The 72,089-nt window shown below is 41.5% G+C and overlaps 1 pseudogene; it reads right to left on the bottom strand.

Annotated features, from left to right (window-relative positions):
- Positions 1-43,051: 43,051 nt before the first annotated feature.
- Positions 43,052-44,187, bottom strand: LOC133084920 (actin-related protein 3-like; annotated as a pseudogene).
- Positions 44,188-72,089: the final 27,902 nt, after the last annotated feature.

Below are 72,089 nucleotides of genomic sequence, written 5' to 3'. Positions count from 1 at the left end.
CTCTGTGCTCATGGATTGGAAGAATTAATATTGTGTGTGTGTGTGTTTGTGTGTACACATGTAACTATCATTTATCCTTAAAAAGGAAGGAAATCCTGTCATTTGTGACAACATGGATGAACTTGGAGGGCATTATGCTGAGTGAAATTAGTCAGACAGAGAAAGACAAATACTGCATGGCATTACTTGTATGTGGACTCTGGGAAAAAAGTTTAACTCATGGAAACAGAGCAGAAAAGTGGTTGCAAGGGTTGGGAGGAATAGAGAGAGGTTGGTAAAAGGGCATAAACTTTCAGTTATAAGATGAATAAGGTTTGAGGATTTAATGTATATATGTCACGATGACTATAGGTTAGAACACTGTATTGTAAAAATGAAATTTGCTAAGAAAATAGAACCTAAATGTTCTCATCAAAAAAAAAAAAGGTAAATGTGTGAGGTGATGGATAGATGTGTTAATTAACTCAATGGGGAGGATCCTTTCACAATATATATGTATATCAAATCATCACGTAGTACGCTTTAAGTAATCTTACAATTTTGTCAGTTATGTCTCAATAAAGCTGAAAAAAATCATTAAAATATTTTTTAAAAAAGAAACAAAAATAAAAAATTCACCATTATATTGACAAATAATAGTGTAGAAACTCACTAAATGATTCTAAGAAAAAAAATAAATCACTCTAGTTAGAAGGCTGATTAGGTAGAGCTGGATTGAGAAAAAGCCCAAGGAATGTGTGATTGGAGTTCCAGAAAAGGGGAAGGCAATAAAAATTTTTCAAGAAAAAGTAGCCAAAAGTTTTCCAAATTTGTTTAAAAATATAAATTCACACATCCAAGAAGCTCATTGTTATTGACTGAATGTTTGTGTACCCCGCTCACATTCACATGCTGAAGCCTTAACCCCCAATGTGATGGCGTTTGGAGGTGGGACCTTTGGGAGGTAATTCAATTTAGATGAGGTTATGAAGGTGGGGGTCCCCATGATGAGATTAGTGCCATTATACAAAGAGGAAGAGAGATCAGAGCTCTCTCCCTCTCTGCCATGTGAGAATGGCAGCCTCTTGCAGCCAGGAAGAAGGCTCTCCCCAGGAACCGAATCTGCCAGCACCTTGATCTTGGACTTCCCAGTCTCTAGAACTGTGAGAAATAAATGTCTGTTGTTGAAGCCATCCAGTCTATAGTATTTTGTTATAGAAGTCCAAGCTGACTAATACTCTCAGCAAACCCCAAGTAGAACAAACAGAGAAAACCACAGTAAGGAACATCAAAATCAAATTGCTGAAAATAAGGGATACAGAGAAAAAAAATTCACAAGACAGTTAGAAATTAAAGGAACGGTGCATACAAATGAACAAAGAGAAATATTGTAGACTACTGGTCAGAAGAGATGCAAGCCAGAAGACAATGGAATGGCATCTTTAAAGCACTGAAAGAAAACTGTAAACCTAGAATTTTATACCTAGTGAAAATATCTTTCAAAAATATCTTTGAAAATATCTTTCAAATGAAAGTGGAATAAAAACTTTTCCACACAAAAAAGCTGAGATATTCATTGCCAGTAGATCTGAGCAAAAAAAGGAAGTTATTTAGGCAGAAGGAAAATGACACCAAATTGATACTGAGATCTATACAAAAGAAAGAAGAGCCCTAGAAATGGTAAATATGTGAGTAAATATAAAATACATTTTTTAATTTGAAATTTTGTTTTAAAGATGATTGACCATTTAAAGCAAATACAATAATAATGTATTGCGGTATTTATAACATATGTAGAATTTAAAAGTATGATAAAAATAACACAAAGGATAGGAGGGGGAAATAGAAGTGCACTCTTTTAAGCTTCATGTATAATATGTATAATAAGTAAAATAGTATAATTTTATTTGTAGGTAGACTATCATGTTAGAGGTGAATATTTTAACCCAAAAGCAACTACTAAAAAAATACAACAAAGGGCTATAGTTAAAGCCAATAGTGGAAACAAAATGGAATCCCTCAAAGTACCTAATTAACACAAAAGAAAATAGGAAAAATGGAAAAGGGGAACAAAGAACAGATGGGAGAAATAGAAAACAAATAGCAAGGTGGTAGATATAAACCCAAGCATATTAATGATTACATTAAATGTAATGGTTTAAACATTCCAATTAAAAGTCAGAGATTGTCAGCTTGAATTAAAAAAAAACAACTATCTGCTATCTACAAGAAACCTACTTTAAAATAAAGACATACATGGGTTAAAACTAAAGGATGAAAAACTATACCATGCACACACTAATTAAGCCCCCCAGAAGCCTGCCTAGTCACTGCACCAGCACATGTGGAAGACCAGCTCCATTTTTTCCATGAATTTGCCATCCCTCTAATTGCACCACACAATGAAGGTGTACACACTAGTTTCTAGGCCACCTCCCCTAGCATCTCCTCTGGGAGGCCTGAATAGGAAGTGTCTTCTATGTTGCAAAATAAGGTGTGATCCCAGTCCTCAGTTGACACATCCATTCCAAATTGGGTGCCCTTCCAAGAGCTCTAGCACAGATATCATTGTTGCTTCTACTTAAATCTCTTTTCCCCTCCAAGCAACATTACCATTTGTGCTGGGGATACTTATACCCCTGAAAACCATTGTTCAGCTGCCAAAGCAGGAACCTCTTGACTAAGTTTTATGGAATTCAAATGGGCATAGCAGGCACTGCACCACAGTTCCATAATCCCAGACATCTATGGCCTTTAGGTTGGAGGGAAGAATGAAGCAGCCAGTAAAGCAAATCAGTCTCACTGGTCAGCTGCTAGGCTGTTGTCCATGTTGTGGTCTCTTATAATCCCTCTCTCAGACTCTGAAGAAATCCACACATCTGCTGGTGATTAGGGGAGCAAAGAGGTGGTCTAATTCCCTCTCAACCCAGAGCACACGCACACCTAATTCTAAAGAATGTCCAACAAATTCCTTTTAAAAATGTAATTTAATTCTTACTAAAGCAGTACGTGTACATAATTTTAGAAGTCAAATGATAGTCCATGCCTTACAGGAAAGGAAGCAGTCCTTTACCCCAGGCTTCCTGTACCTCAATTTTTGCTCCCCATCTCCACCACTCAGAATACATGCTTTTAAATCTTTCAGGCTTTTCTTCTCTTTCTCTCTTTTTAAACTTTGTTATTTCTATACAACATGCTTATATTACTAGTTGTGATTTTTTAAATTTTAGAAGTCATCTATTGACTTCCTACTGTTAAAATACTATTATGTTTCCTAAACCACCATACATGCCCCTCCCCATCTTCCCAATTTATATAGTTTTTTGTCAAATTAATCTTTTGTATTGTCATTATTATAATTATGCAAATATTGTTCACAGCTATACCATGTACTGGTATCATAATACCAGCACTGTGATTTTTTAAAATTATTTATTTATTTATTTTGGCTGTGCCGGGTCTTAGTTGTGGCACTCGGGATCTTCGTTGTGGCCTGTGGGCTTCTGTAGCTGCAGCATGAGGGCTTCTTAGTTGCAGCATGCAGGCTTCTTAGTTGCAGCATGCAAACTCTTAGTTGCAGCATGCATGTGGGATCTAGTTCCCCAACCAGGGATTGAACCCAGGCCCCCTGCATTGGGAGCGCAGAGTCTTACCCACTGGACCACCAGGAAAGTCCCTGTGTTATGATTTTATTTCCCTTATTATATCATTTTAAATAATTGCCTTATTTTTTGTTCACTTAGTTTTATAGCAGTTATTTATCATTGATTCAGCCCCAAACATTCTAAAAGAACTCTAACAGTCCTCTTATGCAGTCAAACACACCAACTAATCTATCAGTTCCATGGTTTTCCCTTAGAGACAGCCCTCCTAGAGCCAGCATTCTCAGAACTGAGTGGGGGTGGGGTGGGGGAAGGAGGGCCTCACCCACTTTTACTTCTCCACTCCCAGTGTTTCTCTGGTCCAGCCTCTCTGGAGGATGGGTCTCCTGTTTTCTGCAAAGAGAGGCAGGGTCATTCCCGTGGCTTTGTGGCCTGGGCTTGGAATCTGGGGGCCCAGCTCCTCCTTTTTAGAGGTTTAAACCAGTTCTGCTTTCCACCCTGCACTGCCAAACCCACCCTATTCTTTCTCTTTGAAGGTGCCTGTGCCTTGATTTCTGAAACTTTCCAGGCTTCTGTACTGGGAATCAGTTTTTCACCAGTTTCATCTCCTCTGCAGGCAGTCAGATTTTTGTTCTCAGAGCTCAGCTAAGGCAGCACCATTTATTCAACTGTTTTCAATTTCCCCAAATTTGGTTGACATCTCTAGTCTGTCATCTCTTCTCTTGTTCTCTTTCTAATTCTTTTAGTGTCCTTCTGTGTGATTTTGGGAAGAGGTGGAGATAAACATGTGTTATGTCTGCTTTGTTTAGCTGAAAACCTCCTTCAGTCAATTCTTAACTTATGTTCTAGTGATAGAATCAATCTGTTTGGAGTAAAAAGGGGTGGTAGGGATTCGTCTACCCAGTTCATGCCCATGTACCATTTAGGAGCAGTAGGCCATAGAGTTTTAAGGGACCTTTATGGACAATCATGTTTATTTGTCTTCTCAGTATATCTTCCATGCTTGACCTCAGTCTGTAATAACTACTCAGCACATGAGCAGAAACAGTTTCCTTTGGAACTCTTCCTTGCCATCCTCTACTCCCCATCCCCAGTCCTTTTATTCCTCATATTCTCCCTAAAATGGCTGCTTTTGGCCATGGCCTTTGGTGTGCATTGTCAGTCTGTGGATTAGTCCTTTGGAGTGGATTTCTCTCTTTTGCCCATTGCTGGAGACAGGGTGGAGGGAGTCTCACATCCTGCTGGTTGGATGGAAAAAGGCCATTATGGTCATCTGGTCTCCAGGTGGATTATCTAAAATATATCAGATATCTTGTGCTGTTGGCATATCTCCTGTATTTTATTATCCTGAAGAGTGTCTGCCTTGAAGGAGAAAAACAAATACCGTATGCTAACACATATATATATGGAATCTAAAAAAAAAAAAAGGTTCTGAAGAACCTAGGGTCAGGACAGGAATAAAGACACAGACGTAGAGAATGAACTTGAGGACACGGGGAGGTGGAAGGGTAAGCTGGGACGAAGTGAGAGAGTGGCATGGACTTATATACACTACCAAATGTAAATAGATAGCTAGTGGGAAGCAGCCGCATAGCACAGGGAGATCAGCTCGGTGCTTTGTGACCACCTAGAGGGGTGGGAGGGAGAGGCAAGAGGGAGGAGATATGGGGATATATGTATATGTATAGCTGATTCACATTGTTATACAGCAGAAACTAACACACCATTGTAAAGCAATTATACTCCAATAAAGATGTTAAAAAATGTGTCTACCTTCTTCCCAGACTTGGGTTATGTTATGAGCATGCTTTTCAATTATTTTGGCCTTGCAAGGCATGGGCTCTAGGAAAAGAATGGAGGAGAGAAAAACCACAAATATATTTTAAATATGTTGGATGTATTAATTAGTATTTTGTGATGTCTAATCCTTTTATTTATTTATATAGCTTTAAAAACAAAGTGCAGTGGAGCTGAGCACACTGATGTTATATCTCTTGCCTCTTCATTCTAACCATCTGGGCAGGCCTCACTAATTTGGCATAAACCTTCTGTATGTTATATAATTTGATTAATAATTCCCTATGGTGTACCAAGTTCTGTAAAACCCATTTTTAAAGAGTAAAGTGGAACTAAGACACTTCAAAGAGATAAATCTGATACCTTGGGTATAAATTCTGGGCATTTGTTAAATACGTACTATAAACATGAAAATAAAGTTGAAGTATCCTTAGAAGGAGTGGCTAAAAAATAGTTACTGATATGATCAAAAGTAGAGGAAGCAGAAAGATATCAAAATTTACCTAAAATATCTCCAAAAGAGTGGACAGGGGTGCCATGGGCAGTTGTGCAGGTTGTGTCCTGAAGAAGATGTCCAGTTGAGGAAGCAAGCTTACACTCCACTCCCTAGGTTGGGTGCCCATGGGAATGCATGGATGCTGTAGGGGCTAGAGACTACTTTATCATATGTGAACTAAAATAGATCATACAACTATGAATTTTGGGGTAATGTATCATTAAGGGAATGGATATTTTAGCTTTTAGGCAAATTGGGCTTCTCCAGAGCCCTCCAGCAGGTTAAACCCAGATTGGGTGGCACCTGGTACTTCCCTGCTAGACACTTTATCTGGGTTTTATGGAGGACAGAAAGACCAGGCCTGGGCCTCCAACTCTCAGACTGCACAGCTGAAGCACCCAGTTTAAAGAGTTTAAAAGGTTCTAGGTTTTCAGAGAAACTTGAGCATTTCAGGCCTGAAATTAAATTATTTGCAAAAGCCTGAACATCTAAAGTTCCAAAGCCACTTAAAATTAGGCCCCGCATATGTCTGGAAGTCAGGAAATATAAGACAAAAGTCAAAGGGTCAAGATTGTATAAAAGGTAAACTCAGATCTCAGGGGATGATTCTACCAATGTCCTCGGGGCGGGGGTGGGGAAGCAGCTCAGGTTCTTTTCCTGAAACTGAAGGCCTTGCAAATGGGCTGGGGCCAAGTCTGGAACATCTAGCATTTGCTGCCTGTGGGGAGGGGATGCCCCCCTCCTGGAGGTGTGTGTCAGGGCCAGACTCCTGGGGAGTGAGCTGCAGAGAGGTGAAGAGGAGGTGGGGCTCCTTTTCCTCACCATCAGAGGGAAGCAGGGGAGGAAAACGTGGGTTCTCAGGATCACATTCAAGTGGGCAGGAGGGGGCTGGAGGGAGCTAACACCAGATGGACTCAATTTTCTATATAAAAATCAGGTGAGGTCGTTCAACAAGCATCAGTGGGGGGAGAGCAAAAGCAGAATGGAAAACAGAGAAGAGATGGGCTGTTTTTGAAGTTTCTAGCCTTAAATGTATTGCATGGGGGTGGCCAAGATTAGGTAATTGGTGATTTGTTTTGTTTTTAAGAAGCAATGGATCTGCAAAGGAGAAAATTCAGGGCATTTGTTCATTGTCATTGATTTAAGCATTATGATTTAATTCCTGTTTTTAAAATGGCTGTTCTATGTAGTGAAAATCTTTCAAAGTTATGAACTTTGTGTATTTTTTTGTGTGTGCATCTAGAGGAGTACACATACTTTACGAGCACAGCTTAATGTATTTTAGCAAAGTGAACCCTCTCATGTACCCTGCACCCAGTCTGAGAAATGGAACATAAGCAGCCCCCAGAAGCCTCCCTGGGACCCCTTCCAGTCCTGACTGCCCCTCCCACAGGTTACCAGGATCCTGATTTCTAACAGCTTTGGTCGGTTTTGCCTAAAACTAATGAACTTTAACGTCAATCCATTCATGATCTGCAAACCCACGTGTGAGATCTTAAGTCACTCATTTACTTCTCAAATTTTGTGGGGTGACAGAATTCATTAGGTTCTGTACTAGTCAGTGTGTGTGTGTGTGTGTGCACGCGCCTGTACAGAGATGGGCCAGACAAAGCTTCATCTTCCAGCAGCTTGCTTGAGGTAAGCTTCCAGCCCACGAAGAGGATGGGTGGCAGCATGTGTGTCAGTACCCCTGATGGTCCTCCATCACTTCAGCCGCATCAGCTCTCTTGTTCCCCAGCCTGGGTGGGCAGAGGGTGCATAAGGGTCAGGAGTAAGGAAAAGTCACGAGAATGGAATGGTGCTAACCAATACAATACATGCTTACTAAGCTGTGTTTTCCAGTTCAGAGTCTGGTAGGGAGGAGAATAAAGTCACAGCTTACTATAGAAATAAGGGTCATGTTAGGGCACAAAGGAATCCAGCCTCTATGTAATACCATATGACTGCCCTGGTCAGGGAAAAGCACCTTGAGGGGCCAGTGGTAGGGACAGACACCAGTCAGCTCAGTCGACTCCAGCTTCTCCTAAGGCTGCATGAGATTTTCCTTGGAAACCTACTCACAAGTTTCAAATATCTGCTCCTACAGGACAAATGGGTTCATCTCTGCTGGTCCAGCCCCCAGCACAAGGCCAGGTGCATAGCATGTGCTCAATATGTTTGTGTTAACTGAATGAACTTTACTCAAGTGTACTTTAGAGCAAGGAGTATTCATACACATTAAAGTCCTGATTCTCTCCAGGCCAGTGGGTGGACTTCCGAGGCCTGAGTTTGAGAGACGGATCAATCACCTCTTGTTGGGGACGCGTTGTCTCTCTGAGCTTTGAATGAGAGACTGACTGTACATATCTCACAGGCTTGCCGTGAGAGTGTACAGTGGCATGTCCCATATACACTGTGACTTTTTTCCCTTTGCACAGCCAGGGGCCTGATATGGCCCGGGCCACAGAAGGTGGTTGCAGGCCACTGGTTCCATGCTTCAGGGGTGAGGGCACATTCTACTGTTTGGACAAAATCTGACAAAATCAGTTTCAGAATCCAACACCCACTTGGGCCAAGGTGATGACAAATAATACCAGCCTCTGAGGTTTACCAGCAGAGTTGCTGAGCCACAGGAGAGAAAATGTTGCCCCCATGGCCAAGGGAAAGACATACCTGTAACTCAGTTGTTTTCCACCCACCCAGTTCTCTTAAACACGAGGAGCTGTTTATGGTGCATGTCCACTATTCATATAATGAGCATGTGTTAAATAAGAAAAGCTGCATCCGGGGTCTCTATAAGACTGTCATTTACAGCCTTGCTACTCAAAGTGTGGTCCCTGGACCAGTAGCACTGGCATCACCTGGGAGCTTGTTAGATATGCAAAATCTTAGGCCTTGGGGCCTACTGCAGACCCAGGGAATCAGAGCCTGCATTCTAACTAGATACCCAGGGGATTCATGTAGACATTAAAGATTGAGAAGCACTGCTTTAGAGAGCTGTGGAATCTCACCTTTGACCATGTGTAGTTTAAGTTCTGCTGTTTCACTTTGAGGTCCCTCGCTGCCCCCTATAGACAGTAATCATAACAGCAATGAACCAACTTTAAAAATATTAATACAAATCAACACAGACACTGTGTAAACTTTTCTTGTATGATTACAAGAGGCACATACAGAACAAGTGGGAGATTCTTGAAATACCAGATGCTAAGGGCATTTCTGCTACATTTGTAAATGCACCAAATCCTACACTTAAAGGGAACCACAGTTTCTTCTCACAAGGGCAGTGGAAAGAGGATATGAATTCAATCTGGGGATTGATTTATCCCCTGAAAAATGGGGGCTTATAGGAAAATGGGTGCAGAAAAGCACACTTTTTAGTAGCCCAGCAAGCATTGTTTTCTTAAAATTGAATGTCCGTCTTTTTGGGTTTTCTTAGAATGATTCAGTGATCTACAATTCCATAATTATTACCTCTAAGTCCTGAGAATCGATGTCTTAACGTCCTTCAGTGCTTCAATTGGCACATGTTATAAAAGGAATTTGACATTTTTCCCAAGGGGAATGGGGACATGGTTAGAGCATTAGTCCCAGTAGGTGCCTGGAGTAGAGACGGGTAGAGGATACGTGCAAGCTTGGACTGCTGGGGTCTAGGGCCAGAATCTCCTGCCAGTGAGGGCCCACAGACTTCTATGCAACTCTGAGCAGTGACCAGAAGAGGAATAAGCCATGTGTAAATAATGATACTAATGAGACTGTCTCATGCATTTGACAAAGCTTCCCTGAGTCCTACCACACCTGTCAGGTCATTGTTATCAACCTCATGGTCCACTTAACGAGCTGCGGAACTTGCAGGTTCAAGGACAAGGCCACAGCCAGATGGGAATTCCCTGTCCTCCATGGCAGCACTGCTGTGGATGCCCGCCCAGATGTGCCTATGGGAAAACCTTGTTTCTTGTGGTCCCTCCCTCTGCTGACCATCCTGGCAGGATTCCTGGCCTTTAGTCCAGCCTCTGGCTGCAGAGCTGACTCTCGCCATTCCATGGGAGTCAGTACTGGCAGGACCGTTGTTCACATCACCTTGAATACGCAACACGAACAGCAACCTCTCACATTTCCTTGGCTTTTCAACTCCATCTACTTTGACCACAGCTCCTCCCTAATCACCCCCGCCCCCCAAACACACAACTTCTTGCTAAATCTAATACACTACTTTGCGTCTTCATCTGCCCTCTTCATAGTCATTTATTCACTAAATGAATATGTTTATGGAGTGGCTCTAGGCCTCCATGTCCTCTTCTGGTATTGGGAGCACGGCAGTAAATAGAGTAGAATAATCTCTTACCCTTCTAGAGCTGCTCTACACAACACAGTAGCCACTAGCCACATGTGGCTATTTAAGCTTTAATTAATTAAAACCAAATAAAGTAGAAATTGAGAGCCACAGTTGCCACCTTTTAAGTGATTGATAGCCGCAGTTGTCCAGTGGTTCTCAGTATTGGACAGCACAGGTACAGAACATTTCCATCATCATGGAAAGTTCTATTGAACAGTGTGGCCATAGGGCTTTTATCCATTCTGGGAGTGGAGTTGGAGGATACAAAATTAAAAATTAGGTATTATTAAAATATCAGGTATCTAGAGTAAAGAGGAAAAAATAAATTGGGGAAAAAGGGATAGATAATGATAGAATTGGGATGCAGGGGGCTGCTTAGTAACCACTGGCTCTATTGGCCACTTCCTCTTTCTTGAAATTCCTCCTTTAGTACCATGACCATCATTCTCTATTTATTCTCCTCCTACCTCTCTGGTTAAAGTTTTAGTGACAGAACAGGTCTTCTTGAGATTCTTACACAGTACGAACTGCAAGAGAACCCTTGATTAGCCAAAGTCCCAGAAGCGATCCAGGATCTCAAGGTATCCAAACTGCAGCAACATTTTGCACTCAACACCATTCAGATGAGCTGCTGTGACAAGACTAGAGGTGCTAGTGTGCTCTTAAAAAACTTTGAAATTATAAGTAAATGGCATGCAACTAACCACTGTCTGATAAACTTATGGTTCCTAAAGGTTTACCTCTGCCACTTCTCAGAAGCACCACAAGGTGGCAGCAGTAGTTTACAAAAGCCATCAGAGCACCACTCACTAATTCCACATCCCTGGCATTTGTTTAAAAGTAAATCTTCTGGGGTAAAATGTGAAAATGAAAACTGCACCTATGCAATTAAAAAATTCTAATTAGCATTACACCATGACCCAGAATTCTAACTGAACATTTTTAGAGTGCAGAACAATGGAGTCATGCATTGTGTATAACTATGAAAGACATTAATTCATCAGTTAATTATATTTACTTTCACTGTGTGCTTATTGCAGCCCTTCACCCAATCCTCATTTTTAAACACACAAAAATAGTTCAGTGTTTTTCCTCTACATTTTAAAATGGAAAGATTTCTCTGGCCTTTTCTGGAACCCATCAATTGATTTTCCATCAGCTTCATGTAAAACAATAAGTGAAGAAAATCTATACATTTGTTCCCAATTGTGATCTTGCAAGTTCAAGGCAAATTGCCATGTTCAGCATCTGGGATTCATCATGTCTGCTCTGTTACCTCATCGATGGGCACACATCTTTCCCAGATGTGCAAAATAAAAGGTCTGTGAAGTTACAAGGAACGCAAAATAATAGCCATGCTCGCAACTTTCTGCGCAACCAGGTATGTGGAGATTTTAAATTGAGGGAAGGAATGCTTCTAGGTCTGGTCTATCTAAATACTTGGCATAATGCACAAATGCCACATAATGGGCCAGAGCTCCACCCTTTCACGCATGAGTAACCCAGAGTGCCTCCCCAGAAAGGAGTCTGGGTGAGAGCTTTTTTTCAAGAAAAAAAAAAAGAGTAAAGCTGGAAATTGAGAGGCCATGGTTAAACTAACATTTTAGGATTATTTAAGACATCAGTATTTGAACTCAGCTCTCCAAAGACTGCCAAGAACTGCAATCTGGAGCTTATATCAGGCCACAGGCTTAAAGTCATGGAATTCAAGGCAAATGGAAGATGTAGATCCATGTCTCTTTGACACCCCCTCCCTTTTTATAAGATTTTCCTCTAATGACCATGGAGGGTGGGAGCAATTATAACTATGCTACATAAATGGCAATTTGCACTTAGAACTGTTCAAGTCTTTGCTGCACTAATTTCACATCTGGGAATCCATTCTAAGGAACTATTCTTAAATACAGAAAGTAATCCTAATATGGAAAAAGATGTTTAATGTAGCGTTATTTAAGTGATGAAAAATTTGGGGGAAAAATCCTTTAAAGGAGTAGTAATAGAAAATGATCAAATATAATTTGACATGTCTACATAATTGGTTATTAAGTTGTCATGAAAATAATGCGTGTGAAGACTAGACAGTATAGAAAATGCTCATGTAATTAAGAGAATAAAGAAAATAAAGTAGTACGCATAGTCATGACCCTGCTGTGTTTAAATTTTGCATAGGAAAAAGGCTGTAAAAGAAAAATGTGCCAAAATATTAAGAGCAGTTATTTCAATGGTGATTCCAAAGGTAAAATTTCCTCCTTTTTACTTTTTGATAGTTTCAAACTCTAGGTGTTATTGTATCATGGAAAATATATACTTGTGAAAACTTTTATTTTGAATTTAAAATAATTTCGCTATTCTTTTATCTCAAAATTTCTGTTTGTCTTCTCTCCATCTTTGCCTCCCTGGCTTAAAACCAACACCCGGCATCCTAGTCTCAAACTGGTTCTTTTTCTGTTTCAGATAAAGGAAACTGGACCCACTCTGGTCTTTGCTGGAGGCTTTTCAGCTGGCTGGGGCTAGAGCATGACCTGGTTTAAGTTGAAGGAGGTGACGAGGTGGCCCTAGTCCATGCGCCCTGGCCACTGCTCATTCTAATCATGCTATGGCTTCCCTACAATGTTTAATTATTGATGTTGATAGAGAATATAAGTTCAAATATTTTATAGAACAATGATAACCGCTAGTGGGTAAAAATTGGGTACATAACTCACAAAAGTAAAGGGGAAGAAAAAGCAAAGAAAACCTTTGAAGCAAATAAATACTAGTGATAGAAGGAGCTATTTGAAGGGGGAAAAAAAACCCCAGATAACATGCCATAAAATGACAAAACCAGGGCCAAATATATCCTTTTCATAATAAATATGAATGCTTTAAATCTCTCTAGGAAAATACATTTAAAACATATTTTGGCCCACAAACAAAATTAAATTTTATTCTCTTTATAAGAGCACGTGTCAAACAAAATGAAAGGTCAAAAGTAAAGGATGTATACTTAAAATTTCTGAGAGAGTAGATCTTAAATGTTTTCATGTCACCAAAAAAAAAAAAAAAAAGAAAAAGAAAAAAGAAAGACAAATGAGGTGATAGAGGTGTTAACTAACCTTACTGTAGTGATCATTTTGCAATATATATGTGTATCAAATCACGCAGTACACCTTAAACTTATGTAATATGACACGTATGTTAATTAATCTCAATAAAGCTGGAAAAAAGAAGAGACAGGAGGAAAGGGACCAATTAGGACATATGAAGCACGTACAAACAAAACGTAGGGATACAAAAAAATTACATGTGACAAAGTAAAATAGAAGCAAAAATCCATAAGTAAGTAGGACAGATATGTTATTTTATATGGATAAAATTCCAATCCACAAGGAAGATATGGCAGTCACAAACACAGGCAAAATATGACAGCCCTAAAATGTTTAAAGGCAAACTCCCAAATGAAGGCACAACAGACATAATTATAATTGTAACAAGATACTGTAGACTACTTCTCTCAGTCTCTGGTAAGTGAAGTAGAAGAAATCAGGACACAGAGCATTTGAACAATAAGCTCAGAAGACTTGATTTATGAGATACATGATGGGATAATATTCGGAGACATTAATCAGTAGGCTTCTCTCCCTCTCAGTCCCCTGCCCAAGGCTCTTCTGCTCTGCCCACACAGAGAAATGTGACACTCATGACAGAACCAGACACAAGAGCTGCAAGTACTAGATTCAAAAGCTGGCCTGACCACAAGACAGACAGATGTGAATGCACACTAGCATAGTACTCTGTGGACCAAGGAAGGGAAAATGGAGGGGAGAGCCAAGGACTACAAGAAAAGGAACATAGGAGAACACCCAAGCCTCTGCCAGAACATGGGTCATCTGTCCAGAGTGCCAGAGACAACCACAGCATCCCTCTTGTCATTTACCTTGAAGACCACCAAGTGCCCAAAGATCCTTCAGTTTAGGGTGATGCTTGTTTGTGCTCCAGGACTCTCCCATTGGTTTCATACCATGTAGACAACTCTGTCAGATAGCCCAAGACATTTGTATACTCCTTCCTTAAACAGATTGAGGACCTATGGGCCCTTGGGTCCTGGAGGGGTGATGGTGATGTAAAAGGCAAACCTTGAACTGGCCAATGTGGCTCCAGCCAGCACGTCTTTGAAATCTCCCTCTGAGCTAGGAGCTTTGGTAGAACTCATGCTCCTGTTACCCATGAACTGAAAAACTGTATCCTAGAAACTGAGAATACACATTATTTCAAACCTCTGTGGTACATTTATAAAATGAAACATAATAGACTATGTTAAAAAAAACCTTCAAGACATGTTATTTGACAATAGTACCACAAGTCTCAAATTTCATATATCATGAATAAGAGAAATCAAACCACCTTAAAAAGATTTTAAAAATTGTCTTGAATAACATTTGGATCAAAGAGTTATTTCCTCTTTGTAATTGCAATTAAAAATTTATTTAAAACACAATCAGAAGAACTGTACTACATAATGAAAACAAAGTGTGAAACCACAGCTGTACTCAGGAGGAAAATTCATAGTTTTACATGTGTTGATTATAAAACAAGAAAGTATAAAAATAAATAAAACACATTCAACTGAAAGGATTAAGGAGTTCCCAGGTAAACATTCGTGGGCATTCGTGTTGTTGTTGTTTGTAGATACTTTTTTTGGCTACCTGGCATCTGAAGCTTCTTCCTATATTGGGGAAATCCACCATGGTGTGGGTCTTAAACTCTAGAGCTGGGGCATAACATCTAGACTTAGCTCATCAGATGCTGCCCCCTGGAACTTTGAATCTGGAGTGAGTGCCTGAAAGAAGCAGAAACAGCTTAGCCTTCATTCTGGTAGCCACAGCCTGAACATGTGGTGGAACCAGCACATCCCAACAAGCTGCCCCTGGACATGCTGGAGATCTGACCACTCAGATTTCTAGCTCCTGCTCATCTCCCCCACCTGGTTCCCTACATCCCCTGAACCTCTAGGCTGCCTGATAATCCTTCTCCAATACATTCTTTTCCAGCTTAGGATCAGTTTCTGTTGTGAATAACTTCAATCTCCTGAGCAAAACAGAAGGAAGGAATGTATAATGAAGATAGAAATTAATGAGAGAAAAAAATCTATAGCAATGATGAATAAACTCAAGAACTTAAAAATTTTTTTAAATTATTTATTTATTTATTTTGGCTGCACTGTGCAGCATGCGGGATCTTAGTTCCCTGACCAGGGATGGAACCCGTGCCCCCTGCAGTGGAAGGGCGGAGTCTTAACCACTAAACCGCCAGGAAAGTCCCAAGAACTGTTTTAAACAACCAACAAAATTGGCAAACCTCTGAGTCTTATCACAGAAAAATATTAAGAAAAATCACAAATACTTTTATGAAGGAAAAACGTACATGAACGATTCTGACATTAAAAAAATGATGAGAATACGCTTACAGTTCTATACTTGATGAAATGAAGAGATAAATTACCAAAATTAACTGAATTGGAATATGCTATCAACCAAGGAAAAAAGGCCAAAAAGTTTTAAAAAAATCACCCCCTTTCCCAAAGGGCACAGAGTCAGACTGGTTTAGGGAGAAGTCCCTTTAAACCTGTTCTACTTAGACTACTCTTCGACACAGAGAAAGAAGGCAGGTGAGCCCCTTCCAGATGGCCCGGGCCCCAGCCGCCCCTGCCTTAGTAGCAGTTCCCCTGGGGCAGAGCCTGCTGTTGAGTGGGGTTCAGCCTGTTGTGTGGACAGGTCATCTTGCTATGCTATTCGGACCTAGCTGTTACCACCCTCATACCTTCTAGTTACCTATCTGTGGCTGGTGTCAGCTGTATGTAGGCCAGTCAAGCCCACAGCACTCATGCAAGTCATACTAATTAACCCTCTGGATGGCCGCCTTTATCTTCTTCACTAAGTTCATTGTTTTCTCCCATATCAGAGGAAGAATGCTCCTGTTCGCACCCTCTAAAGGGAAAGTGAGGAAACAGAGGCACAGGGAGATGTAGTTACCAGCCCAATCCTCACTAGGATGAAGTCAGGGATAAGGGAGTTGGGAGCTAATGGCCAAGGAGAGCCCGTGTGACATTTATCCTGGAGAAATGCAGGATGCCAGGAGTGGATGCCAGGGAACAGATGTAAACCGGGGCTCTTGGTCATCCCAGATGGGATCTGTTGAGGGTCCAGAGAGAGGAGCTCCTTTCTTTTAGGTGAAGACTGGAAGAGGAAGAGGGTTGTATCTTTCAGTGTTAAGCGTTGCTAAGAGTGGGTTCTAGGTCTTTTGGGAGCCCTAAGGACTTTTGGAGGCCAGATTCCGCTTAGATGCTGACCTGTTGGGCGCAGCTCTGACACGAAGATCAGTGGTATGCTCCAGACCCCTGGCTGGACCTCCGCGCACATGGGCGCTCTGGTCTCTCTGAAAAAGGACACTCTGTAACTGACACAACTGGTAAGAGTTACCGAGGGAGCTGGGCTCGTCCTCGGGTGAATTCCCCTGGATACAGAGCAGGCTGTTTAAGGCTCCTTGGAGATAGCTGCTCTTAATACAGTTGACAGTGGGCTCAGCGCACTATGGAGGCGAGCGCGGTATTTAACAAATTACCCAATAACTCTTGGGCTCCTAGAGGACCAGCTTGTACCCAGAGCACCGAGTGGGGTTAAGAAGAGACAGACCAGCCGCCCACAGACTAATTCCTCCTACTGCAGGTCCTCTGTCCCGTTCCATTTCTCCCCACTTAGGCGTATTTCGGAGCGTCCCTTTTAAAAACCAGAAACCTACCGAAAATGCGCCTGAGGGAGGCGATATTGCCTATGAGCAAAAGCAGGTTTCGCACCAAGTCCCAGAAGCATAGAAAGGTGATCTCTCTCTCTCCCCATCCAGGGCAATCGTAATGCCAGATGCACCCCGTCCTACGCCCAGCAAGCAGCCTTGCGTGGCTTTGCTCGCCGGACCCCGGGACATCCCACGCCCAGCTTCCCAGGCCCATTTTCCCAGCAGCTCCAGTCGTCCCGGGTCTCCACGCAACAATGAAGCGTGGGCGGCCCCAGCGACCTCATTTGCATACCGCCGCGGCTTGGCCAATGGGCTGCGCAGGGGCTTTGGAACGCAGTGTTGCCATCAGCGTGTGCGCGTGTGTGCGAGTGTGACAGCGGCTGTGGCTGTGGCTGTGGCCGTGACCGTGGGAGGCTGGCCCGGCGGAGCCCAGCCGCGCGGGGACCGGCCCCGGCGCCCGCTTCCCCAGCGTGTCGCGGCCGCGTGGCCCGGCAGAGCCCAGAGACCATCCAGCCCCGGCCGGGCGCCGTCGAGATGTCGGTGGCGGGGCTGAAGAAACAGTTCCACAAAGCCAGCCAGGTAGGGAGGCACAGAGGCGAGAGGGAGGGGGACTAGGGAGCTGCGGGCCCTTCGAGGCTCCGGGGCCTTTGGGGCTCTGGCGCCCTTAGGGGCCTCTCTTAGGGCTCCATTTCTTCCCGCCTAGGCGGGCGCGGGGGTGGAGTGAGGGGCCGCCTGCTCTCTCCTCCGCTCCTTGGCGCCTCCTCCTTCCCAGCTCCCGGCCCCCAGCTCCACCCCGAGCCACTGTAATTCTGAGAGGTTCTGCGGAGGAGAGCACAGAGGTGGCGGGCCGCGGGGTGTCGGGCGCAGGAGAGAGAGTGGGCGTCCCGAGGCCTGGAGGCTCCGCTTGGTGCCTCTACTGAACCCGCGCCGGGAGGTGGACCACAGAGAGTGCGGTGCCGGCCGGGCCTCCCTCAAGTCCCCCGCCTTTTGGTTGGGAGCCCCCGGGGCACGTCCTGCCGTTTGGGGGCGGTCGCGCGGGTGTCGGCGGATCCCGGGATGCTGTGTACTTGGCGCTCGGCTGGGCCCCGCAGCGCGCCCCGCAGCGCTCCCACCGCGCGCCTCGAAATGGACCCCGCCCGACTGCGTCCGGCTGCCGGGCTGGGACGCTACACAGCCGTCCTTCCTCTCCCCACCGTCTTTCTGGTGTCGGCCCGGGGTTGGGCACCAGGCTCCTGCTCGCAAAGAGCCGCCAGTCTGGTGGGGAGACACTGAGACAGACACGTAAACAAATAGTGTTAGACACACCTCCACGCACAGGGGATGCCAGATAATACAGTAGGGGCATCAGGGAGAGCTTCCCGGAGCAAGAGTCGCGTCATTTGTGAATTAAGTATGAGGAGGAATTGTGGTAGGGGGTGTGGGTGGAAAGGATAGGCGTTCTAAGCGGAGGAAACAGGAAAACCCGCAGGGTGGCATGGAATTGGGGTGTGTGTGTGTATGTGTCTGTTGGCAAGCAAATTTGTATTCTAAGATTTTAGTCTCTTCCAGCCATGGCAGAGCTCACATTGTAAAATCTATCCCACACCTGCACTGCTGGATTTGTTCTACAGATTTCATTCAGAATTCACATTTCTGATGAGGTCTCATCCTACTTCTTCCACAAATTGGTCCCTGAAATGCAGCTGGAATTGGAGGATTCTCTTCTGTCAGTCTCAGTGCTGTTCCCTCACTTGCATCCCTTCCATGAAGAAACTGGGTGGTGCCCAGTTTCCAGCTGGGGCCACTGGGCAGACAGTGGTACTATTGGGGTGATAAGGAGTCCTGGATGAGGGGCCAATTAGGTGACCAGGGCGATGGTGGATTCACTGCGGGGTTTGGGCACCTTGAGAGGTTTGTGAGGCATTCAGATGTCATTGGCCTGGGAGCCAGTGGGTGAGGCCAAGATTGGAACTACAGAGTTTGGGGGGATTTCCAGCCTAAATGGAGATTTAAAAATGTAAGTGCAAATGAAAGTGAGAAAATGCACAGTGAGCTGCACATAGACTGAAGGGAGCACCCACATTTAGTGACAATGTTTAGGCCAGGACTTGATAAACAGTAACCACTCAATAAATATTTATTAAATAAGTGAAACTTTTGGGGTGGAGGAGCACAGGAAGGAGAGAACTAGTAGTACAACCCAGGAGAGAGGAGTGTCATGGAAACCTAGAGAGGTGGGCGCATTTAAAGGTGGGAACAGTCAGCAAGTGCTGCTGTGAGCTCAGTACTGAGGGGTGGGCAGCCTGGAGGCGAGTGCAGCTGTGGTCAGGGCAGTGTCAGCGTACTTGCTGGCTAGGCTTGCTACGCTAGCTTCCTTAGCGCTGGCAAGGAACTAACCTCTTTTGAAAAAATATTCTTTTATTGGGTATGGACTTCATGGGAGCAAATCTCAGAGATGAGCAAGACACAGCCCTTGGATGATTGAAATTGGTTTCTGACCACTAACCAGAGTGAATGGTTGAAATCCCAGGAAGTTATTGGCATTGGTGAAATAATATGCTAGTGATGAGGTCGTTTAGTTTAACTACCCATAATCAGCCCATTAAAAAAGAAATGAGCAGAAGGTCTAATTTAGCCTTTTTTTGCGTGAGCTGAAATCTTTTGTGACTTGATCTGAAAAGAAAGACGTCACAGATTCTCTCTGGGCTTCATTTTGTGGTCCAAGTGCCCAATAGATACATTTTTATCTGTTCTAGGGGTCTTTCTAAGAAATCTTGCAATATGACAGATTTGGTGGAGAAATTAGACCAGGCTTAATATAATAAGAGGGAGCACAATAAAAAAAAATGCCAGATGTTCTTCTCAGACAACATTTTAACAGCAGTTTTTAATTCATGAAGAACTTTCCTAGGCAGGGGAAAAGGAGTCTGGATGATGTCAATGGCTTAATACTTCCCAGGGATCCAGGACTGGCTCTGCCACTGACTAGCTCTGTGACCTGGGGAACGTGACTTAACCCATCTGGATGTCAGTTTTCTCTCTGTATAATGAATTAGAGGATTTAGAAGCCATGTCTGTTCTAAAATTGATTGTGGTGATGATTGCACAACTTTGTGAATATACTAAAAACCATTGAATTGTATACTTCAAGTTTTGAATTGTATGGTATAAATTATATCTCAAGAAAATACATATCTGTCTATATATGTATCTATATAATATATCCCAGTTCTGAAATTGTTAAGTAATTCACTTAAAGTATTTCAGAGAAAGACAAAGATTATAAAGTGGACCTTTTACAAATAAGGGTACCAGTACCATGACAAATTGAGATGATTTTTCTCAATGATAGGCAAGGTAAAATAGCTTATAACTTCCTGGTTACCTGTCCTTCTTTCTTGATACCTTACCTATCTCTGCAGGAAAAAAAAATCCCCTTACTTTACAGAGAACGAAGAATTGTAAACCCCAGGGATTCTGCATCATTTTGGCAACATGTGGAGACTAACAGGAAAGAGGAGGAAATCAAGTAAAATGAGAAGAGTACAAGTTGAGTTAATAACGAGATTTAATTAATCCTTTCCTTCAGCATTTGGGATTATAACCCAAGTGTCCCAAGATCGTAATTAAATACCTTTTTTCTCTTGAAAAGGGTTCTTTTTTTTTTTAAATGGTGTATTTTTTTAAATAAATTTTTATTTATTTATTTGTTTATTTATTTTTGGCTGCATTGGGTCTTTATTGCTGCACGTGGGCTTTCTCTAGCGGCAAGCGGGGGCTACTCTTCATTGCAGTGCGGTGGCTTCTCATTGCGGTGGCTTCTCTTCCTGTGGAGCATGGGCTGTAGGTGCTCGAGCTTCAGTAGTTGTGGCACACGGGCTCAGTAGTTGTGGCGCATGGGCTCTACAGCGCAGGCTCAGTAGTTGTGGTGCACGGGCTTCATTGCTCCGCGGCATGTGGGATCTTCCTGGACCAGGGCTCGAACCCGTGTCCCCTGCATTGGCAGGTGGATTCTTAACCACTACGCCACAAGGGAAGTCCCTGAAAAGGGTTCTTAATCAAGTGGTTTACTTTTCTACTGGTAGGGATGCAGCTTGAGTTATTAGAGATAAATACAAATAGCTTAGAGACAGCATTGTGGTTTCTTGTTAAGCATTGTGCCTGACCAATAAAAATATAACTTACAATAATGATATGTCACCACTCATTGATTTGTATTAATTATGTTTATTTCATCATAATTTTCTTGACAGCATTTATTGTTGGTGCAGGATGCTTAGGCCACATCTGTGCTTGCGCTGACCTGGACGCTATGCTAATAGCCAGATTTATTCCCTTTATGGACTTCTAGGGGCCTTATTCCCCATCCCATGAAAGCCTAGTTTTATTCTTTCTTCTTATTCTTCTCTCCCCAAACTAGCCAACTGGCGATGACACAAGATGGTGATGACACTTGTGGGCTTCATGTTAAATTTACTTCTTTTTGCCCTTATGTAGCAGTGCTCTTTCATGTGACCCAGGAACACAGTAGGCAATGGGGAGCCCCTAACAAAGTTTTTTTTTGTAACCTTCCCCCCTTCTCTTTTGATGCATTAATCAGAAAAATGATGAGTGGTCATAAGGGGCCAAGACATTCTCCCTGTAATGACTAAATGCACAGGCTGACCCTTTAGGGGTAAACGCTTCAGAGAAGGACATTCTTTGCAAATTATGAGAATCTCTAGGGAGGCAGTGAATGTCTCTTGTTTCACTTTCTCATTAGAGAGAAAGAAAAATGCACTTTGCAAAATCCATAATGATTAATTTTTTTTACTTAGATGCATCAGAAAATGTATTAAGCTAAAACATGCTTGCTCCTTTCCACATAGACTGCTTGATAAATTAATCCATAAATCTATGTGTTATCCATATATTTGTAACTCAGGGTGCTAGAGTAGATGCTCAAACTAAATTAGTTTTAATTTTTTTAATATCTGAAGAACACAGTATAATCCAAGCATTTCTTACCACTGATGCCTTTTCTCTAAAGTAACTGTAATTGAGGCTATCACTTGGAATTTGATTAAAAATGCATTTAAAAGCAGGGATTTTTTTTTCTGTGTGTGTGTACTATTCTTTTCAGATTCATTTTCCAACTTTACTAACAAACTGACTATAAATTATATTTCCCAGCGTTAAGTGTGTGTGGGGGTGTATCATGTGTATTTGGGGGACGCTATCATTGGCATGCTTTACCCAGAAAATAAAACTGCTGATAAACAGAACTGATAACACGACTTTATTTGGCTAAATAATAAGTGAATTTATTCTGGAGAGTCTACATCAGCCAAACGTGGACAGCTAGATTTTCTTTTTCACTAGAAACCTGGGAAAGTGTTGAGTTGGGGGGAAGGGGCTGGAGGAAGCGCTGGGGATGATTGGGAAGGCATTGTTGCAATTCTAACTATTCGAGTTCTTCTGTGAGATGCCTTCCGGATGAGCTCTTCCCTTGCAATTCCCAGGGTCATCCCCACATGTTTTTACCACAGCACCAGCAGCAGTGACCTTCCTGAGCCCAGTGTTGTTCCTTCTGACTTTGTAATTCATTGGATGATGGTGTCTTTCCCACCGGCATTGGCTAAATCTTTCTCAAACACTGATGTCACCAAGTGCTTTGCATGATCGAATCATCCATCAGTGGTAGAAGCTGCTGCTATTTCAGGCTGGATGACTTGGGTACTCCCTACTCATGAACCTGATATCTGAGTGATATCTCCTCATCCACGTCTGTGTTCTTTCTTCCTTATGGGCCACAGTTCAGAAGTCTGGAGGGACCTGTCAGCTAATGCGTGGGTGCTCCTCTGTTTCTCCCAGTGTAACAAGGACAGGGTACACCTGGCTGGTCTCTGCACTCTGCTTTGAACCCCATCTCCTCTCATTTTCTCAGGGATTTTGCTCCTGTTGCATCTCTCTTCTGCACTATATTTTCTTCTTTCCTGGATCATTTCCATCGCATATGGAATGCTCTCTAGTACTGTTGCAGGAAGGGCGACCCCTTCCAGGGCCCGAGAGTGGGCTCTTGTCTAACCCTCAGAAATGAATTGTCCGAGGAGACACACGTGCTGACAAAGCTGGAGACTTTATTGGGAAGGGGCGCCCGGGTGGAGAGCAGAGGGTAAGAGAACCCAGGAGGACTGCTTTGCCACGTGGCTCGCAATCTCGGGTTTTATTGTGATGGGGTTAGTTTCCGGGTTGTCTCTGGCCAATCATTCTGACTCAGGGTCCTTCCTGGTGGTGAGCGCATTGCTCAGCCAAGATAGATTCCAGCGAGGAGGATTCTGGGAGGTTGGTAGGACATATGGACTGGTGTCTCCTCTCTCCTTTTGACCTTTCCTGAATTCTTCCAGTTGGTGGTGGCTTGTTAGTTCCACGTTCCTTACCAGGACCTCCTGTTGTAAGATAACTCATGCAAGTGGTTACCTGGCCAGGGCGAGCGGTTTCAGTCAGTGGTTCCCCTAACAGTATCGCCTGTCTGATAAAACAGTATCGCCTATCTGATAAAAAAGAAAGGAAAAAAATCCTTGCTTGGTCCGAGATCCCGCTTCACCTCCATCCTATTTCTTCTCTCCCCTTCCCAGCAAAATGTACTGAGAAAGTTTTTTGTTGCCCCATTTCTACTTTCTCATTTCCCATTCTCTTCTCAACCCATTCCAGTTGACTTTCCTCTCCATCTGTCTGAGACCACCTTACCGAGGTGGTGAGTGACCTACCTCCAAGTTGCCAAATTGGATGGTCACTTCCCCGTCTGATTCTCAGCAGCCTTTGACCCAGCGGACCATTCTCTGCTTACAACTCCTTCTACACTTGTGTGGTTTTCCTCTGGCTTCAGTGGCTGTTCCCTCAGATCTCCTTTAATGGCTCCTTCTCGTCCCCTTGAAAACTAAGTCCTGGAGTGCCCCAGGGCTCTGGCTTGGAGTAACTCCCCTTTTTCAAGGTGTTTTGTCCAGCCTCATGGATTTATACATGATCTATACGTTGATTGCTCTCTAAATTATATTTCTAGCCCAGACACTCCTCCTGAACACAGACCCATAACAAACTCATAAGTCTAACTGCCTACATCACCTCACCTCTTGGATATTTAAAAGGTTGTCAAATTTAAGATGTCCAAACCTGAACTCTTAATTTTCACCACCCCAACATGTCTTTCTGCTGGTGGTTTCTATTTCAGTCAATTGCTCAACTGCTCAAGTAAAATAAGACAAAAACAAGATTCATCTTTGATTTTTTTCTTTCTCTTATCCCTAATTCATCAGAAAGTACTTCCTCTTGGTTCTACTTTAAAAATGTATCCCTCATTCACTTTACCTCTTTCTGGCTCTGCTACTACTATCCTTGTTCTGACTATCACCTCTTGCCCACATGGTTGCCGGAGCCTCCTCACCAATTTCCAGACCTTTCTTCCTACCAGGTACAATCCATTTACCCACAGTGACCTGAATGCTCTTCTAAAAATGTATCTCAGACTATGTCATTCTGTTAATGTAATGTAGACTGCTTACAAGTCTTCAGTGCTTCAGTGGCTTCCAGTTGCTTTTAGAATAAAACCCCAACTTCCTCCTCTGGCATGTGAAGCCTCACATAACTTGGCCTCTCCCTTCCCTCTCCTGCTGCTGTTCAGCCACGCTGGCCTCTCTTTGTTCCTTTGATGTGCTAAGGTCTTCTTTTCTTTGGGCCTTTGCCAGAGCTGTTTCCTCAGCCTTGCATGCCTTTCCTCTAGATCTTTGCAAAGTGTTTCCTTATTGTCATTTAGATCGTAGCACAGATTACAGGCCACTTTGCCAGAGAAGTCTTCCCTGACCACTCAATTCAAATAGGCATATGCCCTCTCTATCACACTGCTTAACTTTTAAAAAACTGTATGATAAATATTTTGGTATTTTGATGACTGAGTTCAGTACAATTGGTTTCCTTTATAATCCCATGTATTTTTAAATTAAACTTTTTTATTTTGAGATAGTTGCAGATTCACATGCAATTGTGAGGAAGAATGCAGATACCTTATGCCCTTTGCCCAGATTTTTCCATTTTGCAAAACTATAGTACATTATCACAACCAGGATATTTACAGTTACATTATCTAATGCATGGATATGGTATATCTCTCCATGTATTTTGCTCTTTGATTTATTTCATCAGGATTTTGTAGTTTTTAGCATACATGTCCTGTACATGCTTTGTTAAATTTACACCTGTGACCTTGCTGAGCTCATTTATTTACACAATACAGAACAGATTCATCACCAGAAGGATCATGAATGTTGCCCTTTTATGGCCTTGCCCACTCTTCTGCCCCCACCCCCTCTTTAATGCCTGACAACCACTAATTTGTTCTCCTTTCTATAATTTTGTCATTTCATAAGTGTTATATAAATGGAACCATATAGTCTGTAACCTTTTGGCTTGGATTATTTATCTCAGCGTAATACTGTAGAGGTTCATCCAGGTTGTTGTATGTATCAATAGTTTGCTCCTTTTTTTAAAAAATAAATTTATTTATTTATTTATTATTTATTTATTTTTGGCTGTGTTGGGTCGTCATTGCTGCGCGCGGGCTTTCTCTAGTTGTGGTGAGCGGGAGCTACTCTTTGTTGCGGTGCACAGGCTTCTCATTGCGGTGGCTTCTCTTGTTGCGGAGCACGGGCTCTAGGCACGAGGGCTTCAGTAGTTGTGGCATGCGGGCTCAGTAGTTGTGGCTCGCGGGCTCTAGAGCTCAGGCTCAGTAGTTGTGGCACACGGGCTTAGTTGCTCCGCGGCTTGTGGGATCTTCCCAGACTAGGGCTCGAACCTGTGTCCCCTGCATTGGCAGGCGGATTCTTAACCACTGTGCCACCAGGGAAGTCCAGTAGTTTTCTCCTTTTTATTACAGATATCAGTTTGTTTAACCATTTACCTGTTGAAGGACATCGGGATTGTTTCCAGTTTGGCTATTAGGAATAAAGCTGCTATAAATATTTATGTACAGGTTTTTAAACATAACTTTGCATTTCTCTGGGTTGAATGCTTAGGAGTGCAGTTGTTGGATCACATGGTAGTTACATGTTTAGTATTTTAGGAAACTTTCACTCTTTTCTAGAGTGACTATCATTTTATATTCCTACCAGTAATGTATGAGGGTTCCAACTTTTCCACATCCTCTCTAGGATTTATTGTCACTATTTTTTTTTTTTTTTAAATTTATTATTTATTTATTTATTTATTTTTATTTTTTTTTGGCTGTGTTGGGTCTTCGTTTCTGTGCAAGGGCTTTCTCCAGTTGCGGCAAGTGGGGGCCACTCTTCATCGCGGCACACGGGCCTCTCACTATCGCAGCCTCTCTTGTTGCGGAGCACAGGCTCCAGACGCTCAGGCTCAGTAGTTGTGGCTCACGGGCCCAGTTGCTCTGCGGTATGTGGGATCTTCCCAGCCCAGGGCTCAGACCCGTGTCCCCTGCATTGGCAGGCAGATTCTCAACCACTGCGCCACCAGGGAAGCCCCTTGTCACTATTTTTTATTCTAGCCATTCTATTAGATGTATGGAGTTACGTCGTTGTGTTTTACTTTGCATTTCACTAATTGCTAATGGTTTAACAACTTTTCATGTACTTATTTGCTTTCTGTATCTCCTCTTAGGTGAAATGTCTGTTCATATCTTTAGCCCATTTTTAAATTGGAATTTTTTTTTTAACTGTTGACTTGTGAGAATTCTTTATAATATCCTAGAGTCTACTCCTTTGTTGGGTGTATGGTTTGCAAATATTTTCTCCCAGTCTGTAGATTGTCTTTTCATCTTCTTTCACAGAGCAAAACTTTAAAATTTTGATGAAATGCAGTTTAAGAATTTCTCCTTTTATGGATCATGTTTATGGTATCTAAGAACTCTGCCTAGTCCAAGATCTTGAAGATTTTCTCCTACGTTTTTTTCTAAAAGTTCTACAGTTTTGTGTTTTACATTTAAGCCTGTTGTCCATTTTGAGTTAATTTTTTATAGGGTATGACTTAGGTTGAAGGTCATTTTTTTTTTTTTTTTTGGTTTATGAGTGTTCTTTTACCCCAGCACCATTTGTTGAAAAGGTTATCCCTCCTCCATTGAATTGCTTTTGAACCTTTGACAAAATCAGTTGGGCATACTTGTGTGGATCTATTCATGCCTTCTCTATCCTATTCCACTGATCTATCCCTTGGCCAATAGCACCCAGTCTTGACTGTCACTACATGATGTCTTGAAATCAGACTGATTCCTTCCACATTATTCTTCTTTCTCAAAATTGTTTTAGCTATTCTAGTTCCTCTGTCTTTCCATATAAATTTTAGAATAATCGTATCTATATCTACAAAAAATATTTCTGGAATTTTTATAGGAATTGCACCAGAACTGTGTATCAGTTTAGAGAGCATTGACATGACTCCTTTGTTGAGTCTTTAGCGTAGAAGTCCTATACATGCTTCATTAAATTTACACTTGTGACCTTGCTGAATTCATTTATTAGTTCTGGGAGGGATTTTTTTTGTGGGGGGGTTGTTTGTTTTGGTTTGGTTTTTGGTATATTCCTTGGAAATTTTTTGGTAAACAATCATGTCATCTGTAAATAGGGACAGTTTTAGTTCCTTCTTTCCGTTTTATATGCCGTTTATTTACTTTTTTTTTGGCCTTATTTCACTGGCTAGAACTTCCGGCATTATTTTGAATGAGCATTGACAGTGGAATCCTTGCCTTGTTCCCCACCCTTACGGAAAGGCTTTCAGTCTTTCACTATTAAGAGTAATGTTAGCTGTAAATCTTTCGTGGATGCTTTTTAACACGTTGAGGAAGTTCTTCTCTAATTCTATTATTTCTGAGTGTTTTTTAAATCATGAATAGGTGTTGAATTTTGTCAAAGGCTTTTTCTACATCAGTTTATATGATTATGTGATTTTTTTTCTTCTTTAGCCTGTTAATATGGTGGATTACATTAATTGATTTTTGAAAATTGAACCAGTTGGGTGTCCTTAGAATAAAGCCCACTTGATCATGGTGTATATTTCTTCTTATATATTGATGAATTAATTCTATTTGCTAATGTTTTGCCATGGATTTTTGTTTCTATATTTTTGGGATATTGGTCTTTATTTTTTGTACTGTGTTTGTCTAGTTTTAGTATCAGGTAATACTACTTTAATAAAATGAATTGGAAAGTGCTTACTCTTCTGTTTTCTGGAAGAGATTATGTAAAATTGATGTTAATTCTTTTTTAGACATTTAGTAGAATTTTCCAGTGAAAACATCTGGGCTTGGAGATTTCTCATTTGGGAGTTTTGTTAGTTTGTGTTTTTTAAGGAATTGGTCCATTTCATTTAGGTTATCAGACTTATGTGTGGAGAGTTATTCATAGTATTCCCCTATTAATCGTTATCATCAGTTCCCTTATTGCATGTGTATAGGGTCTCTTTGACTTTTTTTTTAAATTTATTTTATTTATTTATTTATGGCTGTGTTGGGTCCTCGTTTCTGTGTGAGGGCTTTCTCTAGTTGTGGCAAGCGGGGGCCACTCTTCATCGCAGTGTGCGGGCCTGTCACTATCGCGGCCTCTCTTGTTGCGGAGCACAGGCTCCAGATGCGCAGGCTCAGTAATTGTGGCTCACGGGCCCAGTTGCTCTGCAGCATGTGGGATCTTTCCAGACCAGGGCTCGAACCCGTGTCCCCTGCATTGGCAGGCAGACTCTCAACCACTGCGCCACCAGGGAAGCCCTACTTTTGATATTGGTAATTTCATGCCTTCTCCCTTTTTCTTTGCAGTCTTGCTAGAGGTTTGTCAGTTATATTGATCTTTTCAAAGAACCAGGTCATTATTTCATTTTCCCCAGTGTTTTGCCATTTTCAATTTCATTGATTTCTGCTCTTATTTTATTATTTCCTTCCTTTTACTTGCTTGGGTTTATTTTGTTCTTTTTATAGGTTCTTGAAGGAAGCAGACTATTGATTGGAAACCTTTTCTCTTTTCTAATGTATGCAGTGAGTGCTATGTATTTTCCTCTCAACACTGCTTTAGTTGTGTTTCACTAATTTTGATATGTTGTATTTTAATTTTCATTCATTCAGTGTACATTTTGACTTCCCTTGAGACTTTTCTTCGATCCACGATTATTTACAGTGTTTGTAATTTTTCCTGTTTAACCCTGTTTTTGATTTCTAAGTTGATCCCAATGTCATTAGAGAATACATTCTATATGATTTTGACTTTTAAAAATTTTGTGAGGTTTATTTTATGGCTCAAAATGTGGTATATTTTGTTATATGTTCTGAAGGCACATGAAAATAGTGTGTATATGCTGTTGTTGGGTGGAGTATTCTGTAAATATTGATTAAATCCTATTGGTCAGTAGTGTTGTTGAATTCAATATCCTTATTGGTTTTCTGTCTAGTTCTTTTAATTGTTGAGAGAAGTCTCCAAATATAATTATCTATAATTATATCTATTGTCTATATGTTCTTTCATTGCTGTCAGTTTTCACATTGCATAATTTGCAGTTCAAGTGTTTGGTAAATACACATTTAGGGTTTCTATGTCTACTTGGTAGATTTACCCTTTTAAATTCATTATCATTATTTAATGTCCCTCTCTGTCTCTGCTAATTTTATGTGCCCTGAAGTCTACTTTATCTGATATAGCTAATCCTGCTTTCTTTTGGTTAATGTTTGCATGATATGTATTTTTTTCATTCTTTTACTTTTAACCTGCATATATTGCTTTACTTGAGGTGAGTTTCTTGTGGACAGCATATAGTTGGGTCATGGTAATTCACTCCACCAATATGTCTTTTAATTGGTGTTTTTAGACCATTTACATTTAACATAATTATATGTTAGGGCTAAAGGCTACCTTTTGTTTGTTTGTTTGTTTTTTGTTTCTTGTCTTTTTTTCTTTGCCTTCTTGTGTGTTACCTGAATTTTTTTAGAATTCTATTTTGATTTATGTATAACATTTTTGAGTGTACAGGTTTCTCCCACTATCCAAAGTAGAGTGTTCCTATGAAACCTTTCATAAGCCGAAATGGAGTAAAGTAGAGACACAATTACGTTAGCACACACGTTGCTAAGAGATGCATAAAATAAATTGAGATAAACTACATATGCTGACAGATACAGTTCAAAGCTCAGCTTGATATTGAGATGCTGAGTATAGTTCCCAGGGATTGAGCTTAGTGGTGTCACTCTTGCTGCTCTGGGTGTGTGCTGCCTCTATAACAGCTTGCTGCAAAACAAATGCTGAACACTTTTTTTGCGTTTCTCCTTTTTTCGTAAAAGTAAAAATCCTCTTCAGATTTCTTTCAATTAGTGAAAACAGGTAGTAATGTAGGTCTTCTGTAAAAGCAAAGTGGCATAAAGCAAACTTTTGAAAAGTAGGGGGATACCTGTATCTCTTTGAATAGCATTGTCGGTTGCTGCTCTAGGTATTACATTCTATATATGTAACTTACTGCAGTCTACTGGTGTCATCATTTTACCAGTTCCAGTGAAGTGTAGAAAAGTTAGTTTTCTTTAGGTTCCATTATCTTCCCCCTTTTATAATATAACGGGGTTAAATATTTTCTCTATACACATTTAGAAACATGTCATACAGTGTTATAATTTGTGCTTTAACCATCAAACATAATTTAGAAAACTCAAAGAGGAGGAATCTATTCTGTTCACCCATATTTTTGCTTACTGTGTTCTTTCTTCCTTTCCGATGTTTCAAGGTTTCTTCTTTTATCATTCCTTTTTGCTTAGAGAGCCTCCTTTAGCCCTTCTTTTGGGATAAGTCTGCTGGTGACAAATTTTCTTAGTTTTCCTTCACCTGAGAATGTCTTGATTTCACCTTCATTTCTGAATATAGGATTCTGGGTTGACAATTACTTTCTTTCAGTACTTGAATATTACGTCACTCCATAATTTCTGATGAGAAGTCTGCTGTCATTTGAATTGTTTTTCTTTTATAGGTTAGATGCTGTTTCTCTCTCAGTGCTTTCAAGATTCTTTCTTTGTCTTTAGTTTTTAGAAGTTTGACTATGATGTGTCTTGGTGTGGATTTCTTTTGCCTTATGCTGTTTGGGGTTCATTTAGCTTCTTGAATCTGTAGGTTTATGTGTTTTGCCAAACTGGGGAAGTTTTCAGCCATTGTTTTTTCTAGTGCTTTTTCATCCCTGCCCTCTTTCTTCTCACCTTTTGGGACTCTGATGATGTGAATGTTAGATATTTTGTTATAGTCCCACATGTTCCTGAGCTCTGTTTTTTTTTTTTTTTCCCAGTTTATTTTCTCTCTGTTGTTAAGATGGGGTAATTTCTGTTGTTATTCTTTCCAGTTCAGTGATTCTTTTGTCTCTCTCCTGAATTCTGTGGTTGAGTTGCGGGTTGAATTTTTTCATTTTGGTTATTGTATTTTTCAGTTCTATCATTTCTATTTAGTTCTTTTACCTTCTGTTTCTTTGCTGAGACTTTCTATTTTTTTCATTAGTTTTGAGCATGTTTATAATTGCTTCTTGGCTCCTTTAAAATCTTTATCAGATGATTTTAATAGTTCTGTAATCTTGATGTTAACATCTGTTGATTGTCTTTTCTCACTCAGTTTGAGAGCTTCATGGTTCTTGGCATGATGGTGATTTTTTTTAAATTGAAGTATAAATGACTTACAACACCATGTACCAGGTGTACAACATAGTGATTTGATATGTCTAAGTTTTACAAAATGATCACCATGATAAGTCTAGTTACCATCTGTTACCATACAAAGTATTACAATCTTCTTGACTATGTTCCTCATGTTGTACATTTTATCCTTGAGACTCATTTATTTTGTAACTGGAAGTTTGTACCTCTTAATCTCCATCACCTATTTCATCATGCCCTCATTCCTCTCCCTTCTGACAACCACTCTTTTGTTCTCTGTATGTATGAGTCTGTTTCTGTTTTGTTACATTTGTCCATTTGTTTCATTTTTTAGATTCCACATTTAACTGAAATCAGATGGTATTTGTCTTTCTCTGTGTGGCTTATTTCACTTAGCACAATACCCTTAAGGCCCATCCATGGTGTTGAAAATGGCGAGATTTCATTCTTTCTTATGGCTGAGTAATATTCTTGTGTGTGTGTGTGTGTGTGTGTATGTGTATATATATATATATATATATATATATATGCATATACATACCACATCTTCTTTATCCATTCATCTATTGATGAACACTTAGGTTGTTTCCATATATTGGATATTGGAAATACTGCTGCAGTGAACATAGGAGTTTATATATTTTTTTGAATTAGTGTTTTATTGAAGAGGCAGTCTTTTCCCTTTGTATATTCTTGACTCCTTTGTAGTAGATTAATTGACCATATAAGTGTGGGTTTATTTCTGGGCTCTATTCTGTTCCCTTGATCTATGTGTCTGCTTATGTGGCAGTGCCATACTGTTTTGATGATTGTAGCCTTGTAGTTTAGTTTGAAATCAGGGATTGTGATACCTCCAGGTTTGTTCTTATTTCTCCAGATTGTTTTGGCTATTCAGGGTCTTTTGTGTTTCCATACCTATTTTAGAATTGTTTGTTCTAGTTCTGTGAAAAATGCCATTGATATTTTGATAGGGTATTTTTACGTTGAATCTGTAGATTGTCTTGAGTAATATTTTAATAATATTAATTCTTCCAATCCATAAGCACAGTATATTTTTTCCATTTGTTTGTGTCATCTTTAATTTTTTTCATCAACGTCTTATAGTTTTCTGAGTACAAGTCTTTTACCTCCTTGGTTAGATTGATTCCTAGTATTTTATTCTTTTTGATGCAATTATAAATGGGGTTGTTTTCTTAATTTCTCTTTCTGATAGCTCTTTGATGGTGTATAGAAACACAACAGATTTCTGTATATTAATTTTTTATCCTGCAACTTTACTGAATTCATTCATTCTTATAGCTTTTTGGTGGCAATTTTCTATATCCAGTATATGTCACTTGCAAACAGTGACAGTTTTACTTCTTCCTTTCCAATTTGGATTCCTTTTATTTCTTTTATTTGTCTGACTGCAATTGCTAAGACTTCCAATAATATGTTGAATAACAGTGACGAGAATGGGCATCCTTGTCTTTTTCCTGATATTAGAGGAAATGCTTTCATCTTTTTACTGTTGAGTGTGATGTTAGCTGTGGGCTTGTCATATATGGCCTTTATTATGTTGAGGTACATTCCCTCTATACAAATTTTGTTGAGAGTTTTTATCATAAATGGATGTTGAATTCTGTCAAGAGCTTTTTCAATCCTTATTGAGATGATCATATGATTTTTATTCTTCCGTTTGATAATGTGGTATATCACATTGGTTGATTTGTGGATATTGAACTGTTTTCGCACCGTTGGGATAAATCCCACTTGATCATGGTGTATGATCCTTCTAGTGTATTGTCGAATTTGGTTTGCTAATATTTTGTTGAGGATTTTTGCATCCATGTTCATCAGGTATATTGGCCTGTTATTTTCTTTCTTTTGTGGTGTCTTTTTATGGTTTAAGTATCAGGGTGATGGTGACCTTGTAGAATGAGTTTGGCAGTGTTCCTCCTCTTCCATTTTTTGGAATAGTTTGAGAAGGTTAGGTGTTAATTCTTCTTTAAATGCTTGGTAGAATTCATCTGTGAAGCATTTTGGTCCTGAACTTTTGGTTGTTGGGAGTTTTTTAAATTACTGATTAATTTGATTACTGGTGATTGGTCTGTTTGTATTTTTTATTTCTTCCTGATTCAGTCTGGGAGAGTCTGTGTTTTTCCATTTCTTCTAGACTGTTCATTTTATTAGCATATAATTGTTTGTAGTAATCTCTAATAATCCTTTGTAGTTATACAGTGTTAGTTGTAATTTTTCCTTTTTCATTTATTATTTTATTTGTGCCCTCTCTCTTTTATTCTTGATGAGTCTGGCCAAAGGTTTATTAACTTTGTTTATATTTTCAAAGAACCAGCTCTTAATTTCATTGATCTTTTCTATTTTGTTAGCCTCTATTTCATTTATTTTTGCTCTAATCTTTATTATTTCTTTCCTCTACTAGCTTTGGATTTTGCTTGTTCTTTTTCTAGTTCCTTTAGGTGCAAGGTTAGGTTGTTTATTTGAGATTTTTCCTGTTTCCTTAGGTGGGATTTTATCACTATAAACTTCCCTCTTAGAACTGCTTTTGCTACATCCCACAGATTTTGAATCATTTTGTTTCCGTTTTCATTGGTCTCCAAGTAGTTTTTTCATTTTCTCTTTGATTTCTTCAGTGACCCATTGGTTGTTTAGTAGCCTATTGTTTAGCCTCCATGTCTTGTGTTTTTGCAGTTTTTTCCTCATAGTTGATTTAGTCTTATTGCATAGTGGTTGGAAAAAATGCTTGGTATGATTTCAGTCTTCTTAAATTCATTAAGACTTGTTTTGTGGCCTAGCATGTGATCTGTCCTGGAGAATATTTCATGTGCACTTGAGAAGAGTGTGTATTATGCTGTATTTGGATGGAATGTTCTATATATCTTTAAGTTCATCTAGTCTAATGTGTCATTTAAGAGCAGTGTTTCCTTATTGACTTTCTGTCTGGATGATCTGTCCATTGATGTAAGTGGGCTGTTAAAGTCCCCTACTATTATTGTGTTACTATCAATTTCTCCCTTTTTGTTTGTTAATATTTGCTTTATGTATTTAGTTGTTTCTATGTTGGGGATACACACACACACACACAAGTGTTATATCTTCTTGTTGAATTGATTCCTTTATCATTCTGTAATGTCCTTCTTTATCTCATGTTACAGTCTTTGTTTTAAAGTCTATTTTGGTCCAAGTATTTCTTCCCCAGCTTTCTTTTTTATTTCCATTTGCATGGAGTAACTTTTTCCATCACTTCACTTTCAGGCTGTGTGTGTCTCTAGATCTGAAGTGAGTCTCTTGTAGGCAATATATATATGGGTTATATTTTTATATCCATTCAGCCACTCTATATCTTTTGATTGGAGCATTTAGTCCATTTACATTTAAAGAAATTATTGATTAGGTATGTACTTACTGCCATTTTGTTAATGGTTTTCTGGGTTTTTTTGTGGTTCTTTTGCACTCCTTTCTTCTTTGTTTGCTTTTTTCCCTTATCATTTGATAACTGTTCTATTATTATGTCTGGATTCCTTTCTCTTTTTTGTGTTTTTATTACAGATTTTTGGTTTGTGGTTACCCCAAGGTTTATATATAACAACATATATATATATATGTACATACATGATTATTTTAAGTTGGTGATCTCTTAAGTTTGAATGCGTTCTAACAACCCTGCATTTTTACTCCCCCTCGCCCCACATTTAATGTTTATGACTTCACATTTACATCTTTTTGTTCATCTTTTACCTACTTATTGTGGATATAGATGATTTTACTACTTTTGTCTTTTAACCTTCCTACTATCTTTTTAAGTGGCTGATCTACTACCTTTATTGTATATTTGCCTTTACCATTGACATATTTCCTTTCATAATTTTCATATTTCTAGTTGTGGTCTTTTCTTTTCTGCTTAGAGAAGTCCCTTTAACATTTCTTGTAAAGCCAGTTTAGTGATGCTGGACTCTTTTATTTTTACTTGTCTGTAAAACTCTCTATATCTTCTTCAAGTCTGAGTGATAGCCTTGCCAGGTAGAGTATTCTTGGTTTTAGGTTTTTTCCTTTCATCACTTTAAATATATTATGCCACTCCCTTCTGGCTTGCAAAGTTTCTGCTGAAAAGTAGCTGACAAGTGTTATGGGAGTTCCCTTTTATGTAACTTGTTGCTTTTCCTTGCTGCTTTTAAGATTCTCTCTGTCTTTAATTTTTTCCATTTTAATTATAATGTGTCTTGCTGTGGATCTCTTTGGGTTCATCTTGTTTGGGACTCTTTGTGATTCCTGGACCTGGATGTCTGTTTCCTTTCCCAGGTTAGGGACGTTTTTCAGCTATTATCTCTTCAAATAAGTTGTCTGTCCCTTTCTCTCTCTCTTCTCCTTTGGGACCCTTATAATGTGAATGTTAGTATGCTTGATATTGTCTCAGAGGTCTCTTAAACTATCCTCAGGAAAAAAAAAAAATTCTTTTTCTTTTCAGCTTGGGTGATTTCCACTATTCTGTCTGCCAGTTTGGTGATCTGCTCCTTTGTATCATTTCATCTGTTGATTATTTCTAGTATATTTTTTATTTCAGTTGTTGTATTCTTCAGCTTTGTTTAGTTCTTCTCTATATTTTCCAACTCTTTGTTAAACTTCTCACGGTGTTCATCCATTCTCCTCCCAAGTTCACTGGTCATCTTTATGATCATTACCTTGAACTCTTTATTGAGTAGATTGCTTATCTTCACTTCACTTAGTTCTTCTTCTGGAGTTTTATCTTGTTTCTTCATTTGGAACATATTCCTCTGTCACCTTATTTTGCTTAACTATTTTTATTTCTACGTATTAGGTAGGTTGGTTATTTTTCCTGATCCAGAGAAATGGCCTTATATAGGAGATGTCCTATGGGGCTCAGTAGCACACTCCCTTCTGGCCACCAAAGCTATATGCTCTAGCAGTGCCTTCTATGTGGACTGAGTGGGCCCTTCTGTTGAGACAGGGCTGACTACTGTGGGTGTACTTGTAGGTGGGACTGTTCCCTGGCCTGGTTGGCTTCCAGGCCCTGCCTCATGCGGATGCTGCTGGCCTGCCGGTAGGTGGGACCAGGTCCTGGCATGGCTGGCTGAGGGTCCTGGGGGTCCCGGGGCTGGTATCAACTGGCTGGTGGGTGGGTAAGCCCCAGTGCTCTTAGGCTAGAAGGAGGGCTCCAACATGGTGCTTGCTAGCATCTGTGCCCCCAAAGGGAATCCTAGTTGCCTCCTGCTTCTCTGGGAGGCTCTCCAAGGTCAGAAAGTGGGTCTGACCCAGGCTCCTTTCAAATTATTACCTCTGTGTTGGGTCTCAGGACATGTGAAATTTTGCATGAGCCATTTAAGAGTGGAGTCTGTTTCCTATAGCCCTCTGGCTCTCTTGTATGCAAACCAGTTGTTCTGGGGCTTGTATTCCCAGTGCAGGACCCCCAGGCTGGGGAGCCCAATGTGGGGCTCAGACCCCTCACCCCTAGGGTAAAACCTTTGCAATTATAATTATCCTCCTGTTTGTGGGTTGCCTAGCTGGGGGTGTGAGTCTTGACTATACTATGTCTCTGCCCCTCCTACCTGTCTCACTGTGGCTCCTTCTTTACATCTTTAGTTGTGCAAAACCTTTTTTGCTAGTCTTCAGGTCATTCTCATCCATAGTTGCTCTGTAAATAGTTGTAATTTTGGTGTGCCCATGGGAGGAGGTGAGCTCAGGGTCTTTCTACTCTGCCATCTTGGCCACACTCTCATGATGGTAGGATTTTTTAAATTGAAACTCTGGCATTTTAGGTATTATTTTATGAGACTCTGGATCTTATTTAAATTGTCTGTTCTTACTGGCTTTCTTTCCCACTGCCTTGGCAAGGGAAGGTGGTGGCATTGCCTTGTTACTTCCAAGTGGGGGTAAATGTCCAGGTTTCTCACTTAGACTGTTGACATTCAGGGTTCGTGCCTCCTTATTGCTATGTGGGAGTGGGAGTTCTGGCACCTCAGTAGGCTTGCGCTGATACCTCTCTGGCTGGGATAGGTAGAAGTGCCTTGTAGCTGTTTCCCATGTGGCCTCAACTTACACCATGGGAGGGGGTGGCCTCATTACCACAGGGTGGTGGTAGAAGTCCTGATTCTCCATGAGGCCTCCTCTGATACACCCCAGGAAGGAGGGTGAGAGGGTGCCTTACTACTGCTTGTGGGAGTGGAGGTCCAGGCTCCCCCATATGTTGTCCACTGACATTGAAGGTGTGGGCAGGGTGGAGCTTGTTGCTACCTGGTGGGGATGAAAGTACTGGCTCCCTACTTGACTTTCTCTGGCACCATCCAGGGGAAGAGAGAATTGGGGGGGGGGTTGGGTCACCTCATTATAACCTGGCAAAGGTGCAAGTTCCCCCATTCCACTCTTCCTTTGCTAGTGTGGATGGGGGTAGGGGTCACAGTTCTTTCTGTGGTGTTTGGAGTAGAGCTGGAGTAGAGCAGGTATTATGTAAACATTTCCGTCTTGCTAGACTGCTCCTTGCCTGATCCTTTGGCTGGAGAGAGCAGGCCTTTATTGAGGTTACTTATTTATTTATTTTCCTGCATCTGTTGGTATTTCCAGGTTGCTGCTGTTTCAGCTCCAAGTCTTGGATGTATGAGGGAAAAAGAAAACTCAGGAAGTTCACCACTGTGTCATTTCTTGGGCCCTGAGGTGCCTACTCAGTGTACCTCCTTCTTTCCACCTGTCAGGGCCTTCTTGGGTTTGTGTTATATATAATGCCCAGGATTTTGGTTGTAGTTAGTGGGAGGAATAGAGAAAAGTATATCTACTCCATCTTCCCTGAAGCAGAAATCCTTTGAGTTACCCAAATAAAATCCCTTCTTAGCAGGTATGACTGTCTGGTCATTTCTTGTCCTGGTTGTCCCTTATGGAATCGTAAGCCTTTTGAACACTGCATGGAACCATCCTCTAATGTTGAATGAACATTCAGCAAGTTGTCAGGATTGGAACCTGGATGGCCTGCTTCTGTTGAACCCCAACCTATTGTTTGCCTGAATGCTCTTGATTTGGGGGGAGGAATGTGCAAAATCCAGATGTTTTAAATGAAGTTTCCTAGTTTTGAAATATTGGCAATTAATTTATATTTTAAAAAACCTCTGCAGGCCAAAAGAAACATGTGTGATGAATTAACATGGTCCATTGCCAAATGGTTGGCGACTTTTTTTTAAACGTCTTAGACTAGCACATATTGCTGAAACGGTTCATAGGCAGGTTGACATCTCCTCCGGTTTGAATAGTAGAAGGATGATTCCTGGTCGCCTGTGGTGTTGCCAGTACTTGCTAAGGAGATAAATATGGTTTCCGTAGAGACAGCTCTTGGCTTTTCGTCTGGGACTGTTCCTGGAAACCTTGTTGGAAGGCAGATTGGATGGAACCGAGTTGAGCATTTGCCCATGTGCTGTTGTGTTAGGCTCTCTTCGAAGGAGCTTGGCCGGCGTAATGTGGGAACTGTGGAATGATCAGGTGTGAGGGCAGAGCTGTCTAGTCATGATACGAATTCAACAGTGCTGAGTGGGCAGAGCAGTAAAAGGCAGGCTTTGAAGTGAGTGGGCAGCTTCACACGACTGTGGGAACATGGGCAAGAAATGAGGGGGAGCGAGCCCTTTGCTCATAGTGACCTATTCGGGACTATTTTGAGAAGAAGATGCAAGAATAGGTAGTTTCTAGAATAGTCTAAGGCAGATGGGAGCTCTTCCCTGGTGCTCTCATTGAGCCTTAGCACCTCATAAGTAAAAGTTATGTATCTTAAGACAGAATTTGATAAATTTTATGTAACTCGTAAAATCTGCTTAACAAAAGTTAACCAACGTCCTTGAATTTTATTTATCCTGGATCCCTGCTATTCAAATTGATGTCTTCGATCAAGTGCTTTTTCCAAGAAAAGACAGAATCGTTGTCTAAACCTCGTGGTCATGTCTCTTCAAGGGTTGAGTTCTCAATATGATGGGATGACATCCAGGGCTAGGAGTAGTGTTAACAGTCAGCATGTAATGCAGAAATTTCAGAGCGAAACAACCTATACAATTCCATAATTTGGCCATAAATAGCAAAGACTTAGACCCTTGGGAGCTCAAAGCCCATAACTCACTTTTATTTTTCCTGATTTACAGCGGTGGATTTCTTTCCTGGGGGACAGTGGATGGAGGCCCAGGTTTATTTTGAAGGAGTAGAAGCGGGTGTAAGGAGCAACTGAGAAAATAAAGGAATTTCTCTTTTCTTGTCATTTTTTCTTTTCCGCCTGAGTGGGCATTGTTAAATCAGGTATATTAAATGTACCTTTCATTCAACTCCATTCCACGATGTCTTGAAGCTGAACTTCCAGGAATTGAACTTCTATGGCTGTCGGTGGAAGGAACTGGGAAGTGCAGAGACTGGAGACCTGTATTTGAACAGTGGTTGTGCCAAAATGGGGGGGCTACTAGCCTCACCAGCTGGCTGTGGTGACTAATGGGGGGGCCGGAGGCTCACCATCAGGGGAGGCAGCAGGGAGTACTGGGAAGAGTAGCATCTGGGTTTGCGAAAACTAGGTTTCCCACGTTTGCCAAGAAGTGTGACTGGGAGAGTAACTTCACTCTCCTTGGCGTTGGTTTCTTCATCTCTAAACGGCGATAATGAAACCAATATTAGAGGTTCTTCATGGGCGTTTCCATTTATTGAACATTTTTTGTTTGTACAGACTGTAAGGAGGAACTTACGCGTATGTAATCTTCACAGCCACCTGCTCAAGTAGTGGCTATTTTCATCATTTTAACAAATGAGAAAAGATGAACAGCCCTTGAAAAGTGTCTGGACCTAATTCCTCCCTGTGTCCCAGTGTTTGGCCTGAAGTCTCATTCACAAGTGTTATCAAACGAGAGGAGGCCCAGAGACGTAAAGGGATGGCCTCAAGGTCACAGAGCTTTCTTATCTTAGAGTGAGGGCTTGACCTCAGCAATTATGAAGGCCCCTCCATTTGTTGTGCCTTCCTGTGTGATGAACGTGATTGCTCAAGAATGAATTAACTGGGACTTCCCTGGTTAAGACTTAGCCTTCCAATGCAGGGGGTGAGGGTTCGATCCCTGGTTGGGGAGCTAAGATCCCACCTGCCTCGCAGCCAAAAAACCAAAACATAAAACAGAAGCAATATTGTAACAAAATTCAATAAAGACAAAAAAAATAACTATAGTGAGATATATACACTACCCAAATGATTCCTAAGCACTACGGAGGTAGAAATCATTAAAAAAAAAAAAAAGAATGAATTAACTAATGCAGAGTCTGATAAACTAATTCCTCTGTGGAATAAAGAGAAAAGGTATACAATATTTTTGTTTGCCATCATAATTACTTTAAAAAGATAGCTGGTTAAAATGCAATATTAAATCACATTTGAATCTGTTTGTTTATATGTATTTTATCGTGTGTACCAAGTGTCCAGGAACTACCTAAGGAACATGTAGGACGTATCCAGTGAATGTCTGATGCAGCAATGTATGCTGCCTGCTGCTTTGGCTGTTGGCCACTCTCTCCCACTTATTTGCAGATGCTTGACAGTGTGCATAAGATGTGCGTGTTTTCCTTGCTTGCTTTTCTCTCCCTGTTCCCTGGCTGTTCTTGGCTTTGAAGCTGGCATCCATTGCCCCGACAATTATTGTAGACCATGCCACCCATCTCTCCTGGAATCTACCGTCACTTCTTGCTTCTTGGCTATTTTTTATGGCTTCTCATATCAGTTTCTCCTCTCTTCTTCATTCCTCTCAGCCTCAACATGCAGTCAGTAAGTCCTGTGTAGATTCTACCTCCTAAATATTTCTCCCATTCACCCCTTCCTCTCCATCCCCACCACATTACCCTGTTCCACAGGGGCTTATGGCTCTTGCCTAAGTGAACACCGTACCTGGTTGCCACTAGTATAAATTTGACTTTGTCATTCCCCTTCCAGGCCTTGCCATGGAGTCCCTACAGGCGTAGGGTAGACTCTCAGTTCTTTAAGTTGGTGTGTGATGGTTTCAGCTCTTTCTAGCAACGCTCAACCTCCATTCTCCAGCAGCTTTGGGCTCATTCTGTCCTTTGCCTGTTCTGTTACTTCTGCCTGGAAAATTCTTCCCCATCTTCAGAGCCTGGAGAACTCTAGTTCACCCAGCTTCCTTTTATTCTTCCTCCTTCTTCTCCAAAGCTATTGCTTCCCATCACTGCTCCCTGAACCCTGGGTGTACACACATCAATAATGTCACCTTTGTTGTATTGAAATCATTTTGGTTACTTCTTAGGCCCTTCTACCAGACATTGCAAGATGCTTCTCACACAGAAGTCTACTTTTTTATTAAAATTTTTAAAGGTAATTTAGTTTTAATTTATTTTCATCACTTTTTCTTCATGATCCAGATATTTTTAAATGCAATGAAAATTAACTTTCCATGATATGTCAGAGACTGGAACTAAAAAAAAAACTTTTCAGACTGCAAATGAGTTATACAAATGAAAATATCAAGTGGAGATCCAGTTATCAAAATGAAAGCACTCGACATATTAAAAGTTAACAATTATTTGTTTAGAACACATAAAAAGTCAGTTTGCTACAATTGTTGGATTTTAAAGAACTGTTGCAGAGGTTTGAAGAAAATAGATTTATTAACTTAAAAAGAACTTGAAACAAGTATTCAAAAGAAATTTGTGCCTTTATTAGAATGGTGTTAGGCTTCAAAAATGACAAATTTAGGTAATCAAATGATTAATTTTTTTAATAAGAAATGACACTACAGAACTGCAATACTGGTCCAACAGTCTTGTTTTTACTTTTCCTTTAAAGCAAGAAACAGAATGAGAGTTAAACAGAAAGGCCTAGCAGGTATCAGTTAATCCAAGATAATAGCTTCTTAGTCCCAAAAGCACTTGCAAGGAAAACCATTGGGGGGCACAGGGTATGGAGGCACTTCCTAATAACTGGAATCCCATGAGTGTGTGTGTCTATGCCATGTGTCATAGGCTACTTTTTGAATTTGTCCTTTACTTGGTCACTTTTTCCCTCAAATACTAGTTTTCCCGTGACTTTTTTCCCTCAAAGGATAAAAAGTATGAAATATAAGCAAGCTCTTGCATTTTACACTTAGAAGTGTTCAGTTCAAGCGTTATGTATATTTATCGGTACATTTATAGTGTACCGATAAATCCCATCAAATCTTGGCTAATTCAATAATATAGAACCTATCAGGGCACAGAAAGAACGAACACCTGCTTCTTTTTGTTACACATACGATTCAAATACTGAATCTGAAGAAAAACATTTAATCATTTTGGCTCTCCTTTACATTCCCATGTTGATAAACTTACTAAAATATTCCTGTCTAATTGAGTGTGGTCCTATTATTTCAAGTCAAGTTTAAAATCTCAAAACCAGCCATCCAGGCAAAAAAGGCAATCAGAAAGATGATTTCTTCCTCATCTCCCTAACCCCAATAACTACGAAGTCAATTTTACATGATTCCAAACACTGAATAGTGATGACAAATGCTAAGCCCAATTTCTTCATAATCCTTTCTGGTGTGGCATACGTGGTAGAATTCAGGTGTGGAAGCCAGCATGGATCCTCCAAACCAAATTGCCTGTGACTGCATTTTGGGTGTAATGACTTGTACATTGATAGGTTTTCGTGTCAATCTACCACCACTCAGTTCCTCACTTAATTTCAGCCTGGCATCTATAGTTCTTTTCAAATCTTTTTGCAAGTGATGTCCAATGTCCCTGAACATGGTTGAGCCTCCAGAGAGGACAATATTCTTGTAGAGAGGACGTCTGACATCAGTAGGACAGTTGTGAATTACTTTATCTACAACTTCTGAGATAGGTTGAGTAAAGCCTGGATTAGCAAACTCTAGATGAGAAAAAATTTCAGGTCCCAAGAATCTCTCAATAACGAACACTAATGGAAAATTCTTTCTTTGAGATAGCACTGATTCCAGTATACTGTTTAATCCACTTTGCTCCATCTGTGTCATACTTGTTAAATTCTTTCACTAAATCTGGGCAGGCATAACTATAGTTTAAAGTTTAAAGTTTCCTTTAAAGTTTCCAAGGATTGCTCTGAAGGATTCTTACTTCTCCGTCTCTCAGCAGTTGCTGAATAAAATATGTTCTTTTTCATCCTGTGTTTGGAATGTGCTTAACACAACTGCCAATCACATACCCTTCAGCCACAGGGGTGGCATGGGTGACACTGTTTCCACTGTCTATTATCGTACCAATCAACAGATTGTTCTCCTCCTTGTCTTGAGGTCCAGGATGCAGCTAAGGCAAGAATGGCCTGTGCAGAAATGTACGAGCCTAGAACATCATTTCAGCAGTATATTCCCTGTTTTCTGGAGTATTCAGTGGAGGTTCAGTCAAAAAAAATGGTCTTCAGGTTCTGCTCTTAAATATTTAAAGATCATTTGATCCATAAACTTTTTCATCAAGTCCCATTCTTCAACAATGCCATGGCGGATTGGCCACTTTTTTGCATATGAAGGTTTTTCTGTTGCTTCATCAGCAATGAGGAAATCTAGGTCATCAACACCTTTCATCACCCTCCTTTGAGCTTTCTCATCCTTTTTTTTGCTGACTCCTTAATAGCAATACCCTGTACCATAGTCCAGCACACAGGCCGGCAGCCGTCCACCATCTTCCTTGTCACCTGCTGCTGCCGCTGCAACTGTCTGTTTGGTGCTGACTGGGGCCAGGGTTGAGCAGCGGGAGATAGAAGCTATTTGACCATCCACAGCTGGCCACTGTCTGTCATGGGGTGAGGGATGGAGATGGGAAGCAGAAGCAGAGGCAGGCTTGGTCAGTGGCTACCACTTTTACAACCCAGGCAGGCAGGCTGTCCTGGAAGTCTTTAGAAGTGCTTGTTGAGTGACTGAATGACTGTGTATGCTTACATTCTTTTCTCATGAATTCAAGCTTACAACTTTTATAGAAATTGGAGGTTTCCAGACTTTTTTAAAAAAATTTATTTATTTATTTATTTATTTATGGCTATGTTGGGTCTTCGTTTCCGTGCGAGGGCTTTCTCTAGTTGCGGCAAGCGGGGGCCACTCTTCATCGCGGTGCGCGGGCCTCTCACTATAGCGGCCTCTCTTGTTGCGGAGTACAGGCTCCAGACGCGCAGGCTCAGTAATTGTGGCTCACGGGCCCAGTTGCTCCACGGCATGTGGGATCTTTCCAGACCAGGGCTCGAACCCGTGTCCCCTGCATTGGCAGGCAGATTCTCAACCACTGCGCCACCAGGGAAGCCCCGGTTTCCAGACTCTTAATAGCTGAATCATTGGGGTGTTGCACCAAAATTAAAATATTCTTTTATTGTATTAGTTTGATGTTTGCCTCTGGCATCTACTTTGTTTTGAGCTTTGACTTTCATAAATTAGGAGTCGGGACTTCTTCACTTCCAGGAAATGTTATCTTCATATCCAGGAAAAATGTTTTGTAGTCAATCAACTAATCATTCCATGAGTATAATCATAATGCTAATTAGCTGTATTTGGTAGAAGTGCTGGGTACTGTGCAAAGTATTTTTAGAGACAGCATCTCATTTCATCTTCTTGATACCTCTACCAAGAAGGTACTAACCTATAATGGAAAAGAATCTGAAAAAGAATACACACACACACACACACACACACACACATCTGAATCACTTTGCTGTACACCTGAAGCTAACACAGCATTGTAAATTAACTATACCTCAATTAAAAAAATGATTATTGGAAAAAAAGAAGGTGCTAGTCTTATTTCTCCTTTTACAAGGGAGGAAATTAGGCTTGGCAAGGTTAAGTAAAACTTGCTCAAGGTCATACAGCTGGCAGGTGGTCTTGTAAGGACTCAAGGACAGGCCTTGAGTGATTCCAAGACAAATGCAGTACAGTACTTGTCACCATTGCATGAGATAAATCCGGTGCTACCCTCCAGTCTCTTCCTCATGATTTTCAATCTTCAAATAAATCCAAGGTGTCTTTATCATTCATTTGAACCATATGTCACCTATTTAGCCTCTATTAAATAGAAGCTCTAAATCAGGAGTTGGCAAACTGGCCTGTGGGTCAAATATAGCCCATTACCTGTTTTTTTTTTTGTACAACCTGTGAGCTAAGAATGATTTTTACATTTTTTAATGGCTGAAAAAAATCAAAAGAATTCTATTTTGTGACACCCAATAATTACATATGATTAAAATTTCAGTGTCCGTAAATAAAGTTTTATTGGAACATGCACCCAAGCTCATTTTCGTGCATGCTGTCTATGGCGTAAAGCAGAATTGAATAGTTATGACAAGAGACAACATAGAGCACAAAGCCTGTAATATTGCTCTCTGGTCCTTTACAGAAAATGTTTGCCAACCTCTGCTCTGAGCTGTAAGTCTAGGGAATTTACGTATGCTGGTGTGCAACATTTTTGCAGCCCTGGACAGAACACTAAAAACGTTTTGTCTGCATCTGCAATTGGGTTATGTGTTTTTTGGAGGGTCTCCAATCACTTAACAATTCTGATTCATCCTGGTGACCTGGGAAGGGCCTCGCTCTGGAATACATTCTTACTTTGCAATTCAGGAGACTTGCGTACCCCAAAGTCACTTCTGGTAATGCCTCACTGTCTGTCACACACCAATGAACTCCTCTATCCAGAGTTTACAGTGCTGGTGAGGAATGGCCTTGATGTGTTTACTCCGATGGGGACATAGTGTTTTCTGTTTACAGGTTGTTAGGCATTTTGCCATGTGCCGCATTGTAATTCCTCACCAAGGAAACAGTGCTTACTCCCCTCGCTGGGTTCCCTCCACTCCCATCATCATTCCCTTCTTGTTTTAATTATTCTGACTTTATTTTGCCTTCTCCTTTGCTTCATTTTGAAAGAGTCCCAATTTGCTTTCTTGCCAGTTCTCTACTTGCTTTTCCCAGGGCTCAAAAATGATTCTTGAGGGTGATGTCATTTTCATGTTTATCTTTCCTCTCTAGCATGACTTTGATTAAATATGTATATTTTAATTGGTGAGCTGTGTTCTAAGGGAGTTGATCGTTGCAAGGTCCATGGCCAATTTCAGCCACAGTTAACCTGAGTCAATTTGTACAATAACAGTGGAATGTTTTGGCTTCTATTGCAGCAGGAGTGGATCATATATGTTGTGTAGGCTTTTCAGAAACTTCATGCAGAAATTATGTGAACCAGATGGTACCCTTTTGAGTTGCCAAACATGCATATTTTAAAGAAATGTGGTGTATCTATTCTCCTTGGTAGATTTAGATGGGGGTTCTTTGGGAATGGAAATTAGCTGAAATAGCCATAATTGAAAAATTCTTGGAAGCTTACCATCAAAATAAGGAGTGTAATATCAGAAGACCAGCGTAGATTGTTAAGGAACAAATATTATTGGATTTATTTAGTTTACTTCTCCAAGGACGAAAAGCCCTGTAGTCTCCATGATATGTCTTTTCTTTGATAAGGCTATTGATTTGTTCATTGAGATCTCTTGAGGGCATTTGGGGCAGTGAGAAAAGGTGGGTACGAGGCAGGGGAGATTGCATGGGACCAGAGAGGGAGGGCCAAGCCATTTAGCTGAAAGCTAATGGGATGGGGTGACGTCACTCTGAGAAGACAGGACCTGGGGCAACTTGCAGGTTAAGGAAGGGGCAGAGCCTTGGGAGGACCGCTGCTGGGTTTCCTCTGAGCAGGTAGGCGATCTCGATCAGTCGTAGTTACCTCTAAGCATTGACCAAGCAGGGTTTGCAGAGGAGGAAGCTGGTCTCTCCGCAGGTAAGATGAAGAGCATGATGGAATCCAGGAGCCCCACCCAGGTAGGAAGGAGAATGTAGCCAGCTTGGGTCTCTGCACTGGCACTTGCTGGGGAAATGCTTCTTTTTTTAAAAAAAAAACCTGAGTATTTTTCTTTTTTTTAAGTTTATTTATTTATTTATTTATTTATGGCTGCATTGGGTCTTCGTTGCTGTGTGCGGGCTTTCTTTAGTTGCGATGAGCGGGGCCTACTCTTTGTTGCAGTGCACGGGCTTCTCACTGCGGTGGCTTCTCTTGTTGAGGAGCACGGGCTCTAGGTGTGCAGGCTTCAGTAGTTGTGGCACGTGGGCTCAGTAGTTGTGGCTTGCGGGCTCTAGAACGCAGGCTCAGTAGTTGTGGCACACAGGCTTAGTTGCTCTGTGGCACGCAGGATCTTCCCGGACCAGGGCTCGAACCCATGTCCCCTGCATTGGCAGGCGGATGCTTAACCGCTGCGCCACCAGGGAAGTCCCTGGGGAAATGCTTCGTAGTGCCTCAGTCTTCTTACCTGTGAAATGGAGATGACTCTTCCTAGGGCTAATGTATTTATTTATTATTGTTTTTTAAACATCTTTATTGGAGTATAATTGCTTTACAATGTTGTGTTAGTTTCTGCTGTATAACAAAGTGAATCAGCTATAGGTATACATATCCCCATATCTCCTCCCTCTTGCGCCTCCCTCCCACTCTCCCTATCTCACCGCTCGAGGTGGTCACAAAGCATCGAGCTGATCTCTCTTTGCTATGCAGCAGCTTCCCACTAGCCATACATTTTACGTTTGGTAGTGTATATATGTCAGTGCTACTCTCTCACTTCGTCCCAGCTTACCCTTCCCCCCCCCGCCCCCGTGTCCTCAAGTCCATTCTCTACCTCTGTGTCTTTATTCCTGTCCTGCCCCTAGGTTCATCAGAACCATGGGCTAATGTATTTATGAAGCTTACATAGTATCTGGCTCAATTCTAACTTGGAGGGTTGTGGTGAGGATAAGAAGTTATGTATCTAAAGTGCTTTGCACATAATATGGTTCAATAAATGGTGATTTTATTATAATAATCATTTAGAAGGGAGTTGTGTTACCTGTTGGTGAAGAGTTTGTGTTCAGAGTCAGGGAGACCTGGTTGGAGTCCCAGCGCAGCAGTGTAGTAGTGTAATCTTAGGCAAGCCCCTTCCCTTCTGTAAGCCTCAGTTTCCTCTTCTGTACAATGGGGAGAAAAACAGCTCCAACATGGTAGACTCAGGGGATTAAATGAGCTAATGCATTTGAAGTACTTAGCACAGGGCTCGTCACATAATAAACATGCAATAAACACTAGCTGTTAAGTTTTTCCGCTGGCCTCTTGCCTGGGACAGAAAATCAAACTCTGCTCCTTAAAGCAGAATTTGGCCAAGCTTCACCCTCATAAGGTCCGTGTGTGAGAACCCACTATTGGGTCCCTGGGGAGCAGAAGGCCTGCTTGGGTGATGACTTAGGTCTCTCAGTTCCCCCTCAACCCCTCCACAATGCTGCATGTTTCCATACTGCATACATTAAGGTCCGCACTTAGTAATTTATGGTTTAAGGGCTGGGTGCATATTTTCAGGATCCTTCAAAGATGAGCACATTTGGGATCAACACTGAAGGAACCCCCCTTGCTGCTTCACTTACAGTGTAGGTAGTATATTCTGGTGGTTAGAATGTTTGGGGGTGGGGGGTAGTGCAGCTGGACTGTGTATATTGTTTCCTTGGTTTGAAGGTTACCATAAGCAGACTTTGAAACAGGAATTTGTGGGGAGGCGGCTTTTTGGTTGTTGTTGGTTTTGAGGTGATGCCGGGAAAACCAGTGGGGGAGTGGAGAAGAGAGACAGGGGAGAGAAGGAAGCCAGTGAAAGGTGTGCTACCAAATTAGTGACCTCTGAGGGCACCTGGGGCTCAGGCTTGCCGGGGAACTCTCAGAGACAGCGTGGAAGCCACCTCAGAGTTATGCCAACCAGAGGCAGGAGGCTGGGGCGTTTATCTACCACCTGCCCTGCGAGCATTGGCTGAGGGCTGCTTCTGGGAGCATTTGATAGCCACTAGCTACACATGGCTATTGAGCATTTGAAATGTGGTTAATGTGACTGTGATAGAATTCTAAAATGTTATTTAACTTTAATTCATTAAAATTAAAATTTAAATGGCCATATGTAGCTAGTGGGTATGGATTGGATAGCACAGCCACCACGAAGTTAGACACCAAGTGTGTTTTGTTTGCTGCTGTGTTCCCAGCCCCAGTTTCACCTAATAGGCACTTAATATTTGTGGAAATAATGAATGTAACTGGAGGAAATCTCTGGCAGGGTTTTCTTTAATTGCTTTGCCAATGGTTCCTTTCCTCTTTGTGTGTCTTCCCAAGTTTAGGTAAGGCACTCTACCCCCTTCATTAGTAACTACCACGAGTGCTATTTTCGGGGTATCTGTGGGACTTCCACCCTGTGGCCCTTTATTTATCCCATTATGTGTGCCGGTCCGACCAGTGAGTGAGGGATCCATCCGTCCTTGCTTCAGGCATTCTTGCCTGCTTTATGTTTTTCAGAAATTTCTCAAAGCTGCTGCCAGGTAGATTGGAGTTACCCCAATTTGCAAAGCGGATCTAGATGATTCCGAATTTTATAGTCCTTTGGTCGTTCCAGTTGTTCCAGCACCATTTGTTGAAGAGATTATCTTTGCTCCGTTGTACTGCCTTTGCTCCTTTGTCAAAGATCAGTTGACCATATTTATGGGAGTCTACTTGTGAGCTCTCTGTTCTGCTCCATTGATCTATTTGTGTATTCTTTCACCAATACCATGCTGTCTTATTTAACTGTAGCTTTATAGTAAGCCTTACAGTCTGATAACCTCAGTCCTCCAACTTTGTTCTTCAGTATCAATCTTGGCTATTCTGGGTCTTTTGCCTCTCCATATAAAACTTTAGAATCAGTTTGTCAATATCTACAAAATAACTTGCTGGGATTTTGATTGGGAGTTTTTTTTACCTTTATTATGAAAAAATTTAAACATATAGAAAAGTAAAGAGAAAAATACAGTTAATATCCTGACCCCATCACCTGCATCTCACAATTGTTAACATTTTGCCACCTTTGCTTCATCTTCCTTTTGTCCTTAAATACTTTAACAGACATCATAACATTTTGTTCCCAAATACTTCAGTGTGCACATCTGAAAAATAAAGGCATTTTTCTCCTTAACTGTACTACCATTATCACACCTAACAATGATTCTTTATATCATTCAATGCCCAGCTTATATGCAAGCTTCCCTAATTATTCCCAAATGTCTTTGGGAAAGAGAGAGCTCTGGACTCTTCTTCATCTTATAAGGATACCAATCCTTATCCATCCTCCTTACCTAAATGTAATTACCTCCCAAAGACCCCACCTCCAAATAACCATCACATTGGGAGTTGGTGCTTCAACATATGGATTTTGGGGCTGGGGAGACACAAACATTCAGGACACAACAATACTGTGTACAGATATTTGAGTACCTTTTCAGTTCTTTTGGGTATATACCTACGAGTGGAATTGCTTGGTCATTTTAAAATCTCTTATAATCTAGAAGAGTTCCCTTCACCTGATTTTTTTCTTTTTGTTCTTTTTTCTCTCATGACGTCAGTTTGTTGAAATGACCAGGCTAGCTGTCCCACCTTTGGGCTGTGTCTAATCGTGTCCTCATGCTGTTTTTCAGCACATTCCTCTCGGCCTCGAATTTCCTATAATTTGGCTATGATGTTTTAATTTTCTCTGTGGTCTCTTCTTTCTCAGTTCATTCTGTTGGATACATTTGCCTCTTCTGTTTTGTACGTGGCCTATTTTGGAGGAATGTGCCCTCATTTCCTATCGCAGACCCAAAGCAGTTTTTACTCTTCCCTGCAGTAAAGTTATGTGCAAGAAGGTCTTTGCTCTTATTCCTCGAGGAACTATTTTTGTTCTCCTATGCTTCAAATTCTGGTCATAGGCCTCAGACTGTTGTGTTTCTATTTACTTACCCATGAATAAGCCTAGTGTTGGCTCCTGGATGTGATACACTGTTCACTCACAGTGCCCTCCCTGTCCTCACCGACTGAGGCCAGCGGCTGAGCCGGTGTCTCCAATGGGACAGTTCTGGTCTGTCACACATCTCGGGCAGCTGTTTTTGGCTGGCATAGCTTCTTTTCCCCCCACCGTCCATTTTCTGACAAGTGATAAAATGGACATTGGCCCTGCAGGGCCTGAGGCCACCTCTGATCAAACTTTCATTGCATGAAAATGTATACCTGCCTGCAGGCACTCTTCCAAGGTCACCCAGGAATGCAGTTGGTCTGGTCATCTCTGCACCTTGCTGGGTTGCTCCCTAGAAGCTGTTGCTTCAGAATGGATGAGGCAAGAAAGTTATTGATGAGACACAGGGACTTGACTTCTTCAGAAATGGGCTCCCAACAGTGTCAGGCTGGTTATGTGCTTTGGATTGAATCCCTTAGAGTTTTGTGGAGGAGCAGCCAGTGGGGTTAGGGTATTGATGAGGTCACTGCTAGCCTATATGGTGTTCTTTGTGAATTAGAAAAAGGCACCTTTTCCTCAAGACCCTGACTTCCATGTGCGGGAACACTGTGGTGTTCTACATACTGAATTTGTTAGAGCAGGTCATGGGATTGCTACTTACTAGAAAACTGTATGGTAAGCACACAAATCTACAATGTCTGTGATGGAAAGGGTGTGTTCTCTGAACGATGTACTCAGTTTCACACTGCAGCCACTTCTGGTTTTGGGGCTGATGTTCACTTATCAGTGACTATATACCTGAATTCCTTCCCATCAGTGGAAGATCCTTCTGATTTTGGTATATGGTAAATGCACTCTTATCTTGTCCAGACCTATTGCTATTTTTAGTTTTCATGGGGACTTTAGTGAGCATCTAGGCACTGTTAGTTATCTGCCTCCCCTGACCCAGAAGACTGAAGTTGACTTTTTGACAAAGATCCTGGCCAGTTCTGAAGCTATAATGCAGTGCACCGGGGTTGAATGCGGTGCCCTGAGAGTCCAGCATGGCTTGTGCTAGTGGATGGGATGCCTTGTAAAGAGCTGGTACGTTTCATGGCTTACGGAATGCTTTGTTTCTTCTGATGGCATTCTCCAGGCAGGTGTTATATCTTGTATGACTCCCAGGAAATGAGGCTGGCTTCTGAGTGTGACTTTAGGAATCAGGCTTATTGGTCTACTTTCCCTAATTATGATGATAAATACCTACTTGAGAAGAAAATTCAAGCATCACAGTAAAGCTAAGGGAAAAAGGCTAAAACCACTTAATTTCCATTTTCCAGGGTCAACTACCATTACCTCCATTTCTCCATTCCTTTTTCCACTTTCATCCAGTTTGCTTTTCCAGGATGTTTACTGCTTCCTTTGATTGGGATGAAGACTCTCCCTAGTGCTAGTAGCTGTTCTATTACTCAGTCCTTAGCCAGTGTTTGATAGCCTAGGGGCAACTTTATGTATTTGCAAACTGCATTATTCTTCCATAACTACAAACACAAGCTTCCTTTCATATTGAATGGTCCGGTAACCCTGGGGCACAACAGTTTTAGATTTCAATCTGCCACCGCTTGGTGATCTTTGGAAAGTCACTTAACCCCTATGGGCCTCCACTTCTATTTAAAATGAAGAGGCTGAACCAGCATGCCCTTTCCAAGTGAAATCAAGCAGGGGAATTACACCTATTTGAGAGAGAACAGCCTGTGGCACAGGTTTGTACCTGTTGTCAGTGGAGTCTAGTGGGAATTATCTAGAGATAAAGGAGATGACTAGCTAGCTGGACAGATAAGAGGGAACTGAACCTATCTCCAGGGCCTGGGCATTTTTTGGCAGGCTGGGGGAACGGGGTCATCAGGAACAGAATTGTTTGGCCCACAGAGGTCAGCTAAGACATTGGGAAGAGACTGATGACCTTGTGTGAGAACTAACTTCAGAGAGAAGGACGAAGTTGGGACCCTCAAGACATCTCCACGCTTGGATATTTGGCCTCCCCTTCTCTGTGGGTCTAGGCTGCCTCCCTCCCGCTGTGCCCCATTAATGAATGCTTTGTGATGGTTTGTTGTTGTTGTTTTCTGAGGACCTTGATTAGCAGAGGCTTTGCTGTCTACACACTGCACTGTTCCAGGTGACTCTTAGGTGCTGGTCACTGATGGATAAAGGCCAGAAGGATACTGGGAGTCATCAGAATGGCTCGGCCTCCACGTGGAGAGGAAGCCACTCAGATGGTCTCCTGGGGATAAGAGTTTGTTTTTTTTCTGGTAAATGCAGTGGGTAGAAAATGTCATTTATAGGTTTTGAAATATCCACCATAGGCATAGTGAAGAGGGAGAGGGTGCTCTGACACCTGGTTCTTTGTCTCTGGTTCCTGGCACACAGCTCCCCAAATCCTCGGCACCTCCTAAGTGATGAGTGTCTTTTATATGCTAATGAGATTACTGTTGAGTCGGGGCTCCTAGATAGATTTAGGATGGGGGCTGGTCACCAGAAAGAACAAGACATGAATAGAGGGTTGAAACTTTTAGCCCTACCCCCTGACTTCCAGGGAAGGGAGAGGGAGTTGGGATTGAGTTAACCACCAATGGACAAAGATTTAATCCATAATGCCTACCTGATGACACCTCAGTAAAGACTCTTAAAAGAAGAGGTTCAGAGAACTTTCCAGTTGGTGAACACATGGAGGTGGTGCGCCCGGAGAGGGCGTGGGAGCTCTTTGCTCCCCTCTTCACTTCCTTGCTCTGTGCATCTCTTGCATTTGGCTGTTCCTAAGTTGTATCTTTATAATAGACCCTTAATGGTAAAGTGCTCTCCTGAGTTCTGTCGGCTTTTCTAGCAAATTTTCAAACCTAAGGAGGAGATTGTGGGAATCCTCAACTTTGTAGCCAAGTGGGACAGACGTGTGGGTAACCTGGAGACCCGATACTTGTGTCTGGCATCTGAAGTGAGGGCAGTCTTGTGGGATGGAGCCTTGAAACCTGTGGAGTCTGATGCCAACTCCAGGTAATTAGTGTCAAAATTGAATTGTAGGACACTCAGTTGGTATTGGAGAATTAGGGAATTGGTTGTTGGGTGGAAGAAAAAGCCACACATTTGTGTCAGAGTGTTTCGAGTAAAAACAGATCACTCTCCCTGGTGCCTTTTTAAGAAGATGTGTAGGCTGGAATATTGTGAGTCTGGGATGACATTGAAGGAACTGGCATCACAGAGGAGATAAAGAGAAACTCTTTCCCACCGGAGCCTGGCACCCTTCCTGAGCTCCAACGGTCAGTGTTTCTTGAATGAGTGAAGTGACAACATGGACTCTGGTCTGGAGAAGGTTTGATGGAGGCAAGTAGAAATGACCTTGGATAATTAAACTACAATGAGGTTCTTTAGCAAGCATCAATTACTGAAGATTTTCAACTTGTCAGTATTGTATGAAGCATTCCTTTGGGCTAGATCATTCTCTGAATTTAATTTTAGCATTTCTTCAAGCGCCTTAGCCTCTTTCTTTAGCTTGCATTCTATGTGCATTACAATGCAGTAAGGCAGACTTTTCTCATGAAATGGTGTAGGTAAGATTGAGAGGGCCTAAGCATCTCTCCGCTTTGGAATTTGTTGAAGCTTACAGTGTAAGCAGATTCACACATCCAGAATTCAAAGTCAGAGAGATACATGTGGTGCTTGCACTGTTTTGGTATGGAAGTTGGTTTCAAAAGGAGGTTGGTATTTGAAAGGCACTCTGAGGAGTGGGAGAATAAATGACATCTTCGGGTGTGTGCTCTAAGGCACAAGCAAACCCTCCTTGAAAATTTCCAGCGAGGCCTTTGGATGACACAGAGCTTGACTTGTCTACTTCATATTTGCTCAGCTTCCATAGCATTTGGAAGAAGTTGGCCTGCTTGGGAATATGCTGAATTAAGGAACATAGCCAACCAATGAAAGAGGAGGAAAATTTGTTTAAAGCTAGACAAACCTTTAGTTGTTAGAGACCCTTACTTCCTGATGTGATGCAATTGGAAGGTCATGGCGTCACCCATAGGTATTCTTGTTAAAAGATGGAATCGGGATCTGATCAGTCTCTAACTATTGAATTCACAGTAAATGTTGAAGATAGCGGAACATGTTAAATAACACCATGGGAATGTAATCCACCAAATCTACAATGCGGAAATTCTAAAGGACAGATGACACACTTCTTCAGTAAATAAAGGGCAAAGAACAAGACAGAGAAGGAAATGTAGATGAAAGAAACTTTTAGTGGACTGGAGCAGCTACAGTTGATACCCTGCTGGGAACTCTGGTGACCCTCTGCCCAAGGGCTTTCATTCTGTCTGTAGGATTACGCATGGCAAGCAGAGCAGAGTGCCAGAGAATTTATGGCCTGGAGAGTTAATGCCCCTGGAAGCAGCCCTCAGCCAGTGATGGATGGGGAAGGTGGATAAATACCCAAGCTTCCTCCCCATCTCCCAGGGCTGGGTTAACGTTCAGGGGTGCCCCACACTGTCTCCCAGAGTTGTCCAGAGGAACCGTGCTCCATTTGTCCCCAGTGGTGTGTACCCTTTGTTGGCTTTCTTCCCTTCCCTGGCTCATTTTCCTATTCTTCCACTAGTTTTCCTGCTATCACCTCCCAAATAAACAGTTTGCACTTAAATCGTTGCCTTGGAACCTGTTTCTGGGGGAAACCAAACTAAGACAGAGACAAATCAATCCAATGAACACGTGGGCCTTATTTGCTTCCCATCTCAAACAAACCATCTGTAAAGAGGCATAAGTTTATTGAGGAAATATGATCCCCAAGAGGATGTCAGATGGTATTAAGGAATTATTGTTAAGTATTTTTAGGTGTGAAAATTATTTCTGGTAATGTTGAAAAAAATGAAGAGCACTTACTTCTTAGAGATACATACATACTCAATTATTTGCAAATGAAATTATATGATGTCTGGGATTTGCTTTAAAATAATCAACAGTGGGGGGGGGGGTGGGGGGTGTACCAGGAGGGGGATACTAGTGAAATAAGATGGGCAAAATTTTCAACAATTGTTGAAGCTGGGTGATGGCTAACTGGCGGTTCATTATGGTGTTCTATCTACTTTTGTGATATGTTCAAAGTTTTCCAAAATAAAATGCTAAAAGAACACAAAAAGAAGCACTTGAACACCCTTATGGTCCCTTCTCCTCTGAGTCAAGATTAAATTATCCTCTTCCCAGCCTTGGCACTGTGACACGCCAGCTTTGTTTTGGATGGGTCAGCCGATAAGCGGATGAGTTCTTGGCCCGTCTCCACACTGGCAGCCTTCCTTTCCCCCACTGTGTCCACCCATTCCCATAGCCAGACTAGAGACTCTGGCATCACTCACTGCTTCGCCTTGAAATCTTAAATTCCATCCTATCAGCTTCTGCTCTGAAACCAACTATTCCTCTGATCCTGTTGCATCTACTCTCCAATTTGTAAGTGCCCTCCCTCTCCCAATGTAGTCATACCCACGTGGTCTTGACTGTTATATCCCAGAACTGCTGGAGTGGGCAGGTTGGGAGGGGTGGGCCTGGAGACTGGGGCTCAGGCCAGGTTGTGGGATTCTCTGTTAGTGCTGTGGTCAGTAACTGTGGTGGGCTGTGGTGACTTTGGCCTTGGCAGTACTCCAGGGGTGTAATAGTGGTGGTAGGGGGCAGGAGAGGGGGAAGTGCCGCCATGGTTCTAAGAAGAGGAATGGAAACTCCCATCAGGGGAGGTTCCAACAAGGAAAGAGTTTAGTCCTCGGGGAGAGAGGGTTGGAGAAAGCTAGGGTAGTTGTCAGGGCATCCACCAAATGGTCTGGACTTTTCCAGAGTGAAATCAGAGCATAATTGAGAAAGTGAGGCAGAAGCCCAACCTTGTATACTGAACACATGGGCCAGGTTTAGGGTGGGTCTACCGCCCGAGGCTGACCACAGATATTCCAGGCTGTGGGCCTCAAGTGGAACGGCAGCCTCCGCCTTGTGGGGCTGGTTTGTGATGCGCTTAGTCAGTGGAGCAGGTGGGGTGAGGGTGGCCATGGAGAACCTGCCGGCTGAAGGTCTTTCATATTTGTCTTATTTAAGGAGAGGTCTCAGCTCTGTACAAACGTAGGACCTGGTTTTATTTTTGCCGATAAGTGCACTCCACTGTGCGGGAGCAAATTCTACTTTCCTTCTGCGCATTATGACCCTCAGGATACCTTGATTAGAGCCAAAGCTTTCCTGCCAGTCTCAGTGTTTACAGCACTCTTCGTTTCTGAAACTGTGACCTAACCTGTTCCCTGCGGTGTGGCTGGAGGAGGCGGGATCCTGGCTGCTGGGGTGCAGGAGGGGCTGTGCTCAGGCTCTGAGGAATCTCTTCCCTCTCCTCCTTCTAGGGGTTTCTTCCCCTGGTGCTGGGTGCAAGAGGGACAGCTGCAGAGGCCGAGTTCTTCTGTGTCTCCAACCTGGAGGTGGTGTGTGTTGGGGGGAGGTCCTGGCCTTGCTCTGGTTCTGCTTGGGGTGAACAGCTTTGCCCTAGCCCCTCGATTGCGGAGGACCCCCTCCTCCAGAGTGAGCTGGGTCTTCTCCCTTTGGTGCCATCAGTGGTATAGAATCCTACCCTCTTCTCCTGGTGCTGTGTTCCTTACTTACCCCCGACGCTGCCTGGAAAGCCCCATGGCTCCTCTCCTACTGCTCCCTGCCTTGCAACTTCTTGTTGAGACAGGGGAACTAACTGGAGTCTTCTTTCCCACCCTCTGAGAGCCAAGGAGAGCAGTGTTCCTTCTTTGAAGGCATCTCCAAATGTTGCAAGTGGTCCCCATGGGAGACCCCATGACTTGGCTTTGGGAAAGGGAAAGCACCCTCATTGGTTTCCCATGAGAAGGGGAAGAAATAAGAAAAATAGCTATTACTTACATAGTGCAATTCTAAGCATGTTAAATAATTTAACTGATTTAATCCCTGTACCAACCATATGGAGTAGGTATTATTATCCCCCTTTTGTAGACGAGAAGTCTGAGGACCAGAGTGGATATATATTGCCCTAGGTCACATAGCTTACCAGTGGCAGATATGGGATTTGAACCCAACTCGTCTGGCTTAGGTGTTGCATGTCCCTCTCACCCTGAAGGACCCTTTTCCCCACAAGGCTGGCTACTACCATCCTCTCCCGCGTTCTCTCCTTCTATTGATTTGGGGAGTGTTCAGGTGGGAGGGAGAGCAGTTGGCGTGGGTAGGGGGCAGGACCAGTGTTGGCATCTCTAAGAAAGTGCAGGGCAGTGGAAGCTTGTTCACGGGTGGAAGCTTGTTGGTCACTTTGAACGTGGGATATTATGAGTTTTTGGTCTTCAGTTTGGACCTTAGCTGTGATTCCAGGTCAGTAGGAAAGTTCCACTCAGCTTGTTATTTCTGATGTAGCTCAGCAGTATTGGCAGGTCCTGCTCTTTTCCTGAAGCTCGTTCGGATATCTTATGGCTTCTCTTCCTTTCCTGCCTGCCCGGATCGCGTGCAGGGCACAGCCCCTTTCTCACAGACCCCTGCAAACCCGTCACTCCCTCGTCTTTCATATGTTTCTGGAGCAATCTGACATCTGTCTTCTCTCCTACCAGGGGCTGCCAGGAACTGCTGGAGAAGATCTTATGACTGTGCTGATGTTACAAATGTATGGCTTTGGCTTCAGGAGAAGTCACTAATCATTTATCATGTCCCCGAATGGCTTCCTCTTCCACTTTTTGTGGTGGCTCTTCCAGAATCACTGCGATCCTGAGACCTCACGGCATCAATCCTAGCCTCTCCCCCTCATCTTCAACCTCTCCTTTACTGACTCTTAATCAGCGTTGCCTCTTCTGCACATCCTTCCCATGGCTCTGTCTCCCTCAAGCCTCTCCCATCTCCCTCTTTCCTTCACCGCTAGACTTTTACAAAGCGTATCTCTACCCTTTGCCTCTACTTCCTTATCACGTTATCCCCCTCCACCCAGTGTAATCTGCCTTTCTCTCATTCTCTCTCTGGAACTGCTTCAGTTAATTGAAGGTTACCCACATCTTCTTAAAAGAATCCAACAGGCATTTCTGTCTTTATCTTGTTTGGCCACTTTGCTTTATTGTGCATTTTGACTCCCTCCTTCTCGAAGGCTTCTACTTCTGCCTTCTACTGTGGTTCCTGCCACACCACTCTGCTGGTGGAACTCTTACCTCTCTGACCGCTCTATTTTATTTTCCGGCTTCTCTTTCTCTTTCCATCTCTTTAAAATCAGTGATCACTAGGAGTGATCAGTGATCACCTGGTCCTCTTTCTCCTTTCACTCTGTTCATATTCTGTGATCCCATCCACTCTCATGATCCATGGGACCTCCTATCGATAATTCCCAAATCTGTGTTTGTGCTTCCTGACATTTCTCTTGAGCTATTGACAGTTTTCCTAAACATCTGTATCTAGAAGCCCTACACATCTTAAATTTTTGTCCAAAATTGTACTTTTTTTCCCTCACCCAAACCTTTTCATCACTCCAATTGCTAGAAACTGTAAAACCATCCTTCACCTTTGGGCAAAGAGTTCTGGAGCTTGATTACGCAGGTTTCAATCCTGCCTCCTCTCCCGAGTAGCTGGGTGAGCTTGGGCAAGTAATTTAATGTCCCTGTGTCTTGGTTTCCTCGTTTGCAAAATGAGGACAATAAATATAACCTGCCTTAAAGGACTGATGTGAAGATGAAATTGGGTAATAAAGGGAAAACTCTTGGCAAAGGGCTCAACACCCAGTAACTTCCACTAAACGACATGTTTTGATATTGTTGCCGTTATTCTATTCATCATTTGTTCAACACATTGAACAAATTTGTTGTTCAGTTGATTGTCTTTAGCTACTTCCTTGGCACTGTGCTAGGCACACACTCCACAGCCACATCTCTCCAGGGCCCACATTCTGTAGATTTTACTTCCTGAATACTTTAAGACTTGTTAACTCTTCTCTGTACCCACCATCACTGTACACTGAGGGCATACATTGCTTATACACCCACCTTTTCTCCCCCTCCAGGCCATCTTCCATACCCTGCCAGAAGGATCTGCCTAAAACACAAATCTGATTATGTCATGCCCACTACCAAACGTAAAATAGATAGCTAGTGGGAAGCAGCTGCATAGCACAGGGAGATCAGCTCGGTGCTTTGTGACCACCTAGAGGGGTGGGATAGGGAGGGTGGGATAGGGAGGGTGGGATAGGGAGGGTGGGAGGGAGGGAGACGCAAGAGGGAAGAGATATGGGGACATATGTATATGTATAACTGACTCACTTTGTTACAAAGCAGAAACTAACACACCATTGTAAAGCAATTATACTCCAATAAGGATGTTAAAAAAAAAAAAATCCTTCAGAGGCCCCTCAGGATAAACCTCTATTGGTTCCAGTTGCTGCCGGGCCCACCCCTCCTGTACCTGTGTCTGCTGACCCAGCTCTAGCCATTCAAACCACTTGCAGGTTCCACGCTGTGCCCTGTTGGCTTACCCCGGTGGGCCACGCCCATGCTCCTCTGTGCTGGTGTATGCTTCCCTTCAGCCTCCCTCCCCTGTCCACCTGCTGTTTTCCTTCTCTCAAAACTCTGTTGAAGCATCACCTGCGGCTTTAGGAAATTTTGCCTCTGTTTCCTGCACAACCACCCTCCCCCAAGAATTGGTTGCTCCATTGTCAGTGTTCTTATAGCATTTTGTACTTACCTGGCCTATTGTGTCTTTCTTGTCCCTTTGGTTTTTGATTTCTGAGGGCTCAGAAAGAGAGATTTATGATTACCAGTACAGGCATACCTCATTTTATTGTGCTTTGTAGGCATTGCATTTTCTAAAAATTGAAGGTTTGTGGCAGCCCTGCCCTGAGCGAGTCTGTTGGAACCATTTTTTCAACAGCATTTGCTTACTTCATGTCTCTGTGTCATATTTTGATAATTTTAACAATATTTCAATTTTTTTCATTATCATCATATTTGTTGTGGTGATCTGTGATGTTACTATCGTACATCACATGAAACTATTGCTACCAATTGGGTGGGGTTTTTTTTGCTTTGCATTTTAAAATTAAGATATGTGTATTATTTTTTAGACAATACTGTTGCACACTTAGTAGACTACAGTATAGTGCAAACATAACTTCTGTATGCACTGGGAAGCCAAAAAATTTGTGTGACTTGCTTTATTGTGATATTCGCTTTATTGCAGTGGTCTGGAACTGAACCTGCAATATTGCTGAGGTATGCCTATATTTTATCCAACGTCTAATTCATTAAAGTTATAAATGTAAAAACCGATTCTACTGTAAGCTTTTAAAAACAACTTGGAAATCTTGTAAATTTATTTGTAAATCTAGTAATATTTGTGTTAAAATGAAAAGCACTCATTTCACTTGCTCTTTGAATAGTGCTTAATTTATAAATTTAACCAATTAAATCCCACAAACAGTACCATTTATACAGTCTGTTAATTAATTTCTCTTAAATATTTTAAAGTATAGTTACAGGTTCAATATGTTTGATTCTCATAAGGCTTAAAAAGTAAATGAAACATATGCACATAAAAATGCCTGCAAAGGTTATTACTATCATTATACCTTATTACAATCATTATATTCAACACAGGGATTTATTTGTTTATCCCACACCCCAAATAAGGGACTGTGGCCACCCGCGGTCCCCTACAAAATATTGGGAACCAAAATGTAGTCAAGCTCCAGGTAATTGGTTGGAGATTGGGACCTGGACTCAGAATGTGGGTCCTTCCTCCAGAGTGATTCTATCTGAGCTGGCATCCGTTCAGCGGGCCGCTCACTGGTAGCAAGTGGCTGCCACACCAGCAGTCAACAGGACTCCCCTACCCCATTCCTTTCAGTGGGATCTTGTCTAATTTCATATGTCAGTTTTTTCAGCAGACTGGCACCTTTTCCTGAAATAACACATCTTGCAAAATGTCAGGGACTTGCTAGGTTCCTGGATTCTGGTTCCATTTTCCAGGATTTTATCCAGATCTCCCCATTTAGTGCCCAAGCCCTGGTGTGTTGTATAATTGTTGTTTATTTGTTTGCTCTTAAACCCCTGTATACTGATGGGATTTCATATACTTGACTCGGGTCGCAGTACGACTAGTTAAAACACTATAATCATTTACTCAGGGTTATAATTAGTACAGTTCTCATTGTTTACCATTCTGTGGTCATTTTATTGACTATTAATCACTGAGTCTCCAGGCCTAGAGGAGTGTCTAGCACACGAACCAGGCACTCAATAAATATTTGTTTAGTGAATGATGCGTGTTTCCTTGAGTAGATTTGGATCTCTGTGAGGATTGGAATTGTCTTATTGATTTGCTGGGACCTAGCACAGACGGGAACTGGATCGTGATAGCCACTCATTATGTACATATGAATGAATGAATGAATGAGGCAGTAATTGCTGATAGTGATTGCTGAGTCCATTAAAGCAATTGGACAGAGCTTTATTTCTTGAAAGGTCCTATATTGAACCCAAACCTGGAGCATCTAATGAGATTCTCTCCCTGCCACCTCCTTTTGAGCCTCTCCTCCCTGAGCACTCAGCTGCCACTGTTGCTGTCACTTGCTGAGCTCTCAGGGCAGGCTGGAGTTCAGAGGTGAACCCCTGGGCTGACATGTCCTTTGGGCCCCACATGCCGAGTCCTGTCAAGTGCCAAATCTCCCTCCACTTTTGGTCTTGGGTGGAACGCCACACAGTGGGCATAGGGCCTGGCTGTGGAGTGGCCGCTAAGGCCTAGATGGTGAAACCCAGAAGTGTTCTGTTGTCGGCTCCCTGTAGTGAACCTTAACCAATGGGAGACCATAGGAGGGAGCTGGGCAGATGGATTTCCCTTTCTTCCTCCCTTACGTGGGCTACTCTGAGGTCCAGTTTGTTCTTGCAACTCTTTCTGAGAAAGTCCCAAGTACCAAGTGAACACACCTGCCAGGTGACCTGCTGTCTTCCTGGCTTATTTTGAAAGTGTCAGCATGATCACATGCTTTACTGCACACTCTTTAGTATCTTTCCTTGCCTCACTCCCTTTTTCTCCTCACCTTCACAGTCCTGGGCTTTTGCCTCTGGAATAAATTGTCAGCACTTTAATCCTTGCCTCAGGCTCTGCTTTCTAGAAGGCTAAGAAAGATCCTTTGGTAAAAGTTATAGTCATAAAGTTTGGAATATTTTTCCTTGCCCTCTCTCTGTTCCTGAGATTTACAACTTTTTTGGGACTGGTTTATGCTGTTCATGACCTTAAGGGTAGAAAATACTACCTTTTCTGCTTTGCAAATAGGTTCATCTGTACCGTTTTTCTAGATTCCACATATATGTGTTAATATATGATATTTGTTTTTCTCTTTCCGGCTTACTTCACTCTGTATGACAGTGTCTAGGTCCATGCACATCTCTACAAATGACCCAACTGCATTCCTTTTAATAGCTGAGTAATATTCCATTGTATATATGTACCACATCTTCTTTATCCATTCACCTTTTTTTGTTGTTTCCACCTGATTTTTATTCAGTGTTCCACAGTTGTTGTTTGCTTATCAAAAACAGGCAGGAACTATTCAATTTTTTGAAAGCCAGCTTGTAACACTGTTTATGGCACAGTTAACAACTTTATGAAAGTAAATTGAATAAATTTGTCTAAAAAAACCCTGTGTTTTTACATTCTGTGAAACTTAACAGTAGAGGCATACCTTGCTTTATTGCACTTAGCAGATACTGTTTTTTGTTTGTTTGTTTGTTTGTTTTTACAAATTAAAGGTTTGTGGCAGCCCTGTGTCAAGCAAGTCTACTGGTGCCATTTTTCCAACAGCATTTGTTCACTCGGTGTCTCTGTGTCACATTTTGGTAATTCCGGCAATATTTCAGACTTTTAAAGTGTTATTATATTTGTTATGGTGACCTACGATCAGTGATCTTTAATGTTACTATTGCAAGTGTTTTGAGGTGGCACGAACTGCGCCCACGTAAGACTGAACTTAATCAATAAATTTGTATGTTCTGACTTCTCTACTGACCTGCTGTTACCCATCTCTCTCCCTCTCCTCTGGCCTCCATAACATAAAAGGGCAAGGTGAAGCAGCAAGTGCTGATGTGGAAGCTACAGCAAGTTACCCAGAAGATCTAGCTCAGATAATAAATGAAGGTGGCTATACTAAACAACAGATCTTAAATGTAGATGAAACAACCTTCTGTTGGAAGAAGATGCCATCTAGGACTTTGATAGCTAGAGAGGAGAAGTCAGTGCCTGGCTTCCAAACTTCAAAGGACAGGCTTTGTTAGGGGCTAATGCAGCTGGTGACTTTAAGTTGAAGCCAGTGCTCATTCACCATTCTGGAAATCCTGGGGCCCTTAAGAATTATGCCAAATATACTCTGTGTTATAGGTGAAACAACAAAGCCTAGATGACAGCACATCTGTTTACAACATTTTAAGCCCACTGAATATTTTAAGCCCACTGTTGAGACCTACTGCTTAAAAAAAAAGATTCTTTTCAAAATAGTACTGCTCATCGACAAGGTACATGGTCTCCCAAGAGCTCTGATGATGTACAACAAGATCCATGTTGTTTTGATGCCTGCTATTACAGCATCCATTCTGTAGCTCATGGATCAAGGAGTAATTTAGATTTTCGAGTCTCATTATTTAAGAAACACATTTTGAAAGGCTATAGCTACCATCGATGGTGATTCCTCTGATGGATCTGGTCAAAGTCATTTGAAAACATTCTGGAAAGGACTCATCATTCTAGAGGCCATTAAGAATATTTGTGATTCATGGAAAGAGATAGAAATAAGAACATTAACAGGAGTATGGAAGAAATGGATTCCATCCCTCATGAGTGACTTTGAGAGGTTCAAGACTTCAGTGGAGGAAGTAACTGCAGATGTGGTGGAAATAGCAAGAGAACTAGAATTAGAAGTGGAGCCTGAAGATGGGACTGAATTGTTGACATCTCCTGATAAAACTTGAATGGATGAGGAGTTGCTTCTTATGGATGAGGAAAAAAAAAATGGTTTCTTGAGATGGAAGCTACTCCTGATGACGATGCTGTGAAGATTGTTGACATGACAACAAAAGATTTAGAAATAAATTTAGTTGATAAAGCAGTGGAAGGGTTTGAGAGGATTGACTCCAATTTTGAAAGAAGTTCTACTGTGGATAAAATGTTACCAAACAGCACTGCCTGCTACAGAGAAATTGTTCATGAAGGGAAGAGTCAGTTGATGTGGCAACTTCACTGTTGTCTTGCTTTAAGAAGTTGTCACAGCCTCCCAACCTTCAGCAACCACCACCCTGACCAGTCAGAAGCCATAAACATTGAGGCAGAACCCTCCACCAGCAAAAAGATTATGACTTGCTGAAGGCTTGGATGATGATTAACGTTTTTTGTTAATGAAGTATTTTTAAATTGATATGTACATTGTTTTTTTAGACATAATGCTATTGCATATTTAGTACAGTACAGTATAGTGTAAACATAGCTTTTGTATGTGCTGGAAAAAAAAAATTGTGTGACTTTATTGTGATCATCACTTTATTGTGGTGGTCTTGAACTGAACTCACAATATCTCCAAGGTATGCCTGTATAAACAACCCAAATTATGAAGGCTGTATCTTAGGGTAAATTCCAATTTTAGATTTGTAAAGTGCATCATAAAAGTACTTTTTGCTCCAATATTTTTGTCTCCTCCTGACTTACAAATTTTTTTTAAAAATTCACTTTGCTTATTATGGTCCTTAATGGGAATGTAAAGGTGGAATTCAGAATGGGATTATTGATATCACGAGAACAGACATTTGAAGGTCTATTTATTCATTTTCTTGTTTGGTTGCAAGATCTTAGTTACTTATTCTAGACATATGAGAACCTATCTTGCATTTAAGACTTACCAGCCTCCTTTGGGACAGTTTGTAGGAGAGGAAAGAAACCTGATGATTCATTAGGAAAATAGGTATTTTATCAATAATGTTAATTGCAGTTATTTCACATTCAGACAAATTTAATAAAGATCAGATTTCTCTCTAGGAATAGTGTAAACTTCTGATGTGGAGAATGACTTAAAGTCATCAGAAGATGTGGCTATGGTTTTAGACTGTGACAACTGTGTATCTAAATTACAGCCTTCTCTCTGAGGGTCTAATTTGGTGTTCAGGAATCACCTTCTCCGAGGAGGATGCATTTTCCTCACCTGTGTGGAAATGGAAAGCAGAATTGCAGACCAAAGGTGTGGATCATTTACCGGGCATGGTAATCACAAAAGAAACCTTTGGCACCTTCCTTGGGGCTGCCTCAGAGCTCCAGCAGTTCTGGTACCTAGAGTGAGTGAGGTCTGTAACAGTTACCACATTTCATGGAATGTGAGTGTAGATAGGAAACACCCAGTAGGAGACAGGGTGAGGCTGCTGCACTTAACTGCACCTACTTCCTGGATTCAGTTTTGTGTTGGTCCTAGTTCTCAGCACACCTGTCTCCCATACTACTAAGGAATAGAGCTTAACATCTTATGTGTTTGTGTTTTATTGATTTCTAAGAACTTCATTACATAGTTCGCATCCTTGTCAGCACTTGGTATTGTCAGACTTTCAGATTTTTTGCCCCTCTGGTAAATATGTAGTAGTAACTCATTGATGTTTTAATTTACGTTTCCTTGGAGACCAAGAGGTTGAACATTTTAATTTTTTCATTGGCCACTTGAATTTCCTTTTTAGTGACATACCTGTTCAAGTACTGTGTCCATTTAAAAATATTTTTCTTTTTCTCATTTATTTGTGGCAGTTTTAAAATATATTCTGGGTACTGGTTCTTTGCTGTTACATGTTATGCACATATATTTTCCTACTCTCTGGCTTGTCTTTTTACTCTCTAATGACTGGATGGTGTCTTTTGACAAAAATAAATTCTTTATTTTAATGTAATAGGATTTATTTATTTATTTATTGTAGTCAGTTTTATTAGTCTTTCTTATCATAGTTTCTGATTTTGAAATCATGTTTAGAAAGGCTTCTGAGACTACACCAATATTCACCTACCTATGGTGGCTTCATTTATATCATTTCATTTTTTAAATATTTAAAATATTTATGAGTTCATCAGGAATTTTTTTGAAGTTATAGTTACAGCAATTTTAAAAAATTTCCTCATTGTCATCAATATGGTTAGTGAGTTTACCAAATAATTTGGCTTCTTCCTACTGAACTTAAATGCTACCTGTATTGTAAAGCTAGATCCTACATATTGGTTCTATTTCTGAACCTTCTATTTTGTTCATTGCTCTTTCTGTTGATTTGGGCACTTTCTGTTTTTTACATTTTTATTTTCAAGACGGGTTTTAGGATCTCTTTGTCAGTTTACTCAAAATATTGACGTAAGCATTGCTGTTGGGGTTGTGTTATGTAATTATCTGGGGAAAAACAGCTGGTTTGGGATTTTGAATCCTCCCACTTAACGAATTTATCATATCTTGCCATTTACTTTTGAATTCTTTTATGTCCCTCAGTAAGTATTTTGTAGGTTTTATTTCAATATAGGTCTAACAAATTCTTCTTAAGTATTCAAAGTACTTAATGTTTTTTGTTGCTGGTGTGAATTGGCTCTTTTCTCCTGTGCGTTTTTTAATGTGTGGCTTTTCAAACCCCTTCTCCTTCAGAGATCAAGGGCTTCTAGGAGTGGCTGACAGGTGGGGAGCATCACAGCTCTGTTCTTACTTGTTTACCATAATAAGTTTTTTTTTTTTAGTTTATTTAATTTTGGCTGCACCGGGTCTTAGTTGGAGCACGCAGAATCTTTAGTTGTGGCATGCTGACTTCTTAGTTGCGGCATGCATGTGGGATCTAGTTCCCTGACCAGGGATCGAACCTGGGCCCCCTGCTTTGGGAGCGCAGAGTCTTACCCACTGGACCACCAGGGAAGTCGCAATAGGTTTTATTTATATAAATAATTCTCCTGCTTAAAAATACGTAATTTTCCTGACCGACTATTATTGAAATTTGAAAATCTATTTTTGTGCATACTTATTTTTAACTAACGACCTTTACTGATATCTTTCATTGGTTTGAATTTCTTTTTAGTGATTCATCTCGGATCTTTTCAAGTATTCATTTGTTCATTTGAAACATATTTATTGAGTACATACTATGTACCAGACACTTTTCTAGGTGTTTGGGGTGTATCTGTGTACAAAACCGATAAGTATACTACACGGTAAGTTCAAAAGTGATAGGGACTTTGGAGAGGAAGAAAATGTAGAACAAAAGGAAGATGGATTGGGGCAGTAGAGGTAGGGCATGGGGCAGTTGCAATTTTAAATAGTATGGTCAGTGTACATCTCATTGAGAAGGTAACATTTAAGCAAAGACTTGGAGGCGAGGAAGTTGGCTGTGCAGGTATCTGCTGGAAATGTGTGCTAGGCAGAGGGAACAGCCTGTGCAAAGACCCTGGAGCAGGAGCCTGCCTGAGGTGTTTGAGTACCAGGGAGGAGAGTGGCTGGAGCAGAATGAGCGAGGGGGAGAAGAAGGATGGTCAGGGAGGATGAGAGGCTGTTTCTGTGGGGCCTTGCTGCAAAGACTTCGGCTTTTACGTTGAGTGAAAAGAGGAGCCATTGCAGTTCTGGAATATTGGAGGGGCAAGGTGGACTTAAATTTTAACAAGATCATTCTGGTTGCTCCTTTGAGAACGGACTTCAGAGGGGCAAAGGTAGGAGCAGGAGACAGGCTATTGGAAAGTCACCTCTCCCAGCATCTTACTGGGGATTAAGCACTTTGTGAGCCTTTATGGAATGAATGTTTTTAAATACACACTGAGCGTTTTAGTATGCTTTTTAAAAGAATCACACATTTAAGAAATACACATTTTTTTTTAGGAAAGGGTGGGACAGAATATGAGGGCAGTGGAATTGTCTATGGAACAGGCCATTTTGCTCAAGCCTTGTCTTGGGTGAAGAAGACAGGAAAATAAAGGTTGACCTGCTTTGGAGGTGAGGAATGGGGAGGTATGCCCTGCATGTACTAAGATTAGAATCCAAGGATATTGTTATTGGAGTAAAATCCCTCCCATGAACACTGTAGAGGGCCGGGGGATGGCAAGGACTATTATGATGATATTCATGTTTTGCTTCCAAATGATCACTATGGATTCTAGCTTTAAATTAGTTTATATTTTCTGCTGTCTCACTTGTTACTAGCTATTCACCCAGGAGATCAGAACTTCTCGGTAATTTGTTGCTCAAAAGTGGGAGTAATTAATGAAAAATTTTGTTTTTTAAGTTAAGACTTCATATTTCAAATCCAGTTTTATTGGTATGATAAATGTTGGTTCCTGTTAAATTTAACAGGTCGGTCAGTGTTGGTTCCTATTAAATTTAAGAACTATATTTACACTCTTAAGAAGATGGTTTAAACTTTTGGAGAAGAAAGAGTAAAGTTCTTTAAAGAATATACTATTTTTATAATGCCTCCCTCATTATCTTGAAATATGAATAATTCAGGGATTTAACCCTAAAATAAGTAGAAACTATCCTTTGCTGTCTAAATGAGTTTGTAATCACTTTGGGGAGATTCCTCCCCAGGCCCTGCCTCCCACCCCAAACTTCACAAAACCTATTTAAAATTACACCCTTGGAAAAAATTCAACCAAAAACCGCTCCAAAATACTTGGTATGGAGGTTCACATTTCTTTTATTTGGTCCTTTCACTTTGGGCCCACACACTTTCTCCATCCTTATGGAGCACGCCCAGTTCTAGGTTAGAAGTGAATGCATTAATGTATGGGTTTGTGCTGAAGGAAAAACAGAAGAGAGTGTCATGGAAGGCTTAAGGATTTTTTTTTCTTATTTGATAATACAAAGTGCTTTTTGTTATTAATGCATGTGCAATCAGACAACTTCATCCAGAGTGCACAACGGTTCTGTAATATGGCTCTGCCTGGTGCAAAATAGCTCATTTTGTATAGAAATGCAGAATTGCTTCATGTAGATAGAATAGAAAGAATCTTTGCTTTATTCACATATGAATAAAACGTCTTTGTTTATGGAAAAGAAAAGTGCCTCTTATTGTTTAGAAGCTGTGTGAATTTTAAATTAAGCTGATGGCTCACTATATTTTATCTTTCAGGGAAAAAAAATTAGCTTTGCTTATACCAGTTTGGGCCCTAATGCCTCATCTGGTGGCATAAGTGAGTTTTGCTTTGCACTTCGGTTATTATGTAAAAGACATCATGCTTGCCTCAGTCATCAGTGAATTACTTTAGCAAATTTTTATAATTTTAACCTAAACATTTTTTTTTTTAAATAAATTTATTTATTTATTTTTGGCTGTGTTGGTTCTTCGTTTCTGTGCGAGGGCTTTCTCCAGTTGTGGCGAGCGGGGGCCACTCTTCATCGCGGTGCGCGGGCCTCTCACTGTCGCGGCCTCTCGTTACGGAGCACGGCTCCAGACGCGCAGGCTCAGCAGCTGTGGCGCACGGGCCTAGTTGCTCCACGGCATGTGGGATCTTCCCGGACCAGGGCTCGAACCAGTGTCCCCTGCATCGGCAAGCAGACTCTCAACCACTGCGCCACCAGGGAAGCCCCTAACCTAAACATTTTTGAGGTTTATATTGTTTACATTCTCTTGTACCACGTAGGATCTGAAACAGTTTACAAGAAATTTTGACATAAAGTGTAAAAAAGAATAATGAATCGTGATTAGGGAAAATATAAATACGCTGTGGTAAAGTCAAGGCTTGTGGAGGTCTACCTGATTTTATTTACATGTTAAGACACAGGTAAGAAGGTCCGTGGAGTTGCTATTGTTGATCCTCAGATTTGTTGTTGGGCTTGCTGGCAGCCAAAGTGAAGAGGGAAGCAATCAGTTAATCCTTTCTCTGGCTCTGGGAAGGACTACTTAGAGCATGTCTACCACCAGGCAGGAGTATGGCATTTAGGCTTTCCCCAAAGAAAACTGGCCAATCAGAAGAGCAGATTGAAGGAAAGGGATGCTGGTGGGCGCTGGCACCGCAGTGTCTGGGCCTTAGGCCTTGCTCTTGTAGAAGGCATCTCCTCTGCAGAACTACCTGCAGGAGGACAGGTAGAAACAGAGCTGGCAGGAGTGCCTGGTGTCCAGTCCCACCAGCTCTCCAGCTCCACGTGTGAACTCCTGGCCTCCTTCGAAGTGTTCACTGGTCCTTAGCAAAGTGAGAAAAGTATAAGGACAAATAAGAGACCAATGTGAGTTTCTATCAAATCTGAATTTACCTGATTTCCAAGATTATGTTCTTCCTATAATTTTGGTATTGAAAGGTCCTTATTCAAATGAAACAGCAATAAAAAAGAAGTGCCCTTTCTAAGAAAATGAAAACTTGAAAACACTTTGTTATATGGTAAAAATAATAAAATTAATAATAATATCATTATTATATTTTATATCTATTATTTTATTTGAATGTAACATATTTTGTAATATTTTATAATATAATTATGATTGGATAACTAATTTATGATAAATATTATATTTTATATTTTATTGTTATTATTACTACTACTGACATTTTTGGTATTTACTGCCCGTAAAATCCCAAAGTCTGGAGACTCCTATTCTCTTGGTCTGTGAGCATCCCCACCCGCTGCTTAGTCTCCAGGGTCCCAGTGAAATGTCCCAGTTTGCTCCCCCAGTACTCCTTTCCCCTGCCCAACTCACGTTGGCTCCCGAGAAGCCACACTCCTGACCTTTCCCGTT

Source organism: Eubalaena glacialis, chromosome 2 (assembly GCF_028564815.1).
Source record: "Eubalaena glacialis isolate mEubGla1 chromosome 2, mEubGla1.1.hap2.+ XY, whole genome shotgun sequence".
In the NCBI taxonomy this organism is placed as follows: Eukaryota; Metazoa; Chordata; class Mammalia; order Artiodactyla; family Balaenidae; genus Eubalaena; species Eubalaena glacialis.
The sequence above is the reverse complement of the archived record's forward strand: the minus strand, read 5'-3'. Positions and strand labels throughout refer to the sequence as shown.